General features: G+C 41.5%; 4 protein-coding genes across 4 annotated transcripts; 2 read left to right on the forward strand and 2 right to left on the reverse strand.

Moving 5' to 3' along the window:
* The first annotated feature begins 2,163 nt into the window (after window positions 1–2,163).
* LOC125437745 (amine sulfotransferase-like) lies at window positions 2,164–15,896 on the forward strand. Its single transcript, XM_048505678.1, has 8 exons — window positions 2,164–2,178; window positions 2,662–2,710; window positions 4,193–4,401; window positions 6,170–6,296; window positions 10,070–10,164; window positions 11,132–11,312; window positions 12,386–12,519; window positions 15,675–15,896. Exons 1-7 carry the CDS (start codon window positions 2,164–2,166, stop codon window positions 12,514–12,516), a joined length of 807 nt encoding a protein of 268 aa, XP_048361635.1. The 3' UTR covers window positions 12,517–12,519; window positions 15,675–15,896.
* A 173-nt stretch (window positions 15,897–16,069) lies between these two features.
* On the reverse strand, window positions 16,070–29,428 carry RWDD1 (RWD domain containing 1). The gene is made up of 7 exons (XM_048492368.1): window positions 29,247–29,428; window positions 24,928–24,993; window positions 22,115–22,245; window positions 20,055–20,198; window positions 18,521–18,653; window positions 17,924–17,986; window positions 16,070–16,391 (listed from the first exon to the last, which is right to left on the reverse strand). Exons 1-7 carry the CDS (start codon window positions 29,317–29,319, stop codon window positions 16,279–16,281), a joined length of 723 nt encoding a protein of 240 aa, XP_048348325.1. The 5' UTR covers window positions 29,320–29,428; the 3' UTR covers window positions 16,070–16,278.
* Window positions 29,429–31,207: 1,779 nt separating this feature from the next.
* CALHM4 (calcium homeostasis modulator family member 4) lies at window positions 31,208–38,605 on the reverse strand. Its single transcript, XM_048505688.1, is given in 4 exon segments — window positions 31,208–31,236; window positions 35,552–35,927; window positions 38,230–38,439; window positions 38,531–38,605. Coding segments are annotated over 4 exon segments (690 nt in total).
* Window positions 38,606–41,835: 3,230 nt separating this feature from the next.
* Window positions 41,836–56,262, forward strand: TRAPPC3L (trafficking protein particle complex subunit 3L). The gene is made up of 6 exons (XM_048509012.1): window positions 41,836–42,020; window positions 44,402–44,449; window positions 44,732–44,829; window positions 47,661–47,760; window positions 51,300–51,485; window positions 56,220–56,262. The coding sequence occupies exons 1-6, from the start codon at window positions 41,979–41,981 to the stop codon at window positions 56,244–56,246; spliced, it is 501 nt and encodes a 166-aa protein (XP_048364969.1). The 5' UTR covers window positions 41,836–41,978; the 3' UTR covers window positions 56,247–56,262.
* The last annotated feature ends 14,162 nt before the right edge of the window (window positions 56,263–70,424 follow it).

Genomic DNA, 70,424 nt, shown 5'->3' on the forward strand with positions numbered 1-70,424 from the left:
AAATATAGTGATCTGAGAGTTAAAGTCTCACTTAGTCAAAACTTCTGTTAGGAGACAAGTCATGATCTTTCAGCCTCAGCTCCCATCATATGAACATATTTTTTCCCTCCATGGAGGACTTGTGTGCATGTGTTTCCTTTCCCCGCACTCCATTTTATGATCACAATCCCAAAAGGATTCAATTCTGAGACATAGGTTATGCTGAGAGAATGCTTGTGGTCCAAGATCAGCATTTCATGACACAACAGACTGAATCCAACATATTATTCACTTTACCAAAAACAAGTGTTGTCATTGTCAAATATTCAGAATACTTCAAAGATATCTCAAAAAGAGAATAAAGCATGGAAGGAAAAGTTGTACTTTATCCACTTTCTGAAACCATGGGGATTCTCTGATATGCAATATGATGAGATCAGGAGTGGGGAAAATATGTGTGTGGTCAAGAATCTGACCTGAAGGGAATGTACACTCACTGCAGAGCAGACCCCAAGTGCATCAATGGCCTGTATTTTTCTACTGACCGTCATGTTTCCACCTGGAGGGAAAACAAGAGGCCTCTTAAGGTAATCACATGAACAGATAGGTCGTACCTGTGACATTTTTCTTGCCTTCTCCACAGTTACTATCCTCTGTTCCACCTCTTCCCTAGAATTTGAATCCAAAATCATTTAACTTCTTTACACATTCACCACCTGTGCCAGAAAACCCCTCTGGTTGTTGGCATTTCCAGCACCTGTTAGACATACTGTTATACACCTTTGCCAATTTTTGATGCAAATACTATCTGTACATCATTTTATAATAATTTTCTTTCAAGTTATAACACTCTGTGAACTTTAAATTTTCTTCCATATTTTCTCCCGCTATTCCATCTGTATGTTTCTGCCAAAATTTCTATCCCATTTAAGTATTACTGAACCTCCTCATCTTCTGTATTTCATTTCAGTAACATATACATTTTAGTAAGTTTATCATCATTTGTATATATGTTACATTCAGTCTGTCATTTGTGTGGAAAAACCCATATTTTTGTGATTAGCTTTAAATGTTTCTAGAAGCTGATACTAATCTTTCTCATAATAATCCACCACATCTAAAATTGTTTTGCATGGTCAAAATATCCTGGGGTGAGCACGGAAAATATCCCTGTGCAGCCAGGAATTCCACACAGTTCCCAAAGCTGCAGAGGGTCTGCCCCAGGGTTGCCCTGTGATACTTACCTTAGCCTGTGATTTTAAAAAATTGCCAGTTTGGAGGTTCTTTTTTAAAGTTTCGTGTGTCCCTGCTTGTGCCTGTACCTTGCAAAAACCAATCAGGAGTAGAACCAGATTATTTTTTCTGCCCAGCTGCCTTATCTCTGGCTACTCAAAAACAAAAAAGAAAAAGTGGCTACTCCAAAACAACAACCAATCAGAATGCAGGATGCTGGGCAAGCTCACAGGTGCTTGTAGCCACCACTCAAAATCAACAGCCAATCAGAACAATCTCTTGGTCTATTTTCCTCAGTACAAGCATTATTTTAAATCAATTAGCAGACCTATTCACTAGTTTTCTCCCTCTGACAGTAAAACCTTATTTTGAACCAATAAAAACACAGATCAAGTTCTTCTATTCCCACAGAACATACACAAAAACACCAATTGGGAGCAAACTAAATTTATTTTCCCACCCAGCTGTCTGATCTCCCTGCCTGGTGTCCATTCATGCTGCCACTCAAAAACAACAGCCAATCAGAACACGGTACAATGGGAATACTCAGACATGCTTCTGAAGTAAATATAGAAGTCTGGCTCATGCAGAGTAAACTGTAACATTTCCTACTGGTCCTAGATCTGCTCCAGGGCAGAAGTGGAGAGCCATGTGTAGGCAGAAACCAGGATAAAATAGCCCTGGTAATTATGATCCCAGTTTAAACCTGGTGTAATTGTGCAATGCAAAAATGGCCTCAGTTTCCTTTTTAGAGGAAACCACTCTGGTTCTCATGTATAAGAGTTTTAAGATATTTTTTAATATTCATGTGAATTTTATTGGAGCCTAAAAACAATGTATTTTGCTTCTTCAAATTTTATTACTGAATTTTAACATAGGTTCAATTGACTTTGCTTGAATGTCTAAAATCATCCTTCAGTTTGAATATATGACCTAGCTGAAAGGCCTACTATGTCAGATTTGGCAGTAAGTTGGAAAGTAAAGAGGAACAGATAATCCCAGTTTTTGAAGCCTGCTCAATTTTAGCAGGGAGGGCAAATGTAACAGTGGTGGTAACGATGTTTGCCAATAACTGCTTTTGCAATGCTTTACAAAGTGCAGCTTGTAGTTCAAAGATCTGATTGGATTTTGAGAAATTACTACATACATTCATGTCAGCTCCACAAATAGAATAGCTTTCCTTGTTTGAGGTGCTAACAGTTGTCTTCATTGTTAAACCAGGGAGCAGAAAATCCGATCAGAAAGTAAGCACTGTAAATAAATAATTCTAGGGTTGCATTTCCATGGCAAAGATTCTCCACTCCAGTGTTTTCAAAGTGTATAGTCCATAGTCCAAAGATCTGATTGGATCTTGAGAAATTGCTACATACATTCATGTCAGCTCTGCAAGTACTATAAATAGCTTGCCTTTCATGACACACTAACAATTGTCCTTCACTGCTGTGGTAGAATACTCCAAGGAGCACAAGATCCTTCAGATCTGAAAGCCACTCAGAAGGTAAGGGCTATAAATAAAGCTGGATACAGAAATAGATGGGACAGGGGGTATTCATGAGGATGTCCACACCAAATAGCAGGTGCACTATGCTCCTACCTTGGGCTAGGCAGCAAAAAGTTACATAGAATGAATACTTATCCTCAACAATGTGTTACCCAAACTGGACCCAGAGAAGGGGAAATTATCTGTAAAGAGGATCCAGGAATCAAGACCTTATTGCCTTTGTATACCAAAGTGGATCTCAATAGGGCTATCCCAAAATAAGATTATGAAGTGGATGTGAGAGAGAGTAATTGTAAACACAAATAAAGCATTCTATTGTATACAAAATTCTAAAACATAATTTGCAAAGTTTTAGAATGTGGGGTGAGGACTCACTTTCAACCAATTGCCACACATTTCATCAACATTCCAAAGAAGAAGCAGGGCCCAGTGGGACAGCAGCTTTAAGCTGGCCTTTCATCAGCTTTAGCACTGGTGCAGAAATTCCCCCATCAACCCTCCCCGCCCCAAAGAAAAAGCAGACCCCAGTGGGGCAGCAACTGCAAACCACCTTCCTGTCCAGCCTCTCACTGGCCTGTCAAATCTCCCACCCGCCCTCTCCCCCAAAGAAGAATCGGAGCCTGGCAGGAGGGCACTGGTGTGAGAGCGCCGCTTTCAGGCGCTGCCTGTTTGCATGTGTTGTTTACCTTGCCTTCCCTCCGAGCCTCTGGAGGGAGAAGTGACATGCCCACACTGCTCTCTGACCCCCGTGGGTAAAAAACACATGCAGACCTGAGGTGGCTCCACTCTGCGGTTTGCAGCAGCTTTGGCACCACCTGCACAAGACCATACAAACAATCCCGTGGCTTCACCGGCATTAATTATGCTGGTGGACAGCCTCTTCTGCCACTGTGCAGTAATGGCCTGAGCCAATGCAGGGAATGGGGTCCTCATTTTGGCACTGCACTACTACGCACCCTAAAGGTTGGCAGAGATGGACAGAAACACAACTGTCTTTAAAACAGGATTCCCCCAACCTACCATCAGTCAGTCTGGTAACAGTGGGAGTGGAAAAGAGCCCTCCCACCTGACATGGGACTTGGAGCAGCCCAACCAGCCCCCTACTTCCCCCTGTAAAAACAAGCAGGAACCTTGCCTTGCTGTGGTAGTTGCCTTTTGTTTTCTTCCAGCAATGCTGGGCTGGATTGCAAGGGGTGGTGGTTGCTGCTGCCACACTAGGGCCTTTGGCAAAGTTCGGAAGCAATTGGGCAGGTTTGGGAGAGAGCTTTTTAAAGGTGCCCAAGCCAAGTCTCAGCATGAGAAGGCACATCAGAAGGACAGGGTACCAGAAGGGGCAGTTGACAGCTGGCTAGCCTACCCCAGGAGGAGGAGCCCCTTCCTGTTTCTGGTAAGGCCATATATTTTGTACTTGTTTTACACTACTGACTTCTATGTATAATTGGGATATTAAGTCAATAGCGACATTTTTCTCATTCTTAGGCACAGTTTGGACTCAGAACATTTTGAGCCTGATTCATTATGAAGGTCATCGAGATGGAACTGAAGACATAGGCATAGTGAAAAGAGTCCCTTGGCTGGAGAACATAAGCGGTAATACAAATTACATCAGTCGCCCATCCCCTCGGCTCTTTACAAGCCATCTGCCCTATTATTTGGTACCTAAGAGGCTAAGAAACAGAAGAGCAAAAGTAAGGCTCGCCAGTTTCATAATTTCGTATGATTCAATGTCTTTCTCTAATTCTGTTTCCACTGAAAATATTATACCTCTGCAGATATTTTTACAAGCCATACTTTCTTCTGCAGACAAAATGTATAATTACAAATTATGTTGATCTCAGTATTGATCCTCAGTACTCTAAGGTAAGGGGAACAAACTGCATCTTTCCTATCCAAGCTAACTTTTATGGCTTCATACAACCCTGAAGGAATCTAAACAGTGTGTGTGTGTGTGGGGGGGGGTCACTTTAAAAGTGTGCACATATAACTCCATTGCAAGCACACTATAATGCTATTTCATAGCTCAAACAGCTAGTATCTAACTTTCCACATTGAACTAGTTGTAGCAGTAGAAAATTCAGGAATGGAACTCCATGCTTAAACTGTGTACACTTGGGAAAGGGGAACTGATGAACAGACGGAGTAATCCTTACCCCACTATGTGACATGTGACAATCTCAGTTTACATGTGTAGAAGTTGTAGCTTTACAGGAAGAAAGAATGAAAGAAACTGACATTTTAAAAAAGATATATTCCCCTCACTTTTTACTAACTTGGTACCAAAGTAGCTAACCGCATATTTATAGTAACTCAATAATGACTAACAATGATTAATATAATACACAGCACAAATATGCTGCCAGTAATATCAAGCAATGTATTCCAATGTATCTTGAAATCATTAAAACAACAAAGCAGTCAGCACTGCTATTGAGAAATAATTAAGAGAGAAATGGGAAGAACACAAAAAGCAGAGCATAAAAGATTTCACAACCAAACTAGGCCATACCAAAAGCATAATATGGAAATAGGGTATAAAATAAAAATAAAGCTACACTTCTCCAAAAAGAAAAGTTAACAAAATGCGTGGGGGAAAAGATACTTTAGCTACGCAAACTTTGCAGGCTGTGCACCAGCCCAAAAGCTGTAGGGAGGGTGTTGCATAAGAACATAAGAACAAGCCTGCTGGATCAGACCAGAGTCCATCTAGTCCAGCACTCTGCTGCTCGCAGTGGCCCACAAGGTGCCTTTGGGAGCTCATGTGCAGGATGTGAAAGCAATGGCCTTCTGCTGCTCCTGCTCCTGAGCACCTGGTTAACAGGTGATGAAAGCACCGCTGTGACCTAGAGGTACATGGAAGGTCTGTTAAAAAGTTACTTTGAAGCTTGGAAGAATGATTACAACAAATGAAAGGCGAACAGCAACTATGCAGAAGGACAAGGTCAGTTTCCCCAGAGTGGAAGCTTCTGATATGGATGCTGCAAAAAAACTGAATGTGAAAATGCTGCTGTGTAAGGGCCCCTCAAGTTGCAGCCAACCTTTGGCAGCTTCAAGGTTATCAAGGCAAGAGATGCACAGAGGTGGCTTGCCATTGCCTGCCTCTGCACAGCCACCCTGGATTTCTTTGGTGATCTCCCATTCAAGTACTAACCAGAGTTGATATCCTGTGTAGTTCTGATGAGATCAGGTTAGCTTTGGTAAAAAAGGGTACAGGGCCTATTAAATGGGTGAGAGTGCTTAGTTAGGGTTGATCCTCACCAAGCAGCCTCAAGAAGCAATGTTTTATTATTATGTCCTCAATATAAATAAATTTGAAGGGTTGGGAAACATAAAGGTAACCCAAGAGAATACTGGGAGAATCAGATATGAAAGCTGAGTCTCACTGCTGTGTGCTTCATTTTATTGGTTTATCCCAATAGAGTATATTGAGTTTTATTGTAATTGTCAGTGTTGTTGCAGGTTATTTATGTGTCAAGAAACCCAAAGGATGTCTTGGTTTCCCATTATCATTTTAGCAAAATGTCACTCATAGTAGAAACAGCAGGAAAAATGGATGATTTCATGGAAAGATTTTTAGCTGGTGAAGGTAAGGGGTTATTTATAGCTTCAATATGAATAATTTTTGTCCCTGCACCTCTTTCTAGGTTTGAGAGAATAAACATCTTAAAACAGTAGAACAAATTATTCAGAAAGCCATACTACATTCTATTGAATACAATGCAGAAGCTCAGAAACATGTTCAACCAAAACCCAATTAAAACAATTTTTAATTAACTTGGATGCCATTTATGTTTTGTTGTAATTTAGTATCCAAGTTAAAACAAACTTTTTTTCCAGTTCATGTTTTTAAAGCCTTTGGTCACATAGAAAGACCATTTCTGTACTATGAATAGGGTGGTTACCTCTGAATCGGGAATACCTAAATAATTGGGGGGGGGAGCATGGGGAGAGTGGGGTTTGGGAAAGGGAGGGGCTTCTATGGGGTATCATGCCAAAGAGTCCACCCTCCAAAGTATTCATTGTCTCCAGGGGAACCAATCTCTCTGTTACTTGGAGATCAATTATAATAGCAGGAGATCTCCAGGTCCCATTTGAAGGTTGCCAACCCTAGCTATGAATGATCCAAAGTGTAATCTGTTTATCATGTAACATGTAAGGTTTATGAGCAGAGGTGTAGCGGGACCAGAGTGCGCCCAGTGCACCCTCTGTGTTTCCTCCCCCCCCCCCCATAGTGCCCTGCCACCCACACCACCACCCACACTTACCTTACTTCAGCCTGGGAAAGTGGCCTCTTTCCTTCAGGCTGAAAACGACCTGGTGGGAACTACACTTCCCATGAGACCTTGGGGCTTGCAAGATCTCCTGGGAAATGTAGGTCCCGCCAGGCTGTTTTCAGTCTGAAGGGAACAGGTCACTTCTCCAGCCTGCACTGTTACGATAAGGTAAGTGTGGGGGTGGGGGGCGCTGTGGGGTGTGGGGGAGTGGGGTGCTGCGGAATGGATGGGTATGATTTTCCACCCCCAAGCATGTGCCTGGTGCAACGTGTACCCCCGTCCCCCTGGTAGCTCCGCCTCAGATTATGAGCGCTAATATTCCTTGCTCACTAAACTTCCAAAGGCAATTAAAGATTTTTAAAAACTTTGTCACATGTTTATACCTCAGTTTTGATATTCTCTGCAACTGCAAATGGCCTCATGCCCACACAGAGAACTTTATGCCTAGAGCAACTTTCCCATTTCCTTAATGCCAAACTATATATGATAGCAGGCATGAGGCCAACCCATGCCCCCCAATTCCATTTCAAAGGGAGATTTAGACATTTAAAATTGGCACAAGGGCCTGTAAGGCACTGTGCCAAGAGGCAATCATGTTTTCTGCCCATGTGTCATGTGAGGAAATAGCTATGGAAAGATGGGTGGAGGTTGGGGTGGGTGGGGAAGAGAAGCTGTTTTGGAGCTTTACAAGGCATAGAAGGAGGAAACAAAGTATTGTGATGGCACTGTGGACCTTATCAAGAAAGGACCTAGTGGCTATTCTAAAATGCCAGAATTTTCCTCTAAAACCACACTGATGGCCACGGTTGACCCTGTGGCTGTCATCACGTCTAGTTTGGCCCTTAGTATATATAAAGTGTATGCACATTTTCTCTGCACTGAAGTGAATAGTGAACTCCATACACACAAGAGCTTCATATGTGTACCAACAGCATTCATGAGGTTCTTGATTAAAGAGAGCTTAGTAGCTATTTTAACATGAAATTTCCAGCCAAATTTATAATCCTATATATGTCATGTTTTAAGGGGTTACTTTATAAGTTACTTTATATGCATTACAATTATATGTTGTTACAGCGCAATGCTAAACAGAGTTATATTTCTCTCTACATGGGACTGCCCTTGAAGACAGTCTGGAAGCTGGAGCTGGTGCAACATTTGGCAGCTAGGCTGTTAGCTGGTACAGCTAACACATCACGCCAGTCCTTAAGGAACTGCGCTGGATCCCACTTTGCTTGCCCAGGGCCCAATTCAAGGTGTTGACATTGGCATAAAAAGTTCTAAACAGCTTGGGCCCTGCCTATCTGAAGGAGCAGCTACCCAGGCACTGAGGTCACATGGGGAAGTGCTTCTGGTGGTACCTCCCCCCTATGGGGTTCAGTAGGGTTGGGGTAGGTTGGACCACACTAGAGGGTTTTCCCTGTGATTGCCCCAGGCTCTGGAATAGCCTCCCCTTGAAGATTTGCCATGCACCTACCCTTTACAGATTTAGGTCCATGGCAAAGACCTTTCTCTTCACCAAGGCATTTGGCTAGCCCCCCTGTAAATCATCTCTACAGTTGCTGGCCGGTGGGGGGGTGGGGTCTGGGATTGTGAAGTTTGGGGTTAATTTTATGTGGGTTTTATTATTACTTTTAATTCTCATACTTTATGATGTTTTATTGTGCTTTTGTACTGTTTTGTGATCTTTTATTGTGTAAGCTGCCTACAAACTTGGTATAGGGAAGGATATATATTTAAAATAAATCAATCCATTGTTGGCTGTGAAGGATGTGACCCTGCTTTACGTTGCATGATTAGTTTAGTATAAATATGAGCGTATGGACTATATGCCTAACCTGTCAATGTTAAGCTGCTGATGTCACTTGATCGACCTGTTGCTGATCACATAATTCAGCAATCAGAGAGGTGTGCCAATTAAGCACAATACTTTGCACTGGACCCAATTAGCAAGCCTCTTCTGCCACCCATGATCTCAGGCTCTAACAGGTTAGAATGTTCCTTCTTAGCTCTGGTGCCCTTGAGGGGTAGGGTTGCCAACCTCCAGGTGGTAGCTATAGACATCCCATTAGAGATTAATTCCCCTGGATGGTTTTGGAAGGTGGACTCTATGGCATTATACCCCACTGAAGTCCCTTCCCTCCTCAAATCCTTTCTCTCTGTAGGTTTCACCCCCCGCACCAATCTCTAGGTATTTCCCAACCTGAAGCTGGCAACTCTAAGTGGCTTGAGCTGGCCCAAGTTTCTCTCCTTTCCCTTATCTGAGTCTTTGAAGTTACAAACAGCTTGCTGAATTTTCAAAAGAGAAAAACCTCAATCTCTTCCAAGTGTCACCCTGAACCACTATCTGAATAGAAGCTTTAAGGGACCAGTTTCCAGACATACAATCAGTGGTGGGATCCAAAAATTTTAATAACAGGTTCTGATGGTGGTGGGATTCAAACAGTGGCGCCGCCGCACACACGCACCTCCAGTCCCTATTGGGCAGGGAGGTTGCTTTAGTAACCCCTTCTCGGTACTCAAAAAATATTAGTATCCACTTCTAGAGAAGTGGTGAGAACTGGTTGGATCCCACCTCTGCATACAATACTCTTTCTACAGCACCAGGCTAAAACATTTCTGCTACTAAATGTTTTGTGCTGTTTTATGCTCGGGGGGGGGGTTGGGGGGGGTTGTTTTTGTTTTTATAATTTGTTAATTGTAATGATTATCATGTTTCTTTTGTGAGCTGGCACAAACAGCTCCTGAGGGGCAGAATGTACATTGTCCTAAATTATGAAAGAAAAAAAATGCCCTCACTCAAGAAAGCCACTCTTTGTTTTGATCAGGTGCCTCTTTCATACCCTTTCCATGGAGTAAACTTCTCAGCTTATCTTTTTTATTTTGAAATTAACTCAGAATAGCAGGTATGTATACATGAAGGTGTGGAAACCCATAAAACACAACAAGGGGAACTGAAGTATTGAAAGTCCACGACCAATGAAAAACTGGAACTGAAACTTGTCATCTCACACAGCTTTACAATGTCAGTTCTCATTTATACCTGCTTGATTTTTAATCCCAAAATAAATTTGATTTTTATCAGTTCTAGCTGGTTCATGGCTAGACCATGTCGAAGGCTGGTATGCTCACAAGGATGACTTCAATATTCTCTTCCTTACCTATGAAGAAATGAAGAAGGTAAGGCTGTTAACTGTGAAGGTGAAGAACAAGAAAACCATCTGATATATATTAGGCATCTTCACCCATGATGTTCAGACACTTTCAGCATAGACAAATGGAGTGATAATACACGCTTTATAATCAACAAAACACCATGACAAAACACACACACAATTATTTACACCACACCAGATTAAACAAGCAACCAACAGATGTAAAGCATCTACAAAAATGACAAAATGTGCCCAAAAGATAAAGAGCAAACAATGAACAAAAATATTGTAGTAGTAAGGAAATATACACGTTAATAGAAAAATATTAGCAGGCAATCACATTTTGACTGTTTTCAAATAAAGTAAGTTCTTAATATACTGTTATACATTACAACCCATTGAATGAGTTATATTATAGGTGAATGGATCAAAACACATTAAAATTTTCTCTACAAGGTAAAAAAAATCTCAACCTGAAGGAAAATCCTCAGAAATAAGGATGGATATCTACCAGTCAAACCATTTATAAAGATTTGATAAGAGGCAAGAGCACCTAAAAACGATATAAAGAATTAAATGATGCAACAATTGCTAAAAAAAAATGTAAAGTCAGAATTAACTAGTGCAAAAATACATATGAATTTAGCAAAGGCTAACACTGACAGTACTGGCAAAATCCCCACTCTCTGGTACAAAATAACATACACTAAATGTCATATTGTATTATAATGCAATAACAAAGACTTGTATGCTGTCATCAAAAGATCATATCTAATAGAACACTGCAGACTTTGTCTTTAATTATGACACTGAAATATAATTTAAAAGCACATATCAGTTAAAACCAGTTAAATCCAGATTCACGTTTAATCCATGTGGTATGTAAGTTGTGTGTGAATCCTCTTATTATTCTCATGCCTGATTCTTTTAGTTACTGGGTTCCTATGTTCTCAGTTCTGGATGTTCTGACCCCAAGCCATGTCCCATTTCAGGACCTGAGAAATTCTGTATTGAAAATATGCAGCTTCCTAGGAAGGAAGCTGACTGAGGAAGAGTTACAGACCGTTGTGGATATGGCTACCTTTGATAAAATGAGACTGGATCCCAGATCAAACTATGAAAAGTTGCCAGTGAATGTCATGGACAAAGACAAAGGATGCTTTCTTCGCAAAGGTAAATCACTGGGGCTTCAAATTAGGCTTCAACCCAGTAGTCATACAATTATAGTATTTGAGTAAATAAAATTTAAAGAGCTCCATAGAGTGGCTCATATAACATAGCATTGATTATATGCTCCTCTGCTATATATAACAAGACCCGAGGTTATTTTTTCACCTCTAAACCTGGTCATCCCAATTAAATCAGAAATTGCAAGAACTGCCTTTCTGTGCATCTATAATTTCAATGGGTCAAGTGAAATCACACTAGAATTATGGACTCTAAGGGTTAATGTAGAGGTTCTATGTTGTGTAGGTACAGTATCCCATTTCTCTGCTTCAGTGGTGTTTGATTGGTGTTTGGAATATGCTGTCACAGAAGGGGGTGATGGCCACTAACCTGGATAGCTTGAAAAGGGGCTTGGACAGATTTATGGAGGGGAAGTCGATCTAAGGCTACCAATCTTGATCCTCCTTGATCTGAGACTGCAAATGCCTTAGCAGACGAGGTGCTTGGGAGCAGCAGCAGCAGAAGGCCATTGCTTTCATATCCTGCATGTGAGCTCCCAAAGGCAACTGGTGGGCCACTGCGAGTAGCAGAATGCTGGACTAGATGGACTCTGGTCTGATCCAGCAGGCTTTTTCTTATGTTCTTACGAGTGGAGAAAGTGCTAGAGGTCTTTGAGTTGTTAATGAATTGGTAGATGCTGACCCTGCCCCATTGCTGCCATTGCCTGTTCATGACATCTAGGAAAATGTACCTACTGCAGCCTTGGTCCTGTGGTCTTTTTCCTGGTATTTGTGTGCTGTGGTACTCATCTTTTATGCTGCGGCAGCAGAACAGTCATATGACTGGGCCTCTAAACTTTATGTAAAGGACTTATTTTTCCTCTGGCAACATTTAACACTTACTATGCGGCCCTACTGAGTTGCAAACTTCTGAATCCACTGAAGTAAAGGGTTTAGTAAGATGCAATTGTTTAGGAATAGAGTGTTATAATTTAATTTCCATCATAATAAAATACAGAAATTACTGACGTCTGACCGCTTTCACTGCAATGTCCTCTCTCTCTTTGCTTCTTATACTAGGTACTGTTGGGGACTGGAAAAACATAATGACTATAGCACAGAGTGAAAGGTTTGACAGTGTTTTTAGAAAAAGGATGGAAAGTCTGCCTGTCAAGTTTTGCTGGGATATTAATGAAGACCTTCCATCTTGAAAGGTGAAAAATATTGTGTCCACATCTGTGCAAAAATAAAAATTGGGACCCCTGTTGGTAAAATTTTGTATATGCTAGCTTCTACATTCTGAAAAATGGAGAAATATATTAAGGAAGTTTTCTATTATCACTGCATTTTATTATCACAATCTCAAAATGATTTAATCCTGAGACACAGGTTATGCTGAGAAAATGCCCCTGGTACAAAGGGCATTTCATGACACAACAGAGATTGGAATCCAGGTTGAATCCAAATTATCCACTTTACCAAAAACAGGTGTTGCAATTTTCAAATATACTCACAAATATTCACAAACATTTTTGCTTCAGAGTCCAGCCTTTAAAGATTCATTTTTGTTCATATGATGGGAGCTGAGGCTGAAAGATCATGACTTGTCTCCTAACAGAATTTTTGATTAAGTGAGACTTTAACTCTCAGATCACTATATTTCTATTTGTCACACTCAATAATCCATCTTTTTTTTATACTCAACATTTAATTGCGCTAAGCCTTACAAATACTGTGTTTTTTGAATATGTAGTAACAAAGTCTGTTTTCATATGAACTTATTCAACCCCAAGGCAGGGGAATTTTGAAGGGGCAAAACATTTACCAATTTTGCCACATCATTGCAGATAAACTTATTTGAACTTCTCAAAGGCAGAAGTTACAAGAGTTCAACCACATCTCTGGTATAATTATTAACTGGAAACTGAGTTTAAAATACAATGCTATTTCAACAGCACCAAGCTAAAACATTTCTGCTGCCAAATGTTTCATGCTGTTTTATGCTCAGGTTTTTATTGGCTAGGTTTTTATGATTTGTTAATTGTAATGATTTTATCATGTTTCCTTTGTGAGCTAGCTCAAGCAGCTCTTGAGAGGGAGAATATATATTTTTCTAAATTATGCAAGAAAAAATGCTCCTCATCCAAGAAAGCCGCTCTTTGTTTTGATGGGGTGCCTCTTTCATACCCTTCCGTGGAGTAAGCTTCTCAGCTTAGCTTTTCTATTTTGAAATTAACTAAGAATAGCAGGTATATATACATGAAGGTGTGGCAACCCCTAAATGACAAAGTCTAAACTTTATGTAAAGAAATTATTTTTCCTCTAGCAGCATTTAACACTTAATGTGCAATCCTACTGAGTTACAACCTTCTGAATCCACTGAAGTTAAAGGGCTTAGTAAGATGCAACTGTTTAGGATTAGACTGTTATGCTGAGAGAATGCCCCTGGTCAGCATTTCATGACACAACAAAGATTTGAATCCAGGTTGAATCCAATATATTATTCACTTCACCATAATGGATGGAAATAGCAGGTGATATTAATTCAGCTATACTAGAACACGAATTTTTTATTTTGACTATATTTTTATTGAAAGCAGTTCCTAAAAATGATTGAACTCAAGAATATAGGATTCCATAGTCCTTCCTGTTTATGAAGTATGACCCTGGATTGGCCTAGTTAAACCCCCCATCTTTGAACACAATGGACCCTCATTTTGTATAGTTTGAATTCATCATGGGAGATTATCATATTGTAACAATATGCATCGATATATTGACTTTAGAAGGTAGAAATTCATTACAAAATCTATCTTGTCAGTTTCCTATTGACTCTTCACCCTACTCCATCCTTTGGTCAGAGTTGGCAAGCTGCCAAAGGAAAAGAATTGCTTTACCATGTGGATGTGTCATGAAAGTGAAGTACAGTCTTCACCAGTAACAGAAAAACCATGGGATGCGGGAACCCCCCCCCCCCCCCCGGTGTTTATATCAATTATTACACAATTTACTCAAGAAAAGCATACTGACATAATGAAATCACAGCAACTGAATATATAGTGGCAGTTATGTTGAGAGTAAAATATCTATGAATGCAACTGTTGAGAAAGGTCTTTTGATTCCAGCATTACCATGAATATCTTAATACACAAGAAATTGTCAGGAGTTGAAAATAGTCACAGCTGTTATGGAGAAACTTTTGCCTGTCAGTTATAGAAGTCCCTGTCAAAATCAACACCACACACTAACGCCTGGTTTAGTCAATCTACAGATAATCCCCCAGCGCTATAAGCCACTGTTACAGATAAGGTATTCTTCGTCAAGCAACAGAATGATAGAAAAGTAACCACACAGTTGACAAACTATCATCAGTGTTAATCCTGAGGTAACAATTATTGATTACAGGTCTATGGTATAGGCACCACTCCAGAAGCATTAATCTTAGGATATTAATCTTAGTAATCTGTACACATCACGGAATCTGAAAGCTGTAATAAAGAAACACAATCTTCTGGTCTGTTAGAGGCATGGGCTACACCGAAACACTAGGGCCTAGAACAGCAGAAAAGTGGATTGTCAAATTTTGGCAAGTCGAGTTAAAAAAACACCAGATTATCTTCAGATGAATTATCCCCTGTGAGAAAGCTATTCTGAATCCGTTTTTTAGGACAGACTTTTTAATGCTTGACATATTATACCCAAACGTTATTTGTTAAAATTTGATACCCTATAGAATATTGTTTATTGCCTATCAGAAACCTTACCTGAGACTACAGGGAAGATGCACATGCTTAGATTCACAAATACTTTAGCACTCTGCCAAGTGTTTCAGTAAGGATGCCTCCTCAGAAAAAATGATATTTAACACTAAAAGCCATTATCAGATGTATCTGATTCAGCACTGACATCTGAGCCACACTGGTGTGGTAGAACTATTTATTTTAGTGATAGCATGAGGGAAGAGAAATGGACATTAAAAAGGACTTTGATCTTATGCTTTGAGAAATTTCTTCTTATGCTATGATTCAAATACTGCTATCACACACCCCTATTTGTTGTTATGAAATTAAACTGCCATTGCAAAGGAACAGATTCTTTTTAGAATTCAGATACCTTTATTGGCATACAAAAATAAATTAAACTTCATTGAACAGTAAAATCAATAAATTACAAAAGGGGGATTAATAGTTGTACAGCTCAGCCATTTTGTTTCGGTTTATGACAAGCCTTGGTTTTTAGTACCAATGAAAAAAAATTAGCAATAGCGCTGGTAGAGTCTGGGTCCTTATCTGATAAGAGAAAGGGAAGTTGCTTCTTTTTACTTCAGGTTGTTAATTTGTAATAGTGGGGTAATTCGTTTCTTTCACAGATCAGTATGAAGCTGGCAGTCCAATGGTATGTGGGAGACAGAATCTGATATATTTCCCCCATATATGCAGAAGAAATCTTCCAGAAAGAGCAGATGATGGAAAGGAATTCAATCTGGCCATCATAAAAGCGCATTTATGGGAATTCTTTTCAGAACAATCAGTCCAATGCGTCAACCTCCCATCCTCAAATAAACTTTTTTTCTCTTAAATAAAAAAGGATACAAGACATGCTCTCTGTGTGAGTGGGTATGTGTAAATGAGAGCGAGGGAGAGACAGGGGTTTGCTTTAGATCAGTCTAGCAGGCCATGAAATTATGATTTATTCAGAAATTGATGTGCACTTTACTGTTACATGGTTCAATTTCTTCAAGAACACTCGAGAGACACTTAGACATTGATGCTACAGTCAGTTTATTATTTGTGATGAAAGCCATCAGAAGAGATGTCTCCTGACATTAAATACTTGTCTTTTTCTGTAAGAAAAAGAAAGGAAACCAAAGCAGATGTGGGTATAGCCACAGATACTGTGGCTCTCCAACCAATTTTTTTCAGGACAAGTTGTTCACACTGGCTGATCAAAGAAGCTGGTAGGCTGAATTCCATCTAGTCACTATCTAGATTCACAGGATTATAGTCGGGGTCATCCTCTTCATCCTCCAACTCTAAGTCCTCCATTTCCTGGAACAAGGATTCATCCACTTCGACGCTGTTTCCAGCTGCAAAGGGAGGGGAGACAAAATTACATTGAAATTATACAAAATAATCATTAAGCGTAAAGTATAAATAATAGTGTAATTGGGCCAAAGCACCCTTAACCTAAAATGGGCTACTAACAGACTGTTGATTTTTTAAAAAAGTTTGTTATACAAAATGTCAAAAAGGATTAATTTAAGAAGTGGTTCCAATTAATAGGGCAAAATATCTTCAAAATTATTTTATTAGGTTCTAAATTAAATTAGACAAAATTAAATTAGGTACTTAGACACAATCAATGAAGACCTACGGGCAAAGAACCTTACCCCAGAAGACACTCAAAATCGTGACCTTTGGAACAGACAGTTACAAAACTGACCCTGCACGTGCAAGAAACCAGTCCAGAGAGAAGAAGGTACTTAGACAAAATTAGGTATTCAGCGGCATTCAAGAGCATTCCATCCAAATCCAAGAGCATTCCATCCAATGTAAGTGCCTCTTTATGCCAGTCTGTACCAACACCTCATGCTTCCTGCAATGGCACAGACATCTGGATCCAGGTCAGAGTCCTCCATTTTCCTGCTTGAAACTATCATCAGGAGGTCATTAGAGGGCTCCACAGTGCCCAGGACTGGTTCAGCCAAGTATACCCTCTTTATGTAACTCTTGATTTGTGTTGTAATGTCTTCTGTAGTTTTGAGAGCCCGTATGGTGTGCAGGTTGAAGGACTGGAGTAAAATCTGGATGATCCAGGTTCAAATCTGCACTGGGTCATAAAAGCTCACTGGGCCAGTCACATACACGCAGCCTAATCTACCTCCCAGGATTATTGTGAACAAAAAAATGGAGGAGGGGAGAATGATGTAAACCGCTATGGGTCCCCATGGGGGAAAACAAATAAAGTTAGTAAATAAATAAATGCTTGTGAACTGCTTTGAAAGCCAATTTAGGTTGAAAAGCAGGATAAAAATAAAACAAAATTATTTTAATAGTATCCTTCATTAGCAAGATTATACAACCCAGACAAGCAAGGCTAGTCTATTGGCCAAGATTTGTCTTTAAAAACTGGCCTGTAAGAAAACTAATCAATACAGTTGCTGACTGCCCTTGTTCTTAGCAGTTCAAACTAGTGTGCATGCTAATGTTCACAGACATGTCAGGAGTGCTTTGATTGTGTGTTCCTGCATTGCAGGGGGTTGGACTTGATGGCCCTTGGGGTCTCTTCCAACTCTATGATTCTATGACAGTTGCCCTAGAACTAGCTGAGTGGAGATGTATTAAATTTTAGCCTGTGCATGTCAGCCCACCTGCATTATTGAAGAGCTACTTGGACAGTTTTGTGCTTTCATAAGAGAAGAGGCATGTCTCAGAAACCTCATTATGTGATAAAGTCCTAATCTAGGAGTAAAAAAAATGTTTCCCTTTCAAAAGCATCTTCTAACAACTTCAACAAGAGCTAGAAACAACATTAAATTAATTACTAAGAGCATACTGTGATCATGGCTTGAGCAGCTACAATGTATAACTACAGACGTGGTAATAATCACAGTATTACCTTCTTCTAAGAATTGGATGTCCGATGTATCAAGATTATGATCTCTTTCAAACAACTGCTTTCCTATAAGAAATATTTGATATAAAATTGGATCAGAAACACACAACATGTTCAGTTGTGCCAAACACAAAACTTGCATCTGTAGTTTACTTGCATATGTACATCTAAAAGTAAGCAATAGCAGACTAGAATGCTGTTTACCTAAATCTACAAGTCAAATCTGTGCCTGGTGGAAAATAGCTACAAGAACATTTCTCAGCATCTCTGATAGAAACCTTTACCAGATTCTAATTACTGGCATTCTGTTCTGTTACGGTTGGATCCAAACTTGTAGTTTGCACAAGCAGAACTTTTCTAGCTGCTTTGAACACCTACTTTCCCCAAATCCCCCCACTGAAGGATCCTAATAAAATGCCCTGGGGAGGGAGTACATTGTCCACTGGTATTTCATGATCTTCAGGCAGGGATGTCTGAAAAAGAGGCAGTTGCTGGGGGGAGAGGTGGGGAAAACACGTGCATGAGCTTCTTCCTCCTATGTATTTGGATCCAAGCTATGCTATTTTACATCTAAGAACAGGTATGTGTAAAATGGCTTACCAGTCAATTTATTTTTGCCTGACTGTTCTTCCTCTTTCATCTTTTTTCTTTTATTTTCTAAGATCTCTGCATCAAATGTTGCTTTCCAGCTTAGAAAATTCTCAATGGTGACTGGAGTGCCATGGAAGCATTGCTGTACAAAAGGAAATTAAGGTACAATTCAAAAAGAAAGCCTTAAGAAACTAACATGCAACTCTTTTAACCATTGCAACAAAATCATCTTTATCCTCCAATTTAAAATGCATGTAGTTCTAAGCATTCAAATCTATACCTTCACAAATTGCTATCCCCAAGTCCAATCATGGCAGGTGGATTCACTTCTCCAAGTAATATAGAAGTCAAACCTACCCAAATGACTTCATTTCCTAATGCAGTGCTAGACATCTAAAAATTCAAGAAATTTTGAAACCACAAAACAATGGTTTTTTTCTGCTTTTTCCCTTCCTCACACAAAAAAAGGAAATTTGGGGAAAAACTGAAATATAGGCAATGCTTACTGCAGACGCATGCCTGCCAGAGGGACATATGGGCACAAATAACCCTGGGCACAGGCAATTTAATTATGTGGGGGATGGAAAATCTCTCCCCACGCCCCTCCTTCCCCCTACCCCATGTCCATACTGACTGTGACTGTGAAAGGCAGCATGGAGGAGGCAAGCAGTTTGAAGGGTGCAACTGGTGGAGGTAAGCTGGAAGGGCCAAGCCAAGCACCCTGATCCCTAAGCAGCCAAGGGCAAGCCAGGAGGTCCAAGGACAGCCCCCACGGCTGACACGGAGACCATAAGTGGGGCTTACCCCGAGCTCCATGGAGGGTGTGTGTGTGGAAAACTCTGGGTCTTTCCATGGGTACCATTTCACTCATTCTAAAGGACACACTATTTCATAACAGGGTTCCCACTAATTTCCAATTTTCCTAAAAGAAAATATGAAAATGGCCTTGGGGGGAAAAACTCCCCCCCCCCCCAAATGTTTCCATTCCCCATCCCCGCCCGGTCTTCTCTATGCAGAACACCAATTAGGTAACAAAAAGTTCTCTCAGTAATCATGTTGGGCACAGGCCTCCAACAGATGCTTTGCCAGGAAACAGCCTATCTGAGGTTCTGGCAGCTATGTACCACGATGTTACAGTCACAGCATTCGTATTGCCACTGCTTTGTCACAGAACACAATATTATCTCTTCTCAATTAGCTGCATTGAGAAATGGCACCTGGTAGTCTTCTAACAAACCAAGGTTACAGAAATTCTAAGAACATATTTTTTTCCAACCTGGAATTCTCGTTTCAAAGAGAGTATTTTTGTACATGGACAGCTCTGTGCTATATTTTCAGTTGAAACAAATAGGGAAACTACTGTTATATTCTTTAAGGAGCAATCCAAAACAGGCCCACTCAGAAATGAGTTACATGTTGCTCATGGGTCCTACTCCCAGCAAAGATTTTGTAGGATTGCAGCCTTATCTTGCAAGAAGACTATTTATCAAAGTCATGCTACACATAACCAAGCCAAGCTTACAAATGGAGAGGGCCCATGTACCTTTTCTGCCTCTTCTGCTTCTATTTCCTTCTGCCTCTTTTCCTCTTCTATTCTTGTTTTTATCTGATCCACCATTTCATTTAACTTCTCTTGCACAGCTGACACAAGTGTGAAAATCATTACCATGCCAAGATTTTCTTCCGCCTGAAATTCAAAAAGACAACATCCCCAAACTAAGAGTGTCAATATGAACAGAAATATTGAAGCTGTAATGGAACATGGCAAATGAAATTTTAAGGAAAGGAACATCAGGATTGGCACCTTTTGAAATTAGACACACTACAACACAAATTCTGAGCAAGAGATCAACAAAAAGAGTTTTTTAAAGTTTATTTGCATAAGCCCAACCTCAGACTCACCCAAGGAGCTGTATTTGTGGTACAGGCAAGGCGCACAGAAAAGAGCTCTTCCAGTCAACTGCAGATGGTAGCACTGGCTACGGGGGTGTAGGGAGGTCACCAACACTGGGAATGGGAATGTCTTCTGGCCATCTAGCGAAGGCGGCAACCAAAAGAGGTAGGAGGGTCACATAGACCTCCTCCTGCATTGCCCACCCTCTCCTTTTACAACGAAGAGACTGCACCCTTTTTCTTGCAACAGTTCTCCTGCCCACCCTCCCTATGGTGGAATGGTTAGGGGTTTTTGTTTCTTCTCATTGGTTTGTTTATATTTTATGGTATATCAATATAGTGCTATTTTGGATTTATCTCTGCTTAATCTCTTTATCTACTTAGAAACAGCTTGGTCGCAGTTTGGACATTAGGATGGATTCATTTTGGCATTTGCTTTTCCCCTTTAGGGACTTCCATAAGCAGTCTTGGGGGTGAGGACTCATCAATGGATGCCCACCTTGGGGGCTGTCGGCTGGCTCTGACCACCAGGTGGTAGGGAAACCACACAGAGGGTCATGGTCAGTTGGTTCCTGGGTTGCCACTCCATGGTTTCCCTTTGGCAGGTGGGCTGGGGGGACAGGGTCATATCAAGTGGTAGGTGGGTTGACCGATGAGGGAATCTATCCCCATGTTGTGGCACTGCTCCTGCTGTTGCATGTAATAAAAGCTTTGGTTTAATTGTTCTCAAAAAGGACTGTGTGTTGATCATCTTCCTCAATAGCTGCACCTCCTTTCATGGTCCATGGCCCCAAATTGAAACTATACAATTTAATCCTACTTGAAACTCACATGTTGCTTACTAATCCATAAAATGTATGCAGTCTGAACACTGGTTATTGCCAGGCCTTTATTAGGAAGTGGTGCATACAAGATCTCAAAATAAGTAATTAATATATACTGGACCACAGATTGTTTTAATATAAATCTGTGCATGGTTCTCATTTGGATTAACAGCAACTGTTCACCTCTACATATCTCTTTTTGTAAAACATCTCCAAGAAGAAAGTCTTTGCCCACTATTCGCTTTACATATTGGTCTATCCTCCCAATATACCCTAACCTCATTTTCTTTTTTCAAAAAGTCCTATTGGTTCTGTACTGAGCCATATTTAATTCTGTAGTTGTAGGCTGCAGTCTTCTGGATAAGAAAACACCAACTGATGATTTTAACAGCATACTTCCATAGATATTGTAGATTTTGGAAATCATATGAGCTTATTAAAGATTTCTTAATGCAGACTGCCTTTTTATATTTATTAACTACCTGTCAACCCAACAACCTAAGGGCATTAAGGACTTGAAGACACCGTATTTTCTAAATCTTCAGTGCATATTCATCTACTTTAGCAGTTGTGAAACCAGGAGAAACGCGTTATTCTGAGTCAATAAACACAGAGTGCAACAGTAGAAACATACAAAAGAGATAGTACAGATGAATTCTCACCTGAATCAGCTATATGGAAGGGAATAACATTAAATGAGTTGTAGTCTTCTGAAAATGAAGTATTCACAAGTATTTGTGTGCTTGTGCATGGGGGGAAACAAAAACATGACTGTCTTTAATCTTTTGTTTGTGAGGTCTCAAACATTAAGAAGTACCCTTCTTTTGGTGTTCAACCAATGTATCATGATACTAAGATGACTCTCAGTGTTCTGGATAGTTCTTACCTGTTCTTGAAGTAATTTCAGGATTTTTGTGACATCATTATTCTCAAGATTCTCTTGAGAAAGCAGTTCATAGAGAGGGATTTCATCTGGATACTTCTCCGTGTATGTGAATTTGAGGGTTGTCTGAACAGCTGTAATACAGGAGACAACTCAGAGATAACTACTTCAGACAATAGTCATCACTATTTAACATCTGCCTTAAGTGCATTTTGGTAAAAACTAGGAACTTGGGCCAGTCACTGTTCTCTCAGAACTCCCCCAGCGCATGCAGAGTCAGGCAATGTCAAGCAGCATTCTATACTCATTTGCCATTTCCAACAAAATTAGGTGTGGGAGAGGAGTTTGCTATCCTATGCTTGCCATCCTATACTATGGCAACCTCTGCAACACAGGGTCCAATCAATTTAGAAGCTTGGCCTTCCATCCCAAATTCTTAGGCTTTCAGCCAAATAAACTACGATGGGGAGGCTCCAACATGGTTCAGGATTTTGACTTGACTCTGAAGCATATTACTGAGCAAGCAAATCATATTTTGTCATGATAGATTGGCACAGAATTAACCACCATTTGCATCCAGAAAATAAAAGCAAATAACATGCACTTTTGTTCAATGAAATCATCATAATGAACTGGTCTTGATAATATTCTGAAAGAAATTCCATGAGGGGTGAGTCATATCTCCTTCATATCTCAAATTTGCTTTTGAGGGATACTGCAGAACATGGAACAGTAGCAGAACCATAAGCTTAATGCTGGATCAACTTGAATCCTGTGCACAGCAGGATAGTTGTGAGACTCCTTGTTTTCACAGAAAGAAATACTAAACTGAAATTGCCTGCAATTTATCCTTTCAAAGTCTTTTCTCCTCAGCAAAGGTAAGCTTGATGAAGATAAAATTACTAGGAGATAAGAAATGGGTGCAAGAATCAATCATATCTGCACTTTTTATTCTAAACTTGGTGCTCCTTGCCCTGCTTTTATATCTCAATATGCAGAATCAGATGTAATTAACGGATTTGCTGCTATTGTGTATCCTTTGAGCCTGAGCCACTATCATAACAATATCGGATTCCTGTCAAGACCCATGTCTGTGTAACGAGTTCCGTTGGGAAATATCCACTTGAACTGCCTTTCTTGCACAATATATAGTCCTGCAATATGTAATTCTGAAAAGTAAGTACTTTTATTATCTACTTTTACCTCAAAGTAGTACACAACCACAGAAAAATTAACAAGTGAAACTGTCACATGAAAAAATGGTCACATGAAAAAAAAATCTAAATTCATTATCAAGCTTAAAAAAATGAGTTAGTCATTTTTCCTTTAACTTTTTGTTACAGATTAATACAATTGTTAATAACACATTTTGGCAACACTGTGAAGTGTGCTGACCTAATCGTGACTTATTACCTCAGCATTTTAAGCATAGCAGATAATAGTCTCACTGCTGTTCCAACATACCACAAAATCCAATATTTAAAACTAGCATTTTCATATGACCATAAGGAGGAAGGCATTATCATCCAATCCATCCTTTGAAAAAGACCATGCCCCACAAGAATCCTGTGTAAATACAAAACTTGAAGCTCTACTTTTAATCTAGGAAAGGCCTCTTCTCTAAAAATTCAGAGTTATGGCTTGAATCTAATGGAGAATTTTTACTGATGGAAGAATTTCTGTCCACAGAAAACAGTCCCCCAGATGTGCACTTCAAAGGACATCTTGTGCTCCTGTGAACAGAAGGATGTTCCAGGGGATCCAAGCCAAACACTTTTTGATATACACAGAGCTACAGGTAGGCCAGGATCTCAAGATAAGAGACATGAACATGCAGGAAAACACTAGATGTGCAGTTAGATCTTCCTTTGCTTGTTTTCTTCGCAGACTTTCCCACTGCAGAAATGCAGACAGCAATCAAGTTTTATGAGCAACTGTTTCTTTAGCTGGCAATAGCTGCAACCAAAACAAAGGACTCTGGTTGTATGTACTATTCGTCTTGAATGCCCAAATGTCACATAGTAATTATATATTTACATATACTTTCAGTACAGAATAACATTAAACTGCAATGATCCTTTCTGATAAAAATATTTATTGATTACATTTAAATTTTGACCAAAATCAAGAAACCCATTATGGCGATGTAACTTCACAACAATTCACTGAAGGAGACTAGCTTCCCCCAAACAGGATTTTAACATGTAATGGAAGATCATCAATCCACCCATCCGGTGTGCTTGCTGCATATGTTCTACATATTCTGGACTGCAATTATACGCACACTTCTTCTTGGACTAAGCTCTACTGAATAAAATGGGACTTGCTCCTGAGAAAACATGTATGGGACTGAACTGTGTGATCATTAACCCACAAAATCCAGAAAATAAACTTGTGGCTTGTGCCAAACATGATGGATTTTACATGGTCTCTATAAATATGACATCCTGCCAAAGGACAGGAAGTGAACTTTGAGAAAGGGCAGATACAGCGACTAAGGAGGGTAAGCGGTAGTATACCACTTTCCTCAGCATACTCAAAGCATTTTGTCCAGAAGCACCCAGTGCCTCACAGCTGAGCATGGAATTCAGATCTGGTTTTCTCTATACTTTAATCAAAATAGTCTTCCTTTACCTGAGCTGAAGAAAAACAAAAACAAAACGAAGGCCTCATAGGCAAAACAAGAGATTTTAGTACACACACAAACATATATGTTTTGCAAAGTCCATGCAACATTGTGAAACCTGTAATTCTGATACAAAATCTGTCTGTGGCAGATTTCTTTTCATATGACTATTTAAATGCATTCAACTTACTTTCATCATTTTCTCCAGCTTCAGATGTCACAGTGATGGTGAAACTTGTTGGATTTTCTGAGAGCACTGTTGAAGGAAATAGTAACAAACTGAGTCAAGGAAGTTCTTTAGCATGAATGCTTGTGTTTTGTTTAGCTGCATTATTGAAAACCTGCATGCAAACTGGCTTAGCTGTTAACAGAAAAGTAAACAAATTGTTTCAAATTGTACTTGCCCAACAAGATTATTATATTATCAAGTCCCAAATTAGTTTTTGAATGAGAGATAGCAAATATTAAGATTGGATAAACAAACACATCCATCGAAAACCTGTTCTCAACCCCAATGAGCAATGGCTGCTATCATCATGTAGTGAGGAAGGAAATACATGCTGTGTATACGCAAAAGCTCCCTTCCATTCTGGTACCACTTAATACATACTAAGTATTAAAAAGTTTTCATATGGAAGCCTTGGCTCAAGGTGTAATATTTTAGAAAATAATTTGGGGCAAAAGAAGCCTAGTTACATAAAGGATTTGCTCTTACGTGCTCAGGCAGAAGCATAGGATGCATTTCTAGCAAAGACAAGCAATCCTATTTGTTCAAAACCCCGTATCAGAAGGGGTAAGCCAAACATACCGAATAAATCACACCAAATCTACAAAGGTCCCTGTAATGATTTTGTGTGTGTGTGTGTTTGAGAGACTTTGAAGAGACAGCTGAGATGGAGAGAGAAAGGGAGGTGAGAGGGGATGAAAGAGTAATATGGCTGGTTGATTCTAGAGTGTGCATTTGGGAGGGCTGTGCTGGACTAGCAGAAGGTGTCAGAGGTCGTTTCTGCATGGCACAATTATACCAGGTTACAATCGGTATCTTACAATCCGTGTCTATTTTATCCTGGTTTCTCCCTCTGAATGACTGCCCGTTTCTGTGAAGGAATCAAGTGAAGACCAGGAGGAAATGCTCAAGTTTGTTTCGCATGAACCCGGGTCTTTTGTATTCATACCGCAAGTGTATCTGTGCATGCGCAAATATCCCTGGTGTCCCGCGTTCTGATTGGCTGTTGTTTTTTGGGCTGCCGACCTCTCCTTAACACTGAACTCAAACTGGCCATTTCCCACCCAAGGTCCATTTTGGGCCATTGCCACCCCCACAAAAAGGTTGACCCACAGCGAGTGGGGGGAAATGAACCCCCCTTTTCCAGTTCTAGATAGGGCCCAGCGCAGGCCTCAACATGGCAAGCAGCAGCAAAAAACAATGGGGCACAGCATCACATCACATTCCCATTTACGTTCTCATATTTTTGTGAAAAATGAGCGACTTCCCCCCAGCCATGATATGCCCACTAACATTCGGCCCAAAGTGCACATCTCTCTAGCTATGTGCCCAGAGCAACCAGTACATGTACAGAAAAGAAAACAGGGACATTTTGGGACTCCACTTTTGATTAACCCAGGCAAAATGGCACCCGGCCGATACCATGAGCAGAAAAAGTGATTGGGGAAACATTTCAGGAAGGGCGGGCTACAACGGTCAGCAACTCAACAGAGTTGAAAACTGACATGACATCAGGTAGGGAGATTGGGGGGCAGGTGGCGGGGCAGGGAGATCAGGCAGCTGGACAAGAAAAATAAACTGGTTCTGCTCCAGTGGTGTTTGCACAGTAACGGGTTCAACATGGGATTTTTAAAAAGAATCACCAAATTTACGATTGTTGAAAATCCTGGGATGAGGAAAATATCGTTGGACAAACCAGCTTTAGGACTGGGAACCAAACTCAACCTTTATTAGGCATCAGAAGGAAAAAGAGAGAGAAAATATATAACATACAGAAAATAGGGTTAGACAGAATAATACGGCTGATAGGAGTATCAGAAATATACAGGCATCACTTATACAAACGGGGAAGCCCATAAAATTATTTCAAGATATTAACCAGGAAGTTGGCCACCATTACCAGTATCTTAGGGTCCTGATTGTTCAGGAGATAGTTCAGTTTGGAGAGCACGGGGGTGCCAAAGTTGGGACTTTCAGAAAAAAGCTAGGTCTGAATTCCATGAATCTGGGGCAGGCAAATAAAATATGCTCTAGTGTCTCTTCAGAGGTTGGGCAATGTGCGCAAGCACTCATCTGGTGTAGAAATGCAATAAATCTCTCTGGGGATAGAGTAAGAGGGAATGTATTAGTTCTTGCTCTAGTGATCACCCATCTCAACTTAGGATCAAACAGTAAGTTTAAGTAACCGGCTGTCCTGCATTTCCCGGGTGTGCTATCGAAGTGGAGAGGGGAACAGAGAGTCCTTGCTTTGCAAATTAGGAGTTGATATTCCTGGTCAAATGACAGCTCCTTAATGCGATGGAGGATCTCTCTGGAGGGAAGAATATGGAGCTGGTGCCAAGTCCAGGGAGAATCTTGGATTCAATGACAACCCTCCAAGTAGACAGCTGGAGTTCAGGAAGGGCATGATAGATAAGGCTATTAGAGTCATGGAAGAAGCATAGCCTGACCCAAAATTTGAGAGTGATCCACCAGGCCTTTGTTTCCAGGAGATGTTGCCCTGCCTCTAGGCAGAGAACTGCAGTGGGGGACCCCAAATAGAGGAATCGGGATTGGATTTGCTCCAAGGAAATATGCCAGGCATCAATCCTTAGGGCAGTGCCCAAATTGTAACCCAAAACCCACTTATTTATTGCAAAGTGCCAACACGGCAATTTAACCTGAATACTGAGGTTTTAGTTTAGAAAAACCGGTTGGCTCAGAGGTGCGTGTTACTCAGGAGTAAGCTTGGTGGTAGTTGGTGGCTTTGCTTTGAAGCAACCGTGCAACTCTTCCAATGGATGAATCACGACCAGGAGGGTTTACTCAGAAGCAAGCCCCAATTGCCAGCAACCAAGCTTACTTCGCATGAAAATCAGTGGGGTTTAACAGCACTAAACAGGGTTACCTACACTGCTTCCCCAAAACTAGGTCTTAGGTTTAATGCTAATAATCAAGCCCAGCGGCCCAGGCCAGCATCAATGTGGGGGGGGAGACACTCTGTTTGCGCGTGCGTGCCTACAGAGAAGGCTCTGAGTGCCACCTCTGGCACCCGTGCCACAGGTTCGCCACCACTGCCATAGGGGAACCCCCCAAAGAAGTTATTGCACCTTGGCGTTAAACACCCTAAGGGCTGCTGGTATGAACCTGCCCCCCTTAGAAAAAAAGAATTGTATGCATGCCATTCTGAAGCATGAAGCTAAACTGGGTAGCACCTGACTGTGCCCTAAAAACATGCATAATAAAAACACACCTAAAACCCAAACAAAAGCATATCCTTAAAACAATGAAAACCAAGCTAAAAATATGCATGCAAAAATATAAAAGCCACAATTAATCCATAGGGCAGGCAGGACGGATTGCTGACTAAGAACAAGTCTATGGCCATGGGCTGCGGTGCTCCAATCCCAAAATCATCTGAGCTTAGAAAACACCTTTGGATCTATGTTTTAAAGAAAAAAGAATAGCACATAACTGACAGTCAGTGTGGTGGAGTGCTGAATTAGGATCTGGGAGAACCAAGTTTGAATCCTCATTCTGCAATAGAAGCTCATTGGGTGACTCTGGACCAGTCTAACCATCAGCCTACCCCACCGCACAGAGTTGTTGTGAAGATGAAATAATAGGAATTGCGAATAATGTAAGCCCCCTTTAGTCTCAATTGGTAAGAGAGATGGGCTGGGGGGGTGGGGGGGGGAGAGTTTGCCACCACCTACCCCATTGTATCAGTACCCTGATCCTAACCACATTTCAAGAAATTATTCTCAGTAGAGCTTCCTTCCACATAATGCTTCTTAAATTGTGGGTTTGAGGGAGCTTTGTATAATCACTGCAAGACAGTAACTGCAGCCACCCAGTTACAACCTCGTGGACACTTCTAATATGGACCTCCTCCCAATATGGTTTCATACAGTTAATAAATTCTGCAAATTACCAGCCACACCCCCTCCCCGGAAGCCCCAAACGTTACGTAGCCTTTCCCCTCCCACCAAACACTGCCAAAATGAAAGGTGGAAATGTAATACAGTTCAAAGGAGACTCATCCCTGAACTTTTAGACATCGCACGTGAAGTCCTGCCAAGATAAAGGGGGACGCTTCATTTTGGAAGCTGACTGTTGTTAAAAATGCATGATATGTGCGGCGCGGGAAGGAATTTCTCTCACCCAAATGGGGACCCCCCCCCCCTTCTACTTGGGCTAAACTCCAAACACATGCAAACTCCAAACAGCAGCCACCCGCCCCGCAAACCCAACCTACTCTGCAAACTAAGCCCCACGCGCCCACCCGCCGCCTTTCTTCCTACCTGTAAAAGAGTCTGGATAAATGGACTCCAGAGCCTCCAGCTCATTGCGCTGTTCCTCGCCGTAGTCAGTCATGGTCCGCCGGCGCCGGCCATGGAGCGTTCAGACGTGCAAGCACCTCCGCCAGCAGAGGGAACCCGAGGGAAGGATGGAAGGAAGCGCCAGGAAAGAGGGCGGAGCCGCCCAGGCCACTTTGCGCGTGCGCAATACGCTTCTCTGCCCCTTTGCCTTGTGCTGCTCGTGGAATCGCAACTCTTCAGCCTGGGAGGAATCTGTTGTTCTTAGATTGACTGGTTGCGCCTGCTGCTTCCTGTTAGATCGCGCACGCTTTTCAGCAGTAGAAACTGTACATGCTGCGCTGCTCCGTCGCTCGGCTTTTGGATGCGTTCTGGCTCATCCTAAGACAAATAACAGAGAACGGCTTCGGAATCAGAATGATATGCGTAATTCATTGCGTTTTTGAACAGCTGCTAGAAAGAATTTTAGCAAGTTGGCTGGCTTTTTGCACTTTATTTCCTCCCTGGTCTTGAAAAAAGGGGACGAAGGGGGAATAGCATAAACGGAATAACTGAGAGGTGAAATGGATCAGAATCAACACCACAAACACACGCAACCTATGGCAGCAAACGGAATGCAAATGAAATCCAGCAGTCTAAGCATATTTTTAAAATGCAACTGGTCGTTTTGGGTTAGGTCGGCAATGCATCAAAGCTATAAGATTCCCCTTTCCAAGCAATTAGACTGCGAAAACTTGAAGGTAGGGGGGAGAGCTCATGTCAGGGAGCATCTTGCGAATTAGTCACTCTCGCTGCGGGGACGGGGTAGGGGGAGTCTCCTTTCTGCCTGCGCGTGCCTGTGGCTATTACCGAATGTGCTCACCTTTGCATGCACGTGTCACGTGTTCTCTCTCCATCTTGGGATCGAGCCATGCACACAGACCCAGAGGGTAGCATCAGGTCCAGTAGCACCTTGGATAACAACGAGACTTAAGGGTATAAACTTCTGAGAGTGGATGCTTTTTTTCTCAGATATGTATCTGATGAAGGGAGCTCTGACCCTCAAAGGGTTATATTCCAAAAATCTTGTTGGTCTCTCAGGGGTTACTGGATTTGAATCAAGTAATCACACAGAACAGTGAGCATTTGGCAAAACTTAGGCTGAGTGTATCAGGGACAACCTCTTTATGCTTCCACCACCTGAGTAGCTTGAAAAACTAATGCACCAATTAGGGGAAGCAAAACATGTGATTTAGGGGTCGGGAGGCAGGCAAACTACCTCTGAATGTCTCCTGCCTTGAAAACACTATGGGATTGCTATGTTAGCTGGTGGCACTTTCCACCAGTAGGCTACCTGAAACAACCAGATTTATATATGTGCACAGTAATTGAAAACTTACTCAAGCAGAAAAACTGTGAAACTGGTGTGTATGAAGAGTTACATAAGAGTGAAAGAGAACCAGGCCTCTGGCTGAATGAGAATTCTGTGGAAGGAAATAACTATGAAAAGGAGAGGGAAAGAGGGGTTTAAAGAAGAGGAAGGGAGAGTTTTTAAGAGAAAGGAATTAACAGTGATAAGGAATTTACCTGTCCTCAGTCTACTGAGGTGGGTAGAGTACATTGACAGTTTTAATGATCCTGGGATTGAAGGGTAGGAACTTTAAGCAGACTTTCAAAAGGTCCAGAGGAAATAATAAGGCAAGGATGCAGAGGGATACTCCTTGGTGGCAAGGAAAAGCTTCAGAGTCCCCAAGTCAAAGTGAAGTGGGGAGGAGTATAAATAATATAAAGGCCATCACGGATGGGAGGAATCAGTTTTGCTCATGCATACTTTAGTTGGTCTTAAACATCAAAAGAGAAGGGAGGCCAGCTCTTAGATACCATTGCTGTTCTCAACCATAGGCCTAGCAGAGCAGCTCCATCTTACAGGTCTGTGAAATTGTGCAAGATCCCACAGAACTCTGGTCTCATTTGACAGAATGTTCCATAGCCAGACCTGAAAACGACAGTCAAATAGTTTTCAGACTAGGAATAACCAGCAAGTTGATGGCTCAAAAGTTGACTACTTATATCTCATTTACAAAGGATTGAGAAGTAATAGTCCTTTTTAATCCTCTCAGATGATTTTTGTATTCAGCTATCAAATGCAGTCCTTTTCTGAAATGTGGCCATAAAATGGCTTATGACCTTCACCCATACCTGTAATACAGATAATACTGGATACTTTCACCTTCAGCCCTTTCAAAATTTGAAATATGGAAAGAAGAGCATGGCCATATTTGAAGCACTATTTAATAAAAACTCAGTCAGTTTAATAAAAACTCACTTGTCTTAGATTTAAAAAAAACCCTCCATAATCCAAGTCCTAAATAGAATCTTTGTTTCTACATTTGTGAGTGGGGGAAAAACCTCAGTGTGTAAAAACACTGTAACCAGGGCAAAGTCCAAATATACCAGTTTCCCCATTATGAGCAGAAGTAAATTTATTCATTTTTCTATTATGAACAGAAGTCATGATTGCCACTTTTCCAGGAAATAATTATGTTGTCAATAAGACAGAAAATCCAATGTGCAGGACAAGGAGCTGCTAGTATAGTGCTTTCTCACACTGATACTTTTGATATATTTCTGCATTAGTGGTTTCTCATGACAAGTATGAAACTGGGGGCAAAATGCTTGTTATTTAGCCTTTTAATTACAGGCAGGAGCAAATTTGCATAGCTCTTGGGCAGATTCCTCATGGGCCAAAAACAGCAGTGTGAAAATGGTATAAAATGGTTTAAACTGATACACTGTTTTCACACTGCTGTTTTTGGCCCATGCGGAATCCGCCATAGACTTGCTTGGTGTAAACTGAACATAATAAGATAGGGGGATCAATCCAACCTAGTGCTCCCCTCCCTTATTATAGCCCTAATCCAGGGGTCTTCAAACTATGGCCCTCCAGATGTTCATAGACTACAATTCCCATGAGCCCTACCACTTGGCCGTGCTGGCAGGGGTTGATGGGAATTGTAGTCCATGAACATCTGGAGGGCCATAGTTTGAAGACCCCTGCCCTAATCCTAAATGACTTTGGTCTGTACAGATCCCCACGAGCCCCAGAATAGCCTTTTCAGTGGGAAAAGGGACCCCCTCTTTTGTTTTTCACCAGCAGAAAAGCTGTCAGGATCCAACCTGCTGATATCAGGTTTGTATCTCAGCAAAATACAGACTCACATATGACACATTTGTTGCTAGTACTATACATTTTAAATACATCAATACAGGACAGAATGCTTGGAAACAGCCTATAGTTGGACACATTCCAGAAGAGAACACGGCAATTGAATGAGCACTACATGCATTTTGACTACCATGTATCCCTGGCATGGCTCCTTTTTCAGAGTACTATTAAGACAGTAAGTTGGATCAGGGGAATGCTGTGGACATAGTTTAACTTGTCTTCACTAAGGCTTTTGATAAAGTTCCACGCGATATTCTTGTTGACTGGTTCGTAAAATGTGGTTTGGATCCTTTTATGATTATTTGTAACTGGTGGACCGATCACACTCAAAGAGTGCTTATTAATTGTTTTTCATCCTCTTAGGAGTGACAATTGGAGTGCCTCATGGATCTGTCCTGGGGACTGTTGTTTAGCACCTTTATAAATGATTTGGATGAAGGAATAGAGTGGGTGCTCATTAAATTTTCAGAAGATACTAAGTTGGAGGGGCAGAAAATACAGCAGAAGGCACAGTATGATATAGTCACTAAAAAGGCAAATGTAATTTTGTGCTGCATCAACAGAAGTATTGTGTCCAGTTCACACAAAGTAATGGTATCACTTTGCTCTGGTTGGACTTCACTAGAAGTACTGTGTTCAGTTCTGGCCACCGTAGTTTAAGAAGAACATTGACAAGCTGGAATGTATCCTAGGAGGGCAATGAAGAGGTCTGGAGTCAAAATTCTATATGGAAAGGTTGAAGGAGCTGAGTTTGTCCAGCTTGGAGAAGAGAAAACTGAGAGGTAATATGATAGCCATCTTCAAATATTTGGAGGACTGTTTTATAGAAAATGGAGCAGTGTTATCTTCCATTGCCTTAGGAGATCCCATAAGCGTCTTATAAGATGTTGTTATCACCTCTCCACAAAACTCACTCTGGCCGTTTCCGCACGGGCGGAAAATGACGGCCTGGAGACGGTAAAAACACCGTCTCCAAGCCGCCATTCATACCGGACGGGCGGCGCTGGCTACCGCGAGCCGCCGCCGGCTGGCCTGCGAGCCGGCGTATTCGGAGAACGCTTAAGGAAGCGTTCTTTAGTCGGAATCTGTAGCCGTGAAGCCGCTGCGGCTAACGGCGGCGGCTTCACACGGGCGCCTCCCCAACCCGGCACTCACCTTGTCCCTGGGCCTCCGGTGTCGCTGAAGGCCTGGGGTTGCACGCCCCTGCCCTGGCGCCGGGCTTGAAAGCGAGGCGGCGCGGGGCCAGGAGGGCGTGTCCCCAGGCCTCGGCGACACGCCGGAGGCCCAGGGACAAGCCGGGTCGTGCGGGCGCCGGCGCTCCGCGGCGCCGGCTGCCCGCCTCTTCCCAGGACCGTCCGTGTGGACGGTCCCCACTGGCGATCTTCGGTGTCGGCGCGAGAAGCCGCCCACTCCAGCCAAGTTTCCGCTGCACCATCGCGGAAAGCGGCCTCTGCTTGGATTCTCCTGCTTCTTCCTTCTTTAGCTTTAGGGTATGCCATGGGTCTAATTTGGAGCGGGAGTAGAGAGGGCATCAGGGCGTGATCTTGTTGATGGCTTCAGAGAGCTGTCTATTCAAGTCCTCTATCAACTAATCCAAAAAGTTGTTGAGAGGCATCAGTTCCTGCAGAGCTTTTTGGAAACTAAGCAGATCTTTAAGTCTCCAGAGGCAAACATAAACAAGTTTGCCACTTAAGCAGGGGCGTTGGGCATGCCTAAATGGGCCTTCAGAGCATAATGGTCTAACCATGGCACTCAAATAGTAGAGCTCAGTTCCCCATCTCCAACCCCATCCCTAAAATTAGATCCAGCTTTTGGCCTGATTAATGTATTGGGCCTAAAACAAATTGGGAGAATCTCAGTGCTACCACAGAGGATACCAAGTCCAAGGCCTGTCTTGAAGAAGCCTCGACTGCATATGAGTTGAAATTCCCAAAAATCAGTAACCTGGAGAACTCCAAGATTTAGCCTGACATCATTTCCAGGAACCCTGATAGGGCAACTGGTGGTGTGCTAGGTGATTGATACATCAGGCAGTCTCTCCTCATCATCCCACACCAGGCCCACACACTCAATACCTGGAATTTCTGAGGCAAGGAGTGCCCCAAAAGAGAAAAACTCCCATGTCAGCACTCCCCCTCCTCGTTTCCTTGCCTGTAACTGGTGTAGGACCAAGAACCCAGGAAGGAGGGCAGTTATTTTAAGGGAATGACCTCGCCCTCCCTTTACCAAAGTCTCAGTCACGCATGCTAGGTCTCCATTATGCTCTGCAAAAACATCACTCAGAGTACTATGGATCTGGCATTATACAACATAAGTGTTGGAAAAGGGCTAGTCTCCCTAGCCACTGCCCCCGTAACGTGGGATGAGTCAGAGATGTGAAGAGTACCATGCATATCCGTATCTCTGTGCTCTTCCCTCTCTGTATCTCCTCCCACCCCCATACCTCCCATGCCCCCCAATGACTGGAATCTCTAACCTTCTGCTGGCCGCCCTCATCATAAACATACCTTCCTGACATTAACAGCTAACCAACAAAACCTTATAATCTACAGCATCCTCTGTTCCAGCTCCCATCCCTGTAGCTGAATATCTGCCCTCCTCTCCCTGTTTACCAGGACCACTTCCATACACAACCAAGGAAGAGGACTAACAATTTCAGCCCATACCAGCACACCTGGTCTGCTTCTCCCTGCTAACAGCAAGGGTTCACAGTTTTGCTAGCTTGCCCATCCCAGCACCCTTGACAGCTAATTAATCTCCCTAGGTAGTCCTAAATGCAGGAAATTAAATCTGCCCCCCTTGCATAGATAATAAAGTCTATGGTATTTTTAATATGGTTTTTCAGAAGTTGCAACCTCAGGTAGGAATTTACATTAAAAAAGAGAAGATTTTTGAACTTCAGAAATCTGGCCTCATTTTCTTGTATAGAACAACTTTATTCATGCTCACATTTTCTTTTTTTGTTTTAAGAATACTCTTTAAACAGAGTATAACAAGTATCAGAAAGACACAATAGATCAGCTGATAGTGTATTTATTTTGAAAGGCACAACACACACACATCCAAGCCTCTGTTTCAAACTCACAATTTGGTTTATTATTAATTTTCATATATTTTGTATCCACAAAGTCTTCAACTGCCCAAACATGAAGGAGACTCTAATCATAGTGCTGCTTATCCACGATTGTTAAGAGGTCTAGCCCAGAAATGGATCTCCAGTCTGCACATGAAGGGATGCGGATTTCTGTGATATCTTCCCTGCCTGGAAGAAAGCCAGAGAACTTCTTGATGTGTTGTTTGGCTTAGATCTTGGAGTGCTGGATGACAGCTTGCTCAAATAGCATCTGCTCATTATGGATGTATCTGTTCCAGTACTGGAGGTGCAGGAGACAAACACCTTCCCAGGCAACAGGGCATGAAAGAAGTGATGGCTCAACTGCTATCAAAAGCCAGCCAACAACCTTTGAAGAAGGGGGGAAAGTAATACAAATCACTAGCAGTGCAAGGGTAAAACTACCTTTTACTAATCATTTAACTGCCAGGGTTGGGCTGTGGCTCAGTGACAGAGCATCTGTTAGGCAGCAGAATGTGTTTGGCAGGTTCAATCCCTGGCACCTCCAGTTGTAAACACCCCACCGCAGGTGATATGAAAAGGATCTGGCTACAGGGTCCCCACCCAAGATCCTGAATAGCAGCTGCCAATTTGAGTTGGCTGTACTGACCTTGATGGACCGACGGTATGATTCAGTATAAAGCTACTTCTTGTTGTTGACTTTTTGTCAGTAACCAAATAATATGTTCTAGAATAAGTATATAATTACACACAGGGCTTTTTTGGTGGGGTACTGGGTACCGCCACCTTTTCTGTGAGCTCTTCAAAGTACTGAGGGTAGAACTGATGGGAATCGGTGAAACCTTATATATACATACCAGCATCTTTTTTAAAAAAGTATACACACATGCTTTTTATGGAGACCCATGAAAATCAGTAGATGGATCCAACTTTGCCAATGATGGAACTGCAGGCTGCAGTGCTGCACTGTCTTGGCAGTAAGTACCATTGAAGTCAGTGGGGTTTTAATCTGAGTACATACGCAATAGGATCAGACTGTAGAAGTATTTAGGCTTATAGTAATGATTCTGGGTTGGGAAATTTCTGGAGATTTGGGAGAGGACCCTGGGGAGGAGAAGGACCACAGCAAGATATAATTCCATTGAGGATCCATGTCCTCCAGGGAAACTGATTTCTAGAAGTCTGGAGATCAGTTGCAATTCTCGGAGATCTCCAGGTTCTACACACAACTGAGCCATCAACTGTCTATATGAAAAAAAAATTCTTCCTTAATAGGTCCTTTATGTCATGAAAACCATCAGCTGCCCATTTCTGCACACTGAGCCTCTATTTTTTCTCCAGGCATGTTGCCAATCATGAACTCAGCGGCTTCACTACATATCAAAATGCTGACAAAATACAGACATTATTATGCCATTTTCAGTACACTAATATATTACAAGAGACTGGCCCTTCTGAGGTAATCGCTGTCAGTGGAAAGTTCCAGGTTCAATCCCCAGCATCTCCGGTAAAAAGGATCAGGCAGTTGGTGATGTGAATAGTGTCGACCTGAGATCCTGGAGAGAAGTGGATTAAGCAATAACTGGCCTTGCGGGGTAGTCCAGCCGGCTCTGGGCAAGAAAATTCCTGGAGATTTGGGGATGGAGCCTGGTAAGGGACGATTTGGGGAGGGACCTCCATGGAGTATAATGCCACAGAGTCCACCCTTCATCACAGCCATTTTCTTTGGAGAAACTGATCTGGAGATGAGCTGAAATTCTGGAAGATCATCAGGCCCCATATGGAAGTTGGCAATCCCATGAACCAAGGATCTGATTCAGTAAAAGGCAGCTTCAAATACATTCATGTGTTTACTTTGTATAGAAGGCTGAATCACTGAACATTAAATAATGAAAAGGCTTTTCAGTAAAGAAAGTGGAAATGAAGGGTGATGCGCTCAGTAGCAGAATGAAGGGGGGAAAGTCAATATGTAGGCTTCATTCCCAGTAAGCAATTTGCTATGTGAAGGAAGATTTCTTTGCTTTTATGTTCCAGTGCTCAAAACGTTTACTCATACTTGTTTCACAACGTCTTGTAGCTTTTAGGAATCTTAAAAAAAACTTACAAAGGCAGCAGTGCCCTTGAAAATAACAGAGAAGGGGATTGACTGTGCAATGCTCTTTCAGTATAATTAAGTTTAGAAATCATATTAAATCACTATAATTATATTTAGAAACTGTATACATCCCACCACTCCACAGACCTACTCTATGCAGTTCACAAAGTCAAAGAATACAATAATAGCAGAACCAGCATACATATTAATAATAAACAGTAATTAAAATAAGTCAGGGTATAAAATAGCTTGAAAAGGATGCTCACAAAACAGTCCTGAGATTAGAGGGGAGAGGGAGCTGCTTAATGAAAAGCCTGCAGAAGTAAGTGCTGTCACATAGAAGTAATAAGCCTAAGTGGAGAGAGCATTCCAAGTTCAGGATGCCACCACTGAAAAGCCCATCTTCTGTTACTGCAGAGAGCAGAGTAATGCATTTTCAATCCATTTTCACAATTGTTTGCAAGTGGGCTTTGCTCCAGCTGCAAAGTAAAAAACTCCACACAGTAAAATCCAGCTGCAAAGTGCATTGAAAGTGGATTGAAAGTGTGTTATTCTGCAAGTGCGGAAGGGGTCTGAAGCAAACTCACTCATTTGCGCATATTCAGTAGAATCCATTCAGTACTGCCGCTGCCATCCATGTTGCAGGAGCAGCCAGAGCTCTTCCTGTGATGCTGCAGAAGACAAAAGAGACATGTTTGAACTGCAACAAATGGTCACGAGTGCTGCATCCACAGATCGAAGCCTTTTCTCCAGCAACCAGTCCCCCAGCTTGATCATTCAAAGCATAACCAAGCATCAGGCACTCCTAGGAAAGCTAACCCATAGCAGACATTATGCATAATCTGACAGGGGCAACAGAAGATAGAGAGAAGAGCTGCAATCTACCAATATTAGGATAGGATAGCAATTAACACATTCACAACAACAACTTCTTTACCTTTTAGGAAAGTTAACCCACTTGTAAGAGACATATTAAAGAGTCAAAGGAAGGGCTAGCCAGTTAGAAAAGATCAGATCGCTAGCCTCTTATCAAAATGAGGATAAAGCCAAATAATGGCATAGGTTTTCCTTTTAGAGGAAACTAATCTGACCTTTATTTATGCTTCCATTTTAGGGTCTGTTAGAAATAGGTAAAAGGGAGTATGAGAAACTATCCCATCTCATCTTTGCTGACGTTTCCCAGGCTCTCTAATTTCCACTAGTTGCTTATCCTTGACATGTTTACACCTGAGGGGAAAAAGAAGGAAAAATGGTACCCGCTTGTTTTTAATGGCACACAAAGAGCAAAGGCTCAAAGGAGGGAAATAAAAGTGGTTATCTCACATTACTCCATAGCAAGGTCAGCCTTGCAATTAACTGAAATTGTCAGAAATAGATTCTGCTCCCCTTTAAAGCCTACACTGTGCTAGTTAATGTATTGTTGGTTTTCTTTTTAGACATAATTGGCAAACAGCCGAAGGTGGGAGAAAGCATTGTCCAGTGGGGCTGTTTGACATACCACAGCATTATTTTGATGTTGATGCTCAAGGTTTTGAAATATTTGTAAATCATTAAATAGGATTTGTGCTGTTTTGGGCACTGTGCTCTGTTCACAAAACCCATTATGGGTTTTTTAAAAAATGTTTGTTTACTCCTTGTGCATTATTTAATTGTTTTTCTTTAGGCTTTGTAAAAATCTGCTTTCCCATTGATTTTGTCTGAAGCAATGGATTTTCCCCCCTCCTTAAGAAAGCTTTGGAATGTGCAAGGTCTTTCCATGCTTTGATTTTTAGAAAATGCATTAGTGAAGAAAAACAACAACACAACAACGGAACATCAATACTGTTGATACAGGAAATTTGGACAGTCGATAACATCTTTACGTTCTGCAGTGATCTTGCATTATAAGTGTCTAACTTCTGAGTTTAATGAATTGGGCATTAAGGCTGCAATCTTACACCCTTATTTTGGTGGAAGGCCCATTGAACAAAGTTGAGCTTGCTCACATCTCTGGGTAAAATGTGCAGAGGTCTGAGTTGCAACTCTTTGCTTCAAAGAGGGAGGAGTCAGATCCTCAATCAGGATTCTGTTAGTCTGACTCCTCTGCAGGAATAGAGGCAGGGAAGAATGACAGACACTTTTAAGCTGGATATGTTTAAGCTGTAATGGTTACCAGTACTCTGTATGGATTGAAGGGTTGAAGTTAATAAAATTTAAGGCTGTGATCAGGGGTGTACCACCCAGGGGAACATATGGAGTCAAATGTCCCCAGGCTGCGGCCATTTAGTTATGTGGGTGGCGGAAAATCGACCCCCCCCCACACACACCCCTCCTTCATCCCCCCACCCCCAAGTCCTGACTTCAAGATCTGGTGCAAAAAAACGTTGTTTGGTTGTGGTTGGGGAGGGTGGCCTCTCATACAGGAGTGGGGGCGCGGGGGGGAACTCAGATTTTGCACTGGGCTACATTTTCCCTAGATATGCCTCTGGCTGTAATCCTGAGCATACTTACAGAAAGCAGGCCTTTCTTTGAGTAAACATACACAATATCAAATAATTAAAATTTCAATTTAGACTTATAAACTTGCACCCTTTTTTAAAAAAATTGGGAACTGATTTAACATAATGGCTAGGAGGTAATTCATTCAGATCCCTTCAACCCTGTCTTAGCAGGTCGTCTTAGGCAAGCCACTGTTTGTCAGCCTCAGTCCCCTCTCCATTCTTCAATATGGAGGTAATGCTGACCTGCTCCACAGGACCGTTGTAAACAATTGTAACAAAATAATGTGTACTAAGAACTTTGAATGCTGAAAGCGTAATATGTTATTATTAAAAATAAAATAAGGCTCACATTCTACACTCCACCTAATGGGGGAGGAGGGAATCAATGATACCATCCTTTTTACTCCTTGAAAACTTCACTGTCATTTGGAGCAAAGCCAAATGTGACAGTGTCACAGAATTATGTCATCATCAGATCACTCACCCCCAATCTCCTATAAAGTAGGTACAGCTTGGGGGAGACCGAAAGCACCAAAACTGAGCAGGTTTAACAGACCCCCCCCTTTCAAAATAGCTTCTCTATTGCAGAACCAGAAGTACCAGGACTTGAATTGAGAAATTTTGAGTGAGAAGACTTGTTCTTCTCATGCTGTACATTTTATTCTGCGTTAGAGAGGTGCCATCAGTTCTAGTTGTACAATGATACAGTCTTTTGATGAGTTTTGTGATAGCATGGCCTACAGGAACTGAGAAACCTCCCAGTGGAAACCATCCACTTGGAAGGACTCACTTGGGAGCAGAGGCGAAGCTACAAGGGGACCAGGGGGTGTGCATTGCACCAGGCGCGCTCCTGGGGCGCGCGCAAAAATTCAGGGGTTTTTTTGGTATTTTTAGTGTTTTTTCAGTTTTTGGCCTACAGGGGGCGCAGTTTTTAGGCTAGCACCAAAATTTCAGGGTATGTTTAGGAGACTCTCCTGATGAGGTTTGGTTCAGGGGGTCCAAAGTTATGGATGCCCCCATCCCCCATTGTTTCCAATGGGAGCTTGTAGGAGATGGGGCTACACCTTTGAAGGTCCATAACTTTAGACCCCCTGAACTCAACTTTACCAAGCCTGGCTTGTATCATCAGGAGAGTCTCCTAAAGATACCCTGAAAACGTGGTGCTGCTAGCCTTAAAACCGCGCCCCCTGCAGGCCAAAAACTGAAAAAACCCTAAAAATACAAAAAACACAAACTAACATGGGGGGAGGCGCAAAACTCAGATTTTGCACCAGGCTCCATTTTCCCTAGCTATGCCTCTGCTTGGGAGTAAATCCCATTGAACATAATGGGACTGCTCCTGATTGTGTACATAGACTTATCAGTATCAGTTAACTTTAATTATAATTAGTAACCATAGTTCTTTAAACAGGTTCAGGTTTCTCTCAAATATGAGCATCAAAAATAATTGCACTACCACAAGGCCACCCAGTTTGGTTTCTATATTTTTAACTATCTTTGTCATAATTAGACTTTTTAAATGTTGTTGCCTTGCTTGTATACGGTTGATGCTGTCAGTTTCTCTATGGTGGTTTGTAGTCTGTCTTAATAGATCCATTACTTGATCTGAGTCAGGCTGTTCTCTTCTGAAGCAAACTTGCTTCATTGCCAATCAGATTTCTCTTAGAAGGTTTGAAGCATGTAAAGAAGAGGAAGAGCATCAATAAAAACAGCAACTGTAATGCACGGAGCTCATTTACAATCAGAGAGCAGCAAGGAAAAAATTAGCCAGGATAAAGGAAGGAGTGCAGTTATGGAAAGGCAAATACGACTTGAACAAGAACATATATAAGCAGAAGACCATAAACCAGAAGACTCAAGAAAAATGTCACGACCAGCAAACAGAAAAACCGAGAATCACAAAATAGTAAGCATGATTTGACTATGTAATTAATGATACACCTTCAGATAATATTTGGTTACTATGGGGATTAATTAATTAATGTCCTCCTAGATGTTGCATGCATCAATGAGGGAGATATTTTACAAACTATGGCATCTGTTTCCTGCTGTTCTTCCATGGTGCTAAGGGTGCTGTATGTCAGGCTCTTCTAGCTTAGTCCCTATGAGGGAAATTAGATTGAGAAACAGTAATTTGTCTGAAGCCTTCCAGGGAGTTTGATGCCTAAGTGAAGATTTGAACCCTGCTTTCACAGGTCAAAACTTTTTTTTTTCAGGGAAGGCGTATGGAAAATAATAACAATGTGAGTCAGTGTTCCGAATGTAAAGATTAACTACAGCAATAGGGCCAGGAAGACAACCAAAACAAACTTGTTAGCTGCTTTGTTTTGTTTTTCATGCTAACACTTGTTCATATGCTTCTCAGATGTTTCCAGTTCTTTGACCTATAGCAAAATAAGTAAGGTTCCCCAAAAAAGGGATTAATTTTTAAAAATTCTTCTTTGTCGCCCAGTGTTGAGAAGACCAGTTATTCGAAGACCATTCTATGTTTACTTCTATGTAATCTGAAAAAAAGAAAACCTCACAACTAATCTCTGTCTCTAGTCATTCTTGGTGCCCAAATAATTAGCAAATATTGAAAATTCCCTTTCATGGTCACCAGGTGGCAGCTCAACGAATGAGTATGTTTGTGCCACTGACTTGTTAATTCAGCAAGTAACTTTTTGCCCTTTTGAATTCATATTTTAGAAAAGGAATACGCTATTGCTTGCTGGATATGGTTGCTAACAGGGAAATATACAGTAAAATAACTTTTTACAGATTCTTACATGAAACTTTAGGATTAAAATACCTAGTATTTTTGATTTTTTTCCCCCTTGCAAGAGGTAGTTTATGTTTTGGAAGAGAAAAAAAGGTACCCTGTGATGCCCAATAGAATAAGTCATTGCATGATATGACATATAAATATAAACCTATTCCTAGCTGATGCATTCCCTTCTGCTGTTTATCTATATTATATTACTAATCATCTGATATAAGCTCTACAAAACTGGGATACAACATGGGAAATCCAGATTATTCTATACAAACAGAAAGAGAATTCAAGGACATATAGCAGAACAGTCACAGTGAGTGAGCTGCCTCTGTACCATTACAAACTTTCGTACCAAGAATCTCTTGGCATTAGGGTTGCTAGCAAACCTGGCAAAAAAAGACCCTGCCTCTTTATTAGTTATCCTTCAGGTGATGTTATTTATCTCACAACATGGACAGCTTCAGCTATTCTCTTCAGACATTAAGACTTTATTTAGTAAAGGCACAAGATGCTTTCATCTAGGGTTTTTGCAATCCTACTACCTGATATACCTCTGATGACTTCCTGGGTTCCCCCAAATGCAGTTCTAAAATTACTAGCTCAGGACACAGTAGATGTGTGCCTGAATCTCCTCTGTAAAAGAAGTAATGGAGGCTCCTGAATTGGATCAGAGGCACAGTGCTGAAGAAGGGCTTGGACAAATATTGACAGATAAGGAAAATAGCACAGTGGAAGGGATTTAACCTTTACCCTTAGACTTTTGGCCCTACTCCAGTTTCCCCTTCCCCTGGGCTTAGACTTGAACGTAAAGCTGCTAGGAAACTCAGTCACAGATCTTCAGCTGACAGGTTGTGTTATAGTGGGTTTCTGGTGCAACGCTGGTGTGAATTAAAAGTGTATCAAGGAGTTCATCTATGAGAAAGCTAAAAATAAATTCAGTCACCGTGGTTGCTCTTCTAGAACAGTCAGCTACAGTGTTTGGTAGGAGATAACTGTAAGATGTGTTCATGTTTTGATAGGGCAATAGGTCTGGCCCCATGTAAACAAGGCATTTTCCTTAGAACCCTTTGTACTACAAATAGGTTTCTTTGTAGGCAGACCAATGAAGGGGGAGTCAGTGACAAGTCTCTCTCTTTTAAATTTAAAATTGTTCTGGTTTTGAAGTTCACTTTAAGGCCACAGTGTGTTCAGAATGGGTGATTTCAATCAGCAGTTTCTTTTAAACTTGGTGGCATTTTAATACTGTTCATTGTGATGAGAAATGCACCATTAGGATAATATGAAAACAAAATCCGGTGTACGTTAAACATGCGCAATTTCTAATTTAAGTGTTTGGTACTTAATGTATCTGTATTTCTTTTCCAAGGATTGCTTGTAGCAGTGTGACCCATTTCTTTTTAAACTGTTAAACTTCTTTTGCATTTCATTCCATCACATTTTCCTCCTTCCTTTTGTATTTTCAGCAAAGCAATATAAAGAACTGTCCGACTTTGTTGCCATGTCCTCCTTTTTAATTTTTCTTTATTTTGTAGGACTGGCATTTGCCCAGCATTTCATCCTCTGCATCAGCACATCATATGGTATGCAGCATGATTACAGCAGCTCTCCCCACACTGCATTGCTTTCTCCTGGGTGCTGGGATATTTGGAGGATTGGTGTCAGGCTTGGCAATTTGTGATGTTGCCGGTATGATTGACAATATGTAGTGCAGCACTTACTGAGTGCCAGAAATGAACTCTTGTTTTTTAACTATAGAAGGTTTTTATTGGAGAGCTGGACCAAGTGGGTGGGAAGGCAATCTGCCTCTAAGTTGTTATGTTCCTAACCCATGTTCTTCACTCAGTATTTCCTGTAATTGGCAGAGCAGAGAGCTGTTTGTGCTCACCTATGGTGCTCTGGTTGCCCAGCTGTGTAAAGATTATGAACAGGATGAAGATGTGAACAAATGTTTAGATGACATGTAAGTAACAAGGGTATGTTCAGGCACAGTTACATATTGACTTAGGAGAACTCAGTCTTCCTAATTTTTTTCTCTTGCCTAAATCCATATGAAAATTCCAAAATCCAGGTCAGAAAATAGGGTACAGTAAAAAAATATGAAAATCATTCTAGCATTAACATGTTATTGCTTTTCTCCTCTGAGATTACCAGTCTCTATCTTCTAGCAATTGTTAGGTTGGAATGCATTGGTTACTTCCGGGTGGATCCCATCTACATATCTAATTTCCACATGTTCCCCCAGCTACAGATACCTAAATCCACAGACAGGGGGCATACTGTCCCCCTACAGATGTTTCTGCAGACTAGGGGAACCCCCTAGGTCTGTGGAAAAAAGTGAAAATTTAAAAAATGGGTTAAATTCCCCCCAAGTAAAAATCACCCCCCACATACACACCTCAGACTGGTGACTGTGGTGACTGTTCAGTCTGGGAGTGGGCAGATCAGTGAGTGTGGGGGTGAGAGCTGTGCCAAGGGAGAGGGATGGGAAGGATGTACTCTTGCTGCAAGTTTCTTATGGGTCCCTCCTTGTGATATTCTGAAGAGCTATCCAGAATGTTCTTGCTGATTTTGAAAGGCTGTAGTACTGTGCTCCTGTAGACATGCAGAATGGCAAGATTGTTGTAACTATTGACAGACAGCCTCTGATAACAGACATAGTCAAGAAGATGTTCTTGGCTGGTCTTTCAGATGGCAAGAGAAAACAGGGAAGCAGCAATAAGGCAAATGTTGGATCCAAGATAAAATGAGCTTGAGTTGTGTGGTTGCTGAAGATTGGTCAGGTAGTGCATGTTGGTATATTCTGCTGAAGCTGAAGCTTTTAAATAGTCCCCAAGATTAACCCAGTACAGGGCATCTCCACAAGACAAAAATGAGATAAAAGGTAATTGCAGTTTCATTGCTATATCTGCTAATAATAATCTCAAGAGATACCCACTTCCACTCAAGATTTGTAATGTGTTCACAGGCCATCTAAATTGGGAGACATGACTATTCAACTGGTTTGGAAAATGTGACTTGAATTGGTTAATGGTGACATACCCCTAGAGCAGAGACTGTTACAAAACCTATTCTAGAAATGAAGAAGGCCTGATATGTGGTTGACATCTATGATATGAAAGAACTGATTTTTCTCTTCAGCTCATAAAGTATTTGAGTTCTGAAAATTAAAATGTTTCTTAGTGCTGATGACATATACACTTGGAGTCTGTACATTTCTGAATAACTTTGTGAAATAATTTGCAATACTACAAATTCGGGCATTTGGTTATACGTTACCCAAATAAACAAGCATATCCTAACTTGAGGTTGCATCAGCCAGCACTATTTTGTACCTCATTTTGAAACAAAGAGATTACAGCACAGATTGGACTGCTGTGCGTTGTTTTTGTGTCATGCACAGGCTGATCCTAGACTAGAGCATTAAATGCTTTCCCATTAATTGCAATTATTTTCCTGGTCAGCACCATTGGGAATAGTGAGAGTTTAAGAAAGAGTACAACCCCACCCATCCACCCCGCTCTGAATCCATTTAATCCCTTTCCGATAGACAGAGGTGATACTGTTTATAAATGTTCCATTAAATTTTAAATAAAAGTACCTTAGTAATATTTTTATGTCTAATAGCTAATACTATCTTTTGACTTCGAATTAGCTGCTTTATCTCTTGCAGGTAAGATTGCCAGTAGGCCGAGAGAAAAAATGGCCTGTCCCTTTAACAGAGGTTTAACTTATGGGCAGTTAAAGCTTTTAATGGCATGGAGGTAAATAACATCATCAAGCGGATAACCTCCCCTTACATGGTGACGAACCTATGGCACTCCAGATGCTCATAGACTCCAATTGGCCATGCGGGTAGGGGCTGATGAGAACTGTAGTCCATGAACATCTGGAGTGCCATAGGTTTGCCACCACTGCAAGCATATGTTTTTCTGCAGCTCTGTTTACCTTTAAGTCAAGCATGTCGGGTAGCTGGTGGAAATTTCCCCTACAGCTCTATGCAAGGACAAAGTTAATCATTTGACCTTTAGCTAGGGTTGGTTTCTTGGTGGACATCTGTTGGGTTCTTGAAGACAAACCCTGTTTTATTATTTATATGGTACTTCAGACTTGAGGGCCTCTTTTTGGTTCTGATATGCTTTCAATTCAGCCTTTGGAAAAGTATAGAAAATAAATTATTTAAATATATAAATATTGGAATTTATAAACATAAAGTTAAATATTTGAATAAATATATAAATGTTTTAATCAGTTTTTAGCTATTCTTTTAGCTGCCAAAGGAATTGCAGCAAATGCCATGCAGGTGATATTGATTAATTGATTGATTGATTGATTGATTGATTGATTGATTGATTGATTGATTGATTGATTGATTGATTAACTGAGATCATCAGGGAGAGAAAGTTTTTGGGGAGACAGACTGTCCATTCTAGGTTCCCAATGGACATGACTCTGAATTGCTGAATTGCTTTTTAATATCTTTGGTCCTGGGGAGAATTGGAGTTGGACTGAAAAAAATCCAGTTTTTAAAAGAGCTATCAGAAGCTACTGAGACGCTTCCTGATAACCAGCTCTAATGACATAATATTTGATTGTCATTCCTTCCTTATCTCCTGTGTCAAAAATGGCTTGTATTGTGGCTTTTGTTAGGTGTTACAGTCACAAGTGGTGAAGGTAACCTGGAAGTAGGGAAGTATTACTACTCCCCTGACCCATTCAGCATTTTTTTTGATGAAACAAAAGAAAAAACAGAGAAGAGACAGAAGTGGCTAACCTTTTCCCCTTTCACGCTAGGGGATACAGTATTGGCATCAGGCTGATTGAAGACTTTTTAGCTCGCTCTGCTGTGAAGAAGTGCCGGAGCTATTCTGAAACTGCAGACATAATTGCACAGGTACAAAAAGATATAGACCCTGCTGTGATTTGACAAGACCAGGTCCTCATTTCCCTGATCCTCTCCTGTAATGTATTTGGAATATTAATTACATCATCAGCTGTGCAACAGACAAAAATCCAGTTTCTAGATACATGCTTTTTTGACACATTATTTTCAAGAGCAACTCTATATGCCAGGTAGTCATTTGTATGTAGCATTTTTGTTCCAGTATATCGGTCTTTGGTTAGAGCTAATAGCAAAAGCTTTCTGGCAGGAGAAGGACCACAGCCAATGGAAGACCGTCTGCTTGGCTTGTAAAAGGCCTCAGGTTTAATCCCCAGCTTTGTTTTTTTTTTACTATGCTGCCTTCCTCAAACAATCTGTGAAAGGTAGGCTGCAGAGAAATCACTTATATGTGTGCTACAAGCTTGGCATAGTAATATGTGAATTGTACTACATGACATGGTAGCATATGAACTGGCATGTTTTTGGGCTCAGATACCTTAGTCCATTTCATATGTGTGGGCTAACTGAAAATGCTGCTACTGTTTTCTTCTAACAAACAAACAAAATCAGATCTTGCAGTCTGCCAACATTTTTGCATTTTAAGATAACCTGATTCTGGCAATTGGCCTAAAGTTCTCATTCACATATTCACCCACCCACCCAAAAAGCAAGCTTGATGTTTTTTGGGATGTTGTGTTAGTTGGCCTAACTGATGCTCAAGAGCATATAGGATACAGACACTGTTCAAGTTCCTTTAAGTGTTACACAGAAAAATGCCTTTGAATGGAGTGACAATTATCTAATTGGCAATTCCACCAAAGGGGCCCCTTTATCTTGACAAAAGGCATCATACGGTGGTGGTGAGTTTTGTATCTAGATTCTGTGTCTTGTCCTTCATTGTTTCATTTGGCAATCCCTGAAGACTCATGTCTGAACAGCAGACCATTTTGCTGACTGAGGGATTAAAACTCTAAAGGAAAGGTGGAGCCTTCATAAACTTTGCTACTGTCCTCGTTTTGATGGGTAGATCACTATCTCGTTTTAGTTCCTTACAAATATAAATATTTATTTAGAGGTTCTGAATTCTGCAAAGAGATCGTGATTGATTTCTGTTACCACGGCTGTTGTATTTCAACCCAGAGCTTTAACATAAAGCTGAGAGTAACAGACAAAACATGATATTATATAAATATCATTGTAGCTAGCCCATCAGATTAGAACCAGATTGTAATGAGAATCCCTAGCTGCAGTCATCAAAACCACACTCAAAGTCTGAGTAGGCTCCATATCAAGTATTTGCATAGACTGTGAGTGCCACATGAAGGGGGGAAATTGTTTCACTACAACATATGGAGGGTACTGCTACTAACCTTTGGTAAACATATATAATAACAGACGCTTACACAGCAGTTCATTTCAGGTCTTTACTAGAGTTCACTTTGATCCTAATAGTTTTATATGTTCATAAGGGATGCTTCACACATAAAAATACCAATATCACTTGGGTGCATGAAAAAGCATTGCTCCATTTTATGTGAAGGATGTGCACATTCTATTTGTAACAAGTACACTAAGTAGGGAGCTATAGTCACCATCTTCCTCTTTCTGTGTATATGAAGTGGAATAGATAATGTGTATGCTTTACACATAGCTGTTTTGCCCTCTAATCTGCTCCTGTTTGTCTCATCTTCTAACTGAAAAAAAATTCTTGTGTGGCAGAGCTGGGTTTGTAACAGGGGCAGGAGAATGACTCTGTGACAGAAGGTACTGAAGAAATTCATGTACTGCGACTATGTTCCAGGATTAGAGCATGGAGCTGAGTTACCCCCTTGTGCTGACACATGGATCTATACACTCAGTTCTTCAAGACACTGTTTGTACAAATTTGCTTATAGTATTGAAATACAAACTGACATTTCCCACTTTTAATTTTAACCCAACTGTTGGACAAACCCACAAATGTATGTTTATCAATCAGAGGGCCAGCAATGGTAGCTTGGACAGTATTGGCTAACTGCTCAGGTGACAAGAGATACCTAGACTTGATCCTGCTCACCTTTGCTGGTACTGACCATCAGTGGTAGCTAAATATGTTACTAATTCAGAACTACAGTACCTCAGAACTGGTTGCAGGGGTATAAACACAATTATATGCACATTGTGGATGTCATCTTTGCGGTAAGGTAACTACTTTTTTGTTTTTGCAGTGTACAGTGTAGTGCATTATTATTTAGTCTGTCGATATATATATTGCAGTTTGCAGTTTTAGCCTGTGTAAGCCACCAGCACAGTGCATAGATCAAGTCATTGTAAAGGATTTGTAAAGGATTTTCCATTTAGATTTAATAGCATCTGTAAGGCAACAATCTTTGATGGCTTATTTGTGGGATGGCCTAATTTTAATTGAACACATGTCTCAAATTAAAAATCCTCTTATATTTATTCTAATTGGATGTGTAATGAGGAAGTAACATCCTAATTTCATTTGTGAGACATAAGAATACACTTTGAAGACTAGTTCACTCAAAGGAATGTGCATGGATCTCACAATTAACAGTGAAAATCCTCAGAAGTTTCCAAACAAATTGAACTTCTTCAAAATAGATTCCAGTAACCATCAGCGCAGCATATTAGGTACATAATCGTACTTCTATGTAAGAAAACTTTTATTTCAGTTTCTTTAGGTTCACATTTTCTTTCAGTTTCTTTCCATTCAAAAAACTGAAAAGAACATGAGGCTGGCCAAATGAAGACTATTGCAGGCTGAGATGTGTACCCTCCTACTCAGTTTACCCTGCACCCAACTAGAATTAACAACATGGGACAACTTGTGTGGGTAAGAAATTGGCCATAGCCAGAGGATTATTGACATGAAGCAGAAGAAAGCAAATGGCGCAGCGTGGGGGGGAGGGGTGATCCAGGCCTCTAGGCAGCCTGAGTGCTGTCCCCCAGAGTCAACCGAGTTCCTCGAGTCCACCTGCTGGAGGAACTGACCGCAGCAGCAAGATTAGAGTAGGGCCTTCCAGGTGGGCGTTGTGACCCTGTCTGGTGCCCCCTTCCAGCCACCACTAGGGGTGTTCCAGCCGTGGGCTTGCTCCACCCCACCTCTTAAGGAGGTGTAATGACAAGGGAGCTTCCCCAGCTCCCCCTTCCCAGCTGCTCTCCCCCTCCCCGCCATGTGCAACCTTCCAACCATTCAAATAAGTTTCAAATAAGTTAACAACCGGTTCCGGTGGTGAGATTCAAATAATTTAACAACTAGTTGTTTACAAGCACCATTTTAACAACCAGTTCTGCTGAAGTGGTGCGAACCTGCTGAATCCCATCACTGGATATGTCCTCTTGTAATGTGACACTTTCTAAAGAGGGAATGGAGCATTGTGGAAATTTTGCTTGAATATGGCACTATTTATGTGTGATGTAACTCTGTTATAATTCTGACTCAAGTGGACTGCAGAAGATCAAGGCAAGAATGGTCCTGTTAGATAAAATGCTGGGAAAACATTGTGACATGGTGATGAAGTGATACACATCTCCCTTTTCTTTTCTAGGGTGCTTTCAAGATGTATCTGGGTGTTACCCCTAGTGTGACTTGCACTAATGCCAAGGGGAATGAGTTCTCCCTCATTTTGGATAAGAATCCCCTGGTTGACTTTGTGGAAGAATTGCCGGCAGCGCGATCTTCACTTTGCTATTGCAGTCTTCTTCGTGGTGCCATTAGAGGTGCTCTGGAAATGGTAAGGAACTGTACATGGACACTGTTACCTTCCTCTTAAGTTAAGATATGAGGCTCATAGCCTAGCCTTGGTGTAACAGGGTTATTCCTAATCTAGAACTGGGCAGTGGCATGTGATCTTCATTTTCTTATAATAGGACTTCAGTTATCCAGCTGACTAGGTCACCTTCCCCCCCCACCCCAGTAGGGCTATGCAAATTCTTGCACCCCCTCCTGGCTGACCTTTCCAGTTTGATAGCCCTGCTCACAGGAGTTTCCTTCTAGCTCTGAACTTCTCAAGGCCTAGTTCAGTTTCTATAGCAAGTGTTGACACAATGGATAAAGCTTCAGGAAAACCTTCAAATTCATCATCTTCCTTGAAGAAGGAGGACAAGGAGAAGTCTGTGAGACTTTTTCTGGGGAGGAGTGCCAACTTCCCAGGGGACAAGGCTGGCAACCAGCAGGAGCTGCTGAGAACCAGGCACCCAGAACTTCTGGATCTTCCAGTTCCTCAAAGGATGGACCAGACATCTCAGGGGATCATGTCAATTTTCTCTGGTACAATGGTGGTGGTGGCCACTTCATCAGTGAAAATTGTCCTTGTCACTCCTCTCAAAGTTTTCCCACCCAAGGGATCAACTGGGGCGAGGGAATGGCCCCGGGAGGCTCATCTGTCACTCAGCCACCATCTTGTTTGTCTCCTCATGCAGGCTCAGGTGGACATAAAATGGCCGCCACACCTTTTTCCTGACTTTCCACAAGGACAGAGTGGGGGCTGGGCCCAGCAAGTGCAGTGGAGTTTGGCATGGCAGCAAACTACCTTGGCGAGGGAAGGGTGGGGTTGTACACCCCTGGATTGACTACTGAAGGCAGGAGTCAAGAGTGAGTTCAACCTTCTGACAGTGGAGCAGAGAGCAGAGCAACATGTCTTCTGGGACAGGCAGCTCCTCTCTGAGCCTGAGGCCCCCAGATACCGCAGCTCCAGTAAAAAAACAAGCAAAGAGACACAAACAGGTCCTGGTTCCCACATCAAAAGAAGATCCACATGTAGAAGAAGGGGAATGGTCAAGGAGGACACTGGCAATCCTCTGCATGCCTCTTTCAGCCTGAACATTTTCAGAAATTGCTGAAGAAGGATATTGATGCCCTCATCCTGGAGGTGGTTGAATCTGAGAACCCCTTCCCTTCTACTTCATCTAAGAAGCCAGATAAGAGGGGTTTTAAGCAGCCTCCCAAGCCTGTTACTACTTGACCCTGCCCTGATAACTTTGAGGAGGCTTTTAAATTGGAATGGGATATGTCATCTGTGGCCACCACTCTGGCAAATATAACTAAGAATTTCTCAATACCCTATATGACACTATTATGGATGCTTTAAAGGTACTGCTGGTTGACTCATTGGTGGTGGGTCTTTGGTCCAGGACACTGCTGGCCAAAGATTGTGATAATGCACTCGGAGATGCCCTGGATAGAAAGAATGAGTCTGTGTTTAAAAAGGCCCATGAAGCGAATTCTTTGTCATTCAGGGCTTCTACAGTCCTGTCAGTGTTTAATAGAGCCATTGTAATCTGGGCAGATGGCCTATTACAAGACCCTAACATCAGTTCTGAAGTGTTGAGCACATCCCTGCTAAAAATCCAGAGGGCCGCCCAGTTTCCAGCCAATGCCTCCTTGGGTGGTGTGCAGTTCAATGCCAGCACTCAAACAGCCAGTGTTCTTGTTCACCAGAATATTTGGTTGCATAACTGGAAGATGGATCCAACCTGGCAAGAGACATGGTTTTTTTTTGACAGACTTCTTTTTGGTGAACCAGTCCTTGACAGGGTACTTCTGGAAATGAAGAAGAAAAAGGCCATGCCACTGTCATCTGCCTCCATGTCTAAGAATAACACTTCCAAATTCAAGACTTTTGGAATTTATCATTCCTTTTATCACTCCCTGGGAAACAGGGGACAAAGAGACTTTCAGTACAATACAGCATCTTTGTACAGACCTTGTTGTCAAGAAGGAGGATCATACCATATGTGGGACAAGCCTCAGCCCAACAAGGCCTTTTCTATCTTACTTAGAAGTTGGGAACCATCTGCTGCAATTCGCCAGCATCTGGAGCCAATCTTGCTCTGATTCTTGACTCTTCAAGGTTGTGCAGCAGAGTTACAGAAACAGTTTTCTCCCCCTTCCCCAAATCATTTCACTGGTCCTCTGTGCTGACTTCCCCTTATAAAGGCCAGATCTTAAGGTTGGCAGTGACTCACCTCATACACATTGGGGCCATCAAAGAGGTGCCCAAGAATCAGACATTCAAGGGAGCTTCATCTATACTTTTCATGATTCCCAAGAAGTCAGGAGAATGCAGAGCTATCTTGAACTGCAGAGCTATCTTGAACTTGCAGTAGTGGGGGTAAACAGCTCAAAAAGAAAGCCCACCTGGTCCACCTGAGACTTTGGGTATCCCTCTCTAGATGACATCCTGATTAGAGTGGCATCCAGGAACATGCTAAACAGGAACACTCACATTACTATGACCATTCTGGAGGAGCATGGTTTTCTCTCAAACGTAGATAAGAGTCATCTGAACCCTTCCACAGAGATAATTCATCTGGGGGCAAGGATAAATTCCCTGATGGGGAAGTTTTTCTTACCTAAGGTAAAGCAGCAGATCTTGTCAGAGGTACGATTGTTACTGACAAAAGATGTGAAGGACCTTATGTCCGTATCAGCCTCACTGGGGCTGCTAGTATCTTTATTGGAGATGGTGCCTTTATTGGAGATGGTGCCTTCCATGTGCACCTGCTTCAGTGGACTCTGTTGCTGTATCAGAGGGACATCGCTTGTCCATAGGGAGGTGCACTTACCTGCATCCTTGAAGAAAGAGCTGGGGTAGTGGACCTGGCCATTGCATCTCATCAATGGGAAATGCTTTCTTCCAGCAGACCAAGTGATTGTTACATTTGATACCAGCAAGGACAGCTGCTACCTGGTCATCTTTTTCCACCTTTGTTCTCCATTATAGGCTTGACCAGCAGAGGTCAGTGGTGGTGAGGTTTGGAAGAAGAGTGTTACAGTATGCTCTGGAATTTTAAAAGGGGAAAGAGAAGGAATGTTGATTAACAGTTGTATCGTCAAATTGGATTATAATAAACAGTTGAGTTGTTTGCTGTTCATCTGGGACATGTGAATTCATGATTACTCACCCTCACTAAATACAACTCCAGTATATAACTAGCTGGATAACAATCCCTACTGTAGAACGATACCTAGGACTTACTAGTGAAGGTGTCTTCTCTACAGTAGGGTGAAGTTATCCAGGATGCACTCAGGTCTGATAGACTGTTATCTCTGGATAGGGATTGATTATAGCTTGGCTATACTGGAGAGGCTGGCCCCCTGTCATCCTGGAGAAGGTGAAAGAATTTGCATAGATCTCCCTGAACTATTGGGGGCATAACCAAACATCTAGATAACTTCACCCTACTGTAGAGAAGACACCTTCACAGGTAAGTCCAACATATCATTCATGCACATAGCACATCCTGCTATGCCTCTGAATTTTCCTTGTGCATTTGTGCTTAGTTATATTTCATGATGTCTAGATGTAGTAGAATGCATTAAAACAGTGAGGAGAAAATCCTTAGAACCTCAAATGTGATATTACTCATACATAAAAGCAGAATCTTAAACCAATGGAGAGTTTTTCCCCATTACTTCTCTTTGAAAACTTTAGGGTTGTACATCAGAATAAGCTTGAATGTACTTCTGGGTATTTGTGAAAGACCGTGATGTTGTATACATTATATGCATGTATTAAGAAAAAGAGAAGAGTTTGGATTTATCCCATTTTTCTCAACTATAAGGAGTCTTAAAGCAACTTACAGGCTCCTTCCCTTCCTCTCCCTACAACTGACACCTTGTGAGGTAGGTGGGGCTGAGAAAGTTCTGAGAGAAACCAGGGGTAGGGAACCTGCGGCTCTCCAGATGTTCAGGAACTACAATTCCCATCAGCCCCTACCAGCATGGCCAATTGGCCATGCTGACAGAAGCTGATGGGAATTGTAGTTCCTGAACATCTGGAGAGCCGTGGTTCCCTACCCTGACTAGCCGTTCGTCAACTCTAGTAGGCTTCATGTGTAGTAGCAGGGAAACAAATCCAGTTCACTGGGTATAAGGTGGAGGAATAGAGAATCAAACCCTATTCTCCAGATTAGGAGTCCACTGCTCTTAACCACTATACCATGCTGGTTCTAAAAACTGGCATCCTTAAGCTGGGGCCAACCTTGGTTGGCCTCCAGTCTTTTGGCCCCCCTATACATCAGCAAGGTTGCCCATGGAGATGCACCACGATTTTGAGTGGGCTGCATTCTCTATTCTCCTCTGTGGAGGAGTTTCAGGTGGGATTTTTAAAACCTTTGGGCTTCCCCACCGCGAGAGCATTGATCAAGCAGCACCATCCCTCGCCACCCATCAGCTCTGATTGAGCTGTAAGTTTCCACAAATTTATATATAGGGTCTATAATGGCATCTAACATATATAGCAATACGTAATGTACCCATGCACTCCTGTTCAAATGGTCCCTTGAATGTGTAGAAGTAAAAGAGCCAGACGGCATGACCTTTCAACATAATCATTTACATTCCCAATGAACATAGGGCTGAAAAGGTTGCAGAAAGGAATGCACCTAAAAAATAATCTGAAGAAAGAACTGGAAAATAAATGATTTCTTACAGTTAATTGACTAGACTTTTTTTTTATTTCCAGGTAAATCTTGCCAGCCAGCTTTTTTAATTTCATTCAGGACACGCTAGATGAGGTGACAGAAATTAACCACGTCAGAAGGAAAGTTGAGGATAAAAAAGAAAAGAAATAAGTGAAACCAGAGTCAGAAATATGGGTCACTAATAGTTTGGCACTTTCTTTTTGTACCTGCTCATTAAGAAAACCTGATCCCAAAAGGGGAGCCACACAAAACAGGGAATTGACTGTGGATCTCTTCCTGGATCAGGTCCATCACAACAATGAGCATACTGTGCAAGGAAAGATTTCTAAGCATCCTACTATTCAAGGTATGTGGAATGCCACTTTTAGCTAGATCAGTTGACAGTGCTACCTGGTCATTCCTGCTCACTGAAGCACCTCTATGTGTGTTTAGGTCACCAGTGGGGGCTCTGAACTGAAATTATGTAGTTCTTGGCTCTCATGAGTAGGGTTTCCTGGTAGTTCGACCCACTTTGTGTTAATACTTCCCCCAAGGCTTCTCTGCATAAGTCTAGCATAGTTTGAAAAAAGGGTTATCAAGATGCTTTTTTTCAGGTAAAGCCTGTGTGGAAATTGTCTATCTTGTAGCCGCTTATATGTTTAGTAATTTCTTGAATTTGGATTTCTGTCTCTATTTTTTAATTGGAATTTACTTTTAAAATAAAGGCTTATTTTTAATTGTGTGTAGTTTAAATGAGCTTGCTATGGAGATTAGATAAAGAAGGATATACATTGAATAAATGCTGTAAATTCACGGAATGCTGTAATTATTTATCCCATTGTAAAAAATTCTAACTGTCTTAACTGAGTCCTGATAGGCCTCTCTCTCAGGACTAGAGTTATTCCCATGGGTAGCAGAGTAGTTCTTCAAGCTTCCAACATTTAGTTAATTTCATTGTAGGCTTAAGCAGATGATTTCAGGTTTATCCTAGTCATGCTTCCAATGGAATTATTACTAATGTAGTGTTCACTCTGAGCCCTTGGGGAGAGGGCAGCATACAACTAATGAAAGAACGAAAGAAAGAAAGAGTTAAGATTAAACAAATATCCTAAAACTGGATCAATGTGCTGAAGTTTACTTGGGGTATCTTAGCCCTTGCCCAAACTTCGAGTTCTTTGAGTCCTCATCTGTCTGGGTTCTTCACGCTCTTGGATATTAGGCTGCATGAAACATTGGCTTGTTTTATTTTAGACCAAAGAAGTTTTTTCAGGAACCCAGAAGTATTTCCAGAAACAATTAAATTATGGGATTGTTCATGGCTGACATTATTTTCTCTAATCATCGGCTGCTTCAGCAAGTTTTCCAGCCTTATAGTTATGAAATCATTCCCTCCACTAGAATAGTTACATGGATAATCCCAGGCAATTAAGGATTACGAAAGCAAAGTATGGCAACATGACATTGCTACATAGTCTTATCTATTTGGAAGAACAGACAGCATCAGTGAGGAAAATCCCACTAATGTCTAGTGATAGCAATGCTTCATAAAACAGTGAATGCTTCTTAGGAATAACCACTTTCTTCGAATAACCAATAAATTGCCACAAAGGCAGGCATTTTTTTCAATGCAACTGGGAAAAAATGCTTAATGAAAAATTGTCCTCACTACTTTTTTTTGGCTCACTTGAACTATTATTTTATGCCACAAGATACTGCTTATAGTTGTTAAGCTTTGAATGGCAACAGCCCTTCCATTCATGTTCCATTCCATTCAGATGACAGCCAAACTAAACAAAATGGCACCCCTAAATTCACCCTGGGTATGCAACTCCATTTTGTAGACTTGAGTTCCCAGGAGTTCATTTTAACAGCAATATAGAGTCCTGATTTTGGTTGGGACCATCAGACATTGTGAGGCTCCAGTTTTCTCCATTCTATTTTTCTGACCCAAAATGGCACTGCCAGGAGGGGGGGAGGAGGGAATTACTTGCCAGCACACACAACCTTGCTAACATTTCAGCTCTCAGAAAAGGAAGGCAGGAGCCTCCACCACTCATGTAGAAGTGGTCCTGGTTCAGAGGAACCTTGCAGTGCTGCTAAAAGGAGTTCACTGTTGGTGCTCTCTCTACAAAATTCAGATGAGTCCCCAGGCAAAATTCAGAGTCACCCATTTTTCTAGTTTTGTCCTGAGGTCCAAGAACCCCTCACTTCTCCACAAAGTTACACATACACGTGGGTCTTCCTTCTGCCCAGTTAATGCCCTGAGGAGAATTGTCCCTCCCAAGATCTAACAGGCATTGTTGTGGTGACTGAACAGTCCTTACGAAATGCAGTAGTGTGAGAGCAGTTATTTGAAATTTGTGCATACACTTGGAGATTTGCCACTTTCATAAATTAACATACAGAATGAATGGTATTTAAAATGTTCTACTAGGTCACTTTACAGTCAGGAAGATGTGCAGCTCGTCTGACAATGATTAGTCTATTCCTGTCTGTCAGAGAAATAATAAATTGGCACCTGAGGTGCAGGTAGAGTTTGGAAAAGATTTTTTTTAAATTTACAATAGAAATCAGGAAGTGTTTCAGGCAAAGGACCACATTAATAAGTAAATACAAGAAGTTGTTTCAAAGTTACTGGTTTACAAGATGTTTTCAGTATCTTTGTACTGTTACCAGGAGATGTTCAATTATCTGTTTTGAGCTTTCTAATCGTAAATGCTGACAAGACTTAATTTCTAACTTCAGTTAAGTGTAACTGACACAGTTCCTAAATCACTAACCTCTAGACTATCTCCCTTTAAGATGTCTTATTTCATAATGTAGTGTTACCAGAGAGGGACTGTTTATTTCCTCCAGAAAACCCAATCCTTTATCTATTTACAATTTCATCACCCTCAGGAGCTTCACTCATATCTAGGTGGTTTCTCCTCAGAGAAATGAAACCATCACCAGTGTGGGATTAATAAAAGTTTCTGCGTAATGGACAGCTACAGGAACTTGGCACAGATTCCTTCACACAAAAAAAAATTTGCCCTTATTCAGAGTAGGTCAGCTCTCACATAACTGCTCCCTTGGCCTCCAGAGAACGGCTCTATGACAGAAACACTTTTCACACTAGCGTTCCCTCAAACACTAACTGTCCTCGGTTAAGAATGGCAGCAGTTCTCTCTGGCCAATCAGTCGTGTTCTCTCCACATTCTAAGGTCAGAATGAGCTTTAGCTGGCAGTATACATAACAGAAGGCAATATGATCGCTTATATCAAACATCTGAATTATACAAGCTGTGGTTAGGGACTAACTAGCGAATTGGCTCCATGCCATAACTGGAATACCGGAAAGCATAGGTTTGAGGTGGATTTTCAAATCATGATTTGGAGACAGTTTTATTAGCTTAATGTTAGTTTTATGGATTCAAACATGAGACAGCCAGACAAAAGTATAGTTATGCAGTCCAAAAAAGAGAGAGGAGGGGAATCTGTTGAAAAGAGTAGTGATACAGGGCAAGGACAATGGACAGAGTCCATGAACCCACAATATCGTGCCATTATATCTAATAAACTGGCAAGCCCCTGCATGGATGATTAAAAGTCAATTAAAAAAGAAAAAGGGTTGGTAATCAGCATGCTAAAGCCCTTGAAAATGCTTGAGTAGAGATTTGGAAAATGGATGACCCTGCATGCCCCCCCCCTACCTTCCAAACTATGGTTGAATTAAGCCTCTTTTGTGAATTTCTGTAATTTTTTGTAACATTGAATAACATAGTGCCATTTTATTACTGCTTCTTCAAACACTAAATAAAATATTTTGTGCTTTAAAAATGCTAGTAATTTGTGATGGTGGTTTTTTTCAAATGTTTTATCTGAGATATCTGGAGAATGTTAACTGCAATTGGTTATTACTGATTAGCATAATCTCATGTGTTGAAAGATTCTTCTTGAAAATTAGAGTCCTTGAATATGAACAAGATAGGGTGCATGGCTACAAAGCAAGTAAAATGCCTAGTATTATAATCCCCTGTACAGATCTATGGGAGTTTCTCATATCTGGAATGTGGGATACAGTTCTGGTCATCACCCCATGTCAACAGAGTCAGAAAAGTATGCAAAGCACATCCAACAAAGTTAAGGAGTTGGAATCGCCCCAAAGGAAAGGCTAAAGAAGCCAGAGCTTTTCCATTTAGGGAAAAAAAAATATATGCCCAGGCTGATTTCCTTCAATCTTTCAAAAACAGAATAGACAGGAACAAAACAAAGCAAGAGGACAAGCAAACTATTTCAGGCAATGTGATCACCCCCCCACAATGGTAATCAAGAATGTTAATTCTTAGAAAACATCTGCTCAGAGCATTTTAGGTTGCTGTTACTCTTGCTATGGGATGCCAATTCCTGTTCTTGATTCAGTTCTCTTTGTTACTTCCTGCAACAATGAAGAACAGAGGCTTTGTCCAGCCTGATATTTTGTCTCATTCTAAAGGAATGCACCTGTGCTTTAAATAATCAAAGTTTACAGCTGTGCAAGGGCAACAAAGCTTCTTCTTGTTGTTGTTGCTAGGAGGGGGGAAGGGCAAGGATATTGTAAGCTCCCTTTGAGTCTCCTACAGGAGAGAAAGGGGGGATATAATTCCAAACTCCTCCTCCTCCCTCCTCCTCCTCCTCCTCCTCCTCCCTCCTCTTCCTTCTTCCTTCTTTCTTCTTCTTCTTCTTCTTCTTCTTCTTCTTCTTCTTCTTCTTCTTCTTCTTCTTTTTCTTCTTCTTCTTCTTCTTCTTCTTCTTCTTCTTCTTCTTCATCCATTTAGTCGTCCCCGGACTCTTGGATACTCTGTAAACCAGCCCCTCCATGCTTCCCTCGTTTGCCACAACTTCTTTCAATTGGTTGATATTCATGCCCATGTCCCTCTCTAATAGTTTCCAACCAACAAGTCATACTTCTAATTCGCTTCGTTTACCACTGATCATTCCGAGTAGCATCTCTTTTTTCCAGTGAATTTGCCCTCATCACATGTCTGAAGTAGGTCAGCTTCTGTATAGTGATCTTGCCCTTCAGGGACATCTCTGGTTAATACTGAGCCCTTTGGGGAGGCTGTATAAAAGTGGAACAAATAAATAAATAAAATAAATAAATAAAATATAATACTCCAGGACAGCTTCTTTGTTGGTGACTCTAGCTGTCCACATGGGATTCATAAAGTCTTCAACACTACAGCTCAAAGGCATCCACTTTTATTCGATCTGTTTTGACAGTGTCCATATCTTTCAACCATATATCATGATTGGGAACATGATGGCTGTTACCAGTCTTTGTTTGATAATGATTGAGACATCTTTGCCCTTTCATAGTTGGTCCATACTCACCATGGCTGTACTTCAAGGGCTAAGTGTTGCCTGAGTGTAAAGTATAGCATTAGCAATTCTGATAAGATGGGGAAAGAGAGAGCTGAGCCCTGTCTTCAGTGACATATTCATTGATAAATATGATCATTTTGTTATTGAACAAGATGCTGATGATAATGAGCAGGCTGAAGTGAGTTGGTCCAGTTCGTAATGGAGCTGCTAAATCAATCTTGATTGTCTCCTGGACCTTCACATGCATAAATTCAATAAATGACACTTTCCCAATTCCTGTTCATCCATAATTGTGCTATCTCAGGCTCCCATTGTAAACATGTCTTTGCTTAGGAGAACACATTTCAAATGGAAACAGTATTCCTTCTCTCATATCATTATACTCTCCTTTCCATTTCCCAACCCCCAGGCTGCAGTTTTTTGTTTGTTTGTTTTGGAATTCAGGCTGCCATGAGTGTTCATCACTGTTCAGCAACACCAACATTTTATTTCACTTTATTTCTGATGTTGGTAAGAAAAGGTATACTACAACACTGGTTGATGTGTTGGGACTTTGAGAGGGGAGATTTCAGTTCAGATCATCACATGGCCATGAATTTAGCCAGTGGGTGACCTTGGGCCAGTCATATTCTCTCAAGGTGGCTACATCCACATTTCTAGATAACTCTGGCTGTTTCCGCACGAATGCTGAAGCGGCCGGGTTGGTGTACTCGACGCTGACCCAACGACGCTAGGACCGTCCGCACAGACGGTCCTAGAAAGAGCTGGCAGCGCTGGCGCTGGTGGATGCCGCTACCGGGCTGATTCGGTGAGTCCTCGGCCTCCGCACGCCGCCGAGGCTCAGGGACACGCCTCTGGTTTCGCGCCTGCTCCAGCGAAGAGGGCAGGGCTGGTCCCTGTGGCCTTCGCATTACCCGAGGCCCGGGACAAGGTAAGTACAGGGATAAGGGGGGGGAAAGCTGCTGTTTGCACAGTACAGCAGTCGGCGCTTTCAACAAGCGCTCGGGAGCCACTGGGAAAAAACGCCGGAGTGTGGATGGCGTTTTTGCCGTCCCCAGGCCGCCATTAAACGCCCGTGCGGAAACGGCCTCATTATTCTGCCCCAGTCCAGAGGGAAAGGAATGGGTCAAGGTCCAGTCATTCATGGGCGATCTGAGCAGTAATTCTGAAGTAGTGAATCCCTGGATTACCAGTGATCATGCCCCATGACTTTCGTTTCAATTGAAGAACTCAGAATTGGAACATGATGTTCTTTATTGCAGAACTATAGCAGGTTATTGGCAGATAGGAAACCATAGACAGATCGGAATTTCATCACAAGCTGCCCATTGATACCATTGATATACACCAGTGCCAGGTGGAACCAGTTTAAGCAAACAGTATAATATAATTGGATGTTTACAGAATGGTAAAGCTGGGTTCTCAGGGCAGGGAGAGGTATGTTGTCCTTACCCTAAGGGAATGGAATGCGAATAAGCAGTTTTCCCACAAAGAGGCCCAGAGTGAGTAAGACCATGAAAGACAGACACACACACACAGATACCAAGTTCAGTTCCCAAACTCATGGCAGAAACTGCAGCAATACAAAAGCTCCCAGACCCCGCCCCCCAGTAGCTGAGGAAAGCAGCAATATGGCAGGACCATCAGGGGCATGACTGTTCAAGTATGACAAAAATAATACAGTAAGTCCTCAAATGTGCTCTGCAGCTTTTACACCAGGAACTAGCACATGCCTGGTATCATTGAAATCTTTGTCAGTCAAGATACTACTATAGGAAATATTCTTGTTCCATATTTTGGCAACAAAAATATGTGCAAATTGATGCTACCTAACACTAGTTTAATTGCATGTTTATTCTTTTAGATGCATTGCACAACTGCACCGAAACATAAAGGGAGGAGAGCTTTACTCACCTGAAAACCTGTCAGCTTTCTCAGTTATAATGAATAGCCTACCTACAACCAAAACCAAATTCCAAAATAAGTGTGTCAGAAGTAATATATTATCCTTGTGGGGTCTGGTGGGAAAACAATTTTGCTTTTCAGCAAGGAACTTTTGGCTCCCTCCTAGCCAAAGAACCATGCAGGAAGCTGCTCTGCACTCAGCAGAGGTCTGCAGGGCATTTTTAAAATGAGTACCATGTGAATTTCAGTAAGATTGCCAGACGCAATGTTTTATATGCTGTTTTAAATGGTTTTAATGTGAGATTTAGAGCCCTAATTTTATTATCCTGTATGTATTTATTGAATTGAATTACTGAGCCTTCAGGGAGGGTGGTAAATAAATAAACAAACAAACAAACAAACAAATAAAATGTGCTCTTATTGTTATTTTAGATTATATTAGTTGTTGTACACCGCCCAGAGCCCTCCAGGGGTGGGCGGTATAAAAGTTGAAGAAATCTATCTATATAAAAAGCTAACCATCCGTTTGTTGGTGACTCCCTAACGCTGAAACGTTTGGGGGCTGGACAGAGCGCCCCCAAATTTTCAAATGATGTCCCTCCCTGTTGCGGGCAGGTAATCGGACCTTCAAATCGCAAAAAGTCTATACCTGAGCCAGGTAAAACGTCTTTTTCCTGGCGCACCAGGCCATGAAGCTGGCTGTGTTTAACTGTCACCCTTAGAATGTTCGTGCAGCCTGTCTGTCTGTGGCCTGAGGGATTGGTATGAGGGCTTAGAATGTTCGTGCAGATGGGCAGAGATGAGCAGTGAAAACAGTAAATAGGTAATACTGGTAGGTAATATGAGTGGAAGTGACACACATACACACTTTGCCATGTGAGACGTCAGGTGGGGTCCCTGATTTTTCCCTTGTACCCTCCTCCTGACCAACTGGAAGGTAGACAGAAATTGAACTAATGATATTTCTTGTCTTGATATTTAAACTAAATATATTGCATGTTCATGCTGGACCTTCTGTCACGTCATCCACTTTTAAAGGCAGACAAACATTGCCATTTAACCCACCCCCCCTCTAACTCTACTTTGTTTTAGAGATACCAAAAATAGTATATATAGTAAAATTATTCCAAAATACTTCTTTCCCAGAGAACACATTCTGCCAGAGACTGTCATAAAAATTGACACCCCCACAGGAACTTATTGAATCATGATCTGTGTTTTGATCAATCTTCTAGCTATTTACTCTTTTAGCCACCAGATGGCAACATTTATATCACTTGTGTCCAGAAGAAATCTGTACTATCTTCAGAACTTGGATTTATATTTCATTTTTGTGAGGAAAAAAAGGCAACTGACAAAATGTGTTTCAAACAACTGTATAAAATCAATCATAACATGACTGTGAAGAACGTATGAACCATTCTCGTCTTTGGTGATTATTAAAGTGTTGTATGTGTTTATGATCCTTATTAGTTTATCCATGGTTTTAGTGTATCATTATGCCAGGATTATTCAGGGGTGAGTGGAGGCTGTGCATTAGATATGTGAGAGAATATGAGAACTGATGATACCAGACAAATTCCCTCGTAAGAAACAGGAACTGAAACTGGACTATAAATAAAATGCAGAGTCCTGCAAGCACAATGCTCACTGCCATAGCTATCAAGTGACCTGGGTGTGATTTATGAGAGTTTTGTGCTGGGGAGGAGCTGTGGGTCAGAGATGAAGATTCCTCTTTGCATCCAAAAGGTGTGGCATCTTTTATTCAACGAAGCAGTTAGTAATTGATAGAGAAGATCTTCACTGTGGACCCTGAGAACTACTGCCCGTCAGAGGAGATAGCACTGTCCTTGACAGACCAATGGTATGATTCATTTCAAAACAGCTTCATAGGAACTCAGTGGTCCCAACATGCAATTATTTTTCAGTACTTCATGACCCCATAAAAGGATGATTTTCACACACAATATATTTACTTCTTTTCTCATCACTCTTTCTCACTGAGACTCAAGGCAGATAAGAAAATGACTAAACTGCACAGAGCTTTCACCTTAAGCCTACTTTTTCATGAAATCTGGCAACTTATTCAAGGGTAACTTATGAATAGCTAAGCCACCCAGTGACTAAAGAGATAAAGTAGCCAATATGGCTGTGTGAACTAGCTTGGATTTTTTTTTGGACGTTCACTCTTCTTCTGTGCTAAGCTCCGCTTAACATATAATTAGATTTTAATAATTACACACACACACACACACACACACACACACACACACACACACACACACACACACACACACAGCTTGTTGTTGTTTCTTTCTGCATGATGAAAGCTGTGTTGAGATAATGACCGCTAACTCTGCCACCAAGTCAGCCTCATAAACCAACTTTTTATAGTTTAACCTATGTAATAGCCACGAACTACTAAAAATTAAGATATTTCAAATGTAGTACATTAGAATGTCTCCTTTTTTGGATTTGGATGGGACCAGCAGGGGCGTAGTGGCTAAGAGCAGGTGCACTCTGATCTAGAGGAACCGGGTTTGATTCCCAGCTCTGCCGCTTGAGTTGTGGAGGCTTATCTGGGGAATTCAGATTAGCCTGTACACTCCCACACATGCCAGCTGGGTGACCTTGGGCTAGTCACAGCTTCTCGGAGCTCTCTCAGCCCCACCTACCGCACAGGGTGCTTGTTGTGAGGGGGGAAGGGCAAGGAGATTGTAAGCCCCTTTGAGTCTCCTACAGGAGAGAAAGGGGGGATGTAAATCCAAACTCCTCCTCCTACTCCTCCTCCTACTCCTCCTCCTCTTCTTCTTCTTCTTCTTCTTCTTTCTTCTTCTTCTTCTTCTTCTTCTTCTTCTTCTTCTTCTTCTTCTTCTTCTTCTTCTTCTTTCAGCCTGATGTTCACAGTACTTTTGTAGCCATTCATCTTTTAACCACTCAAAATCACTTGTTTCATATGGCAATGATAGAATCAATTGAGACACTTTTTGATAGAATCAATTGAGGCATTTTTTTCTCCAGGCAGTTGGCAACCCATGCTTTGATGCTGGATGAGCAGGAGAGACAAAAAAGAGGTGGGAAGGCAATTCTCTTGTTGAAGCAAAGCCTGTGTTTTGAAATCGGGATTTGCTTCCATTGTCCTAAACCAAAAACACCCCAAGTGCCTGAGAAGAAAGTAGACAATGCTTCAGTCCTCTCAACTTGGTTTCCATTTGAAAATTGTAGGAATGCTAGAAAAAATTTCCTGCCTCATTCCATAGTTTTGGATAGTGTCCAGGCAAATGAGTAGCAATGTTGTTCCCTCCATTTTGTCCTGGGAGCCTGGGCTCAGCTAGCAACTTTGGGAGTGATAGACAGGTGTTAACCCCTGTTCATTTATTCCTGCTCATATTTTTGAAGATTTTTTGTGCCAATAATAAGAAAAGAAACAATTCATCAAGCTTTGAATAAGATCTTTGAGTTAACTTTGAAAAATAAGCCGCACTGCTACTATTTTGATATATACAGAAGACAGTATAAAAAAGTCTAAAATCAAGGAAATGCATAATCCTTAGAACTTTCATTGACCTTTTTACACTTTAAACATAAATCTGTGTTGGAAAAGGAAATATTTTTGCTTTTCATGCAAGGTTTGGACAATTGGCTCTCTTTAAATAAAGGATTAACTTTCAAGCCTGCATGAGAGTCAAGTCTAGATCTAGTGTTCCCACAGTGTAGGAAGAGACTGACTATATTAAATATAAACTGTGGCATATTTTCTTTTCTGCCCAGAGCCGTAACTAGCCAATTTTGCACCCAAACAAGAATATAAAGTTGCACCTCCTATACTTTCATTGTAGCTATTTTGGTAAAAAAGTAAATACATAAATAATGGTAATAATAACAGGACATGTATTTTCAGTCATGATATACTTTTCAGTTCCCCCAGCTTTGTGCGCCTGAGACCAGTTGCTTACCCTTATCATAGCTCTGTTTATACATGTGAGATTGAAACCAACATTGAAATGATCAGGAGATCACTGCAGAACTTCCCTGTGGTCTTTTCCATACAGATATTTTCCTGCAGATATTTTTTGAAAATTCATTTTGAGTTTTTTAGTTTGCTCAGCCAGCCATAAATAGCCAGCCAAAAGCATTGCTGGAGAAAATGGATTTTTTTTCTCTTGCTTGCCACCCGACGGAGCTCCTGTCAGTTTCAGAGTTGTGCCATTTTGTGAGCTGCTGCAAAGATTCTCCATGCCTCTGGTGTTTGGTGAAGGTTCCCCACAGAGGTTTCCCTTTTCACCCTTCACTGGCTACTAAATTGAAACCAGATAGCAAGTTGCAAGAATAACTATTGAAATGGACTGCTTCAAAATGTTGGAAATAATTCTTTTCGGATTGAGAACATATATATTTATATGTTTCTATTGTTTGGAATGGATCAGATCTTTATTAGTACATTTCTGTCTGCACACACCTACTATCTGGTCAAAACTAGCATCAATGGAGAAGGAGGTTGTGCAGATTGTTGGAATTTCCAGCCTTGTTTGCATGCAGCAGCAGCACAAGCAGCATGGAATTCTGGGAAGCTGCACGAACATTCTAAAGGTGACAGTTAAAATCCGTTGGAAGTGTTCTGTTCCCGCACTCACACTCACTTGCTCTGCCTGCCTGCCTGCCTGCCTAAGTGAAAAGATGTTCTCTGTACTGATGTAAACCAAATGCTATGTAAAAGTGCTTTGACTGAAAGATATTGTATCGTAACCAAACTGTAACAAACTATGAGCAGTGCATGTAACTATATATTTGTGATACTTTATTAATATATATACACGGTATATGTTTTCTCTCTCAGTTAAGTAAAGTTCTCCTTATGTTTTATGAACTTCTGAGGTAAAAACGGCTGGTCTTTTGAGAGATAAACTATTCTAATTTGACGTGCCGCACAGTCCACATTTCTACTTGTTACTCTGCTTGTCAGGATTATATATTCTAAATATACCTATTGCCCTTCACAGATGTTTATGGGAACAATGTGGGACCATCTGTCTTAACCTCTTTGTTATGGGCAGTGAACAGACAGAAGCTGTCTTTGGATTTAATTTTGACGTAACTGCTGCTGATTATATCCTTTTTTGACGAAATGTTGAGGTTCTGATATTAAATGAAACCATTCTCTGACTACCACAAAACTCTGGGAAAGAATCTAATAGCATCTCAGATACTATTTAAAAAGTCAAGAGAAAAATTTCCACATTACATTTAGAACTGCCCCATTGACCGTAACAAATGAAGCATTCAGACCTAATATTTTGTCTGTCACTCTTTCCTGAGAAGTTAGAGAACTTTGTAAATATAATGTTCATCTACATGAAAGAAGAGTCAGCTGAGATTTTCCTAGAAAAATATTACACATTTACTAAGCAAAACTAAATTAACAGCAGAAGTTTATATTTACCTCAGAAAATGTTTAGAAGTTAATCAGGAAACTCCAGTTTGTCAAAGGAACTCATGGGTCATTACTACTAGTCATCACCACAGAATTCTCAACCATTTCACACAGAATTGGTCTAATAATTAAGACACATTTCAGTGCATGCAAAAAAATATTATTCCATTTACTGGAATTATTTTGGGGCAAATTTTAAGACTTAAAAAGAAAACATGAACATGACTGTCATTCGTGTTGCCAGTGCTTCCTTCCAAGCCAAAGTCTTGTGGTTTGATTTCTGCACATAGCATCAGAAAAATTTCTCATACTGACTGCATCCTCACTGGGACACTTTTGAACTGCTGAGTCAGTCTATTCATTTGTCACAATAAGTTGCAAGCTAAATAGAAACTGGGGCTCCAAGCAGCACTTAATATAGTGGTACTTTCCCTGTTCAGAAGGAAGTCCTGCTTTACACCCCATCCAAGCCTCAGGTAGCTGGCTGCAGTACCACAACCATGCTGTCCTGCCACTCCCAAAGGGGCTTTGCAGTGGCATGGGAAGGCTTCACAAGCATGAAAGGCTCCCCACTGCCAAAAAACGCCCATTGTTCTTAGCAGACTTACGCTGCCCAAAAGAGTTGTGTATATACAATTTTCCAGCTGCCAGCACAATACACTGAATAGCCAGGAGGGAGCCAGCTAAAGTTGGTTCCTCCCCTAACCACGCTCCCAGTCTGCCCCTGCTATGCTGGCCATGGTGGCACTGGGATGCTGCTGCAGTATCCAATGCTACATTGGGGAGGGTGGTGATGGTTTTGCACCTCCAGTTAGGCAAATGCCCCGGGGGAGGTCGAATCCACCGCTGCCAACCCCCCACTGCTTCCACAAGCAGATTGCCACCCCCCCTTTGGATGTGGCTGCAAGCCTACTTGGAAGCAAAGGTCAAGCTTCTCTTTAAAATGTTCTGACGTTTTATTGAATATTTCTGCTTCATTCTACAATATTAATGGACCAAATACTATCTGTTATTAATTTAAATAAAATTACTGCTTTTCATTTTGTAGCCAAAGCTATAACAATTGTGTCATTTAGCCCTACCTTTGCTGAAATGCTTTTTTAAAATGGCAAATCCATTTCACTACTTCTTCTGTTGGCTGTGAGAAAATGCAGCTGCGGCTTGACCGCAGGCTGCCATTGCAGGTCGGCCGGGACCCGGCTCAAGCAGCATTGCCCTGCTCAAGGCAAAGGTGCGGCCTCGGGGCATGGCTCGCGCATGCACGGTGGCCGGGCTCCGACTGGCTCCGCGTTCTCGCAGAGCCAGCAGGCTGCATCATATGCAGGCGCCAGCAGGCACTTGCATATAAAAGAAGGTGGCCACGTGGGCGAGCTCAGTCTTGCCCAGGACGCCAAACCATGAACCCACCCACCCGTCTCCCCCTTTTTTCCTATTGTTAAGTTTCAGTTTTCTGTTGTTTCATGCTGTTTGTTATGTCATAGCCAGTGGCGGGTTGCGCATGGGGGAGGGGGTGATCATTTTCGTGAAGGGGAGCTACAGGAGCTCTTCTGGTAACACCTCATAAGAGGTGAAGAGGCAGAGGCGGAGC

The sequence above is a fragment of the Sphaerodactylus townsendi genome, linkage group LG01 (assembly GCF_021028975.2).
Source record: "Sphaerodactylus townsendi isolate TG3544 linkage group LG01, MPM_Stown_v2.3, whole genome shotgun sequence".
Lineage (NCBI taxonomy): Eukaryota > Metazoa > Chordata > Lepidosauria > Squamata > Sphaerodactylidae > Sphaerodactylus > Sphaerodactylus townsendi.

Excerpts from the sequence above, each read along its gene's own strand:
- TRAPPC3L (XM_048509012.1), top strand. The coding sequence starts at position 41,979 with ATGTCACGACCAGCAAACAGAAAAACCGAGAATCACAAAATA. Across the intron at positions 44,450-44,731 it reads CTGCATCAGCACATCATATG|AGCAGAGAGCTGTTTGTGCT; the intron begins GTATGCAGCATG and ends TGTAATTGGCAG. Across the intron at positions 47,761-51,299 it reads CTGCAGACATAATTGCACAG|GGTGCTTTCAAGATGTATCT; the intron begins GTACAAAAAGAT and ends TTTCTTTTCTAG.
- RWDD1 (XM_048492368.1), bottom strand. The coding sequence starts at position 29,319 with ATGACTGACTACGGCGAGGAACAGCGCAATGAGCTGGAGGCTCTGGAG. Across the intron at positions 18,654-20,054 it reads AAGCAGAAGAGGCAGAAAAG|CAATGCTTCCATGGCACTCC; the intron begins GTACATGGGCCC and ends CCTTTTGTACAG. Across the intron at positions 16,392-17,923 it reads CATCCAATTCTTAGAAGAAG|CTGGAAACAGCGTCGAAGTG; the intron begins GTAATACTGTGA and ends CTCCCTTTGCAG.
- LOC125437745 (XM_048505678.1), top strand. Across the intron at positions 2,711-4,192 it reads ATCTGAAAGCCACTCAGAAG|GCACAGTTTGGACTCAGAAC; the intron begins GTAAGGGCTATA and ends TCTCATTCTTAG. Across the intron at positions 11,313-12,385 it reads AGGATGCTTTCTTCGCAAAG|GTACTGTTGGGGACTGGAAA; the intron begins GTAAATCACTGG and ends TTCTTATACTAG.